This window comes from Cimex lectularius, unplaced genomic scaffold (genome assembly GCF_000648675.2).
Source record: "Cimex lectularius strain Harlan isolate CLEC.00 unplaced genomic scaffold, Clec_2.1 scaffold104, whole genome shotgun sequence".
Classification (NCBI taxonomy): Eukaryota; Metazoa; Arthropoda; class Insecta; order Hemiptera; family Cimicidae; genus Cimex; species Cimex lectularius.
In genome coordinates this window covers 1,059,321-1,120,268 of record NW_019392737.1, presented here as the reverse complement: position 1 = coordinate 1,120,268, position 60,948 = coordinate 1,059,321, and the positions used below count along the sequence as shown (strand labels likewise).

General features: G+C 31.9%; 4 protein-coding genes across 11 annotated transcripts in view; 2 read left to right on the top strand and 2 right to left on the bottom strand.

Moving 5' to 3' along the window:
- Nucleotides 1-284: 284 nt before the first annotated feature.
- On the top strand, nucleotides 285-6,450 carry LOC106665616 (aromatic-L-amino-acid decarboxylase-like). 2 transcript variants are annotated; one of them, XM_024227002.1, is made up of 12 exons: nucleotides 285-755; nucleotides 1,195-1,418; nucleotides 2,112-2,232; nucleotides 2,296-2,409; nucleotides 2,479-2,598; nucleotides 2,653-2,782; nucleotides 2,843-2,991; nucleotides 3,783-3,894; nucleotides 3,954-4,071; nucleotides 4,444-4,543; nucleotides 4,772-4,972; nucleotides 5,854-6,450. In XM_024227002.1, exons 2-12 carry the CDS (start codon nucleotides 1,339-1,341, stop codon nucleotides 6,127-6,129), a joined length of 1,521 nt encoding a protein of 506 aa, XP_024082770.1. In that variant the 5' UTR covers nucleotides 285-755; nucleotides 1,195-1,338; the 3' UTR covers nucleotides 6,130-6,450. The 2 variants fall into 2 exon arrangements, with proteins under 2 accessions (XP_024082770.1, XP_014247619.1); XM_014392133.2 differs by having other exon boundaries at nucleotides 285-1,418.
- Nucleotides 6,451-6,912: 462 nt separating this feature from the next.
- On the bottom strand, nucleotides 6,913-30,353 carry LOC106665615 (mitogen-activated protein kinase kinase kinase kinase 5). Of its 6 annotated transcripts, XM_014392126.2 has the most exons (23): nucleotides 29,787-30,353; nucleotides 22,317-22,374; nucleotides 22,102-22,257; nucleotides 21,931-22,034; nucleotides 21,725-21,853; nucleotides 21,461-21,642; nucleotides 21,323-21,404; nucleotides 21,129-21,236; nucleotides 20,524-20,566; nucleotides 20,202-20,299; nucleotides 18,862-18,938; nucleotides 18,439-18,534; nucleotides 14,931-14,969; nucleotides 14,032-14,082; nucleotides 12,914-12,993; nucleotides 11,962-12,108; nucleotides 8,759-8,910; nucleotides 8,498-8,702; nucleotides 7,959-8,420; nucleotides 7,819-7,902; nucleotides 7,657-7,749; nucleotides 7,448-7,574; nucleotides 6,913-7,350 (listed from the first exon to the last, which is right to left on the bottom strand). In XM_014392126.2, exons 1-23 carry the CDS (start codon nucleotides 29,898-29,900, stop codon nucleotides 7,260-7,262), a joined length of 2,778 nt encoding a protein of 925 aa, XP_014247612.1. In that variant the 5' UTR covers nucleotides 29,901-30,353; the 3' UTR covers nucleotides 6,913-7,259. The 6 variants fall into 6 exon arrangements, with proteins under 6 accessions (XP_014247612.1, XP_014247616.1, XP_014247613.1 ...); XM_014392130.2 differs by lacking the exon at nucleotides 11,962-12,108 and having other exon boundaries at nucleotides 6,914-7,350; nucleotides 29,787-30,352; XM_014392127.2 differs by lacking the exon at nucleotides 18,439-18,534 and having other exon boundaries at nucleotides 6,915-7,350; nucleotides 29,787-30,350.
- A 3,950-nt stretch (nucleotides 30,354-34,303) lies between these two features.
- LOC106665756 (cyclin-C) lies at nucleotides 34,304-39,079 on the top strand. Its single transcript, XM_014392448.2, has 4 exons — nucleotides 34,304-34,541; nucleotides 34,611-34,717; nucleotides 37,873-38,079; nucleotides 38,147-39,079. The coding sequence occupies exons 1-4, from the start codon at nucleotides 34,510-34,512 to the stop codon at nucleotides 38,599-38,601; spliced, it is 801 nt and encodes a 266-aa protein (XP_014247934.1). The 5' UTR covers nucleotides 34,304-34,509; the 3' UTR covers nucleotides 38,602-39,079.
- A 3,438-nt stretch (nucleotides 39,080-42,517) lies between these two features.
- The window catches only part of LOC106665720 (GTP cyclohydrolase 1), a 55,417-nt gene continuing 36,986 nt past the window's right edge, over nucleotides 42,518-60,948 (bottom strand). Inside the window, exons 2-6 of one of the 2 annotated variants that reach the window (XM_014392375.2) lie at nucleotides 57,985-58,194; nucleotides 44,992-45,157; nucleotides 44,895-44,926; nucleotides 44,735-44,819; nucleotides 42,518-43,214 (exon numbers count right to left, since the gene is read on the bottom strand). In XM_014392375.2, coding sequence (XP_014247861.1) covers nucleotides 43,085-43,214; nucleotides 44,735-44,819; nucleotides 44,895-44,926; nucleotides 44,992-45,157; nucleotides 57,985-58,194 — 623 coding nt within the window. In that variant the 3' untranslated portion in view covers nucleotides 42,518-43,084. The remainder of the gene's footprint in view (nucleotides 43,215-44,734; nucleotides 44,820-44,894; nucleotides 44,927-44,991; nucleotides 45,158-57,984; nucleotides 58,195-60,948) is intronic. The other variant, XM_014392374.2, reaches the window with a different exon arrangement.

Sequence of the window (60,948 nt, the reverse complement as noted above, 5' to 3'; positions counted from 1 at the left end):
GATTTTCATATTTTTATGACAGTTGACGAGTGCTTTTTAACTTTCTTCTACTTTGCAGGCTTGTATCACCACTTTCAGATTTTCCTTATTCTCATTGAGCGTATCCTCGTAGTTTCTTTAGATTTCCTTTAGAAATAATCTAATGGTAAGCATTATTACCAAAATTAAAGGGATGTCAGATTATTATTATTATTATTATTATTTTATTATCAAAATTATTCAGTGTATTGAAGGATAAAATGCAACAACTAACAATGACACTGAAATCTAGGTAGGAATGAATTAATAAAGTGTTTAGAAATCTGATGGCACATAAACATTGAATGCCTTCCATTCGTTTCCAGTTCCCATCGCTGCGCAACAAAATCCACGATTTCTAAACGTTTTCGTTTCACGCAAATTCACACATAAACATGAATTCTGTTGGATTTAATTAATCAGTCCATCCTACGGTAGAACTCATCTATGGTATCGGTTTTCCCTTTGACCTTTCACAGTACAAAGTTCAGTTTACGGATGAAATCCTCCCTTGAAAACGGCCGAATCAACACCTATAGCTATTTGCTTTCAAAGGTCAAAGTTCACCTGGATGCCCCATTAAGAAGGATTAACACAACGTTTTTTATTCTTCTTAACCTCATATAAATCAATCGGTAAGTTAAAGGAAAGAGTCATTTGCAATGTTCTTCAAGTCAAAGAAACAAACAAAAATAAGAGAACAAGAGGTGTGTTATTTACACCATCAAGCTATATTTGTAAGTTCGCAAGATTTAATGCTTATGTAATCTGGTTAAAAGTTAAGCTTCCTGAACAACAACTGTAGTTCTCAAGTAGAACTAAATTTAGAAATCCTAGAAAATCAATTCTTCTAGATTATCCTATTTTGTATAAATTGTTATAAGGTGTTTTTTGCATTGATTTCTTAAAAAAAAAAAAAAATCGTGCCATTTAATTTTATTAATTATTTACTCCTTGGAACATTTGAAAAGCACGACAATCGAGAAAACCGTATAAAATGGAGATGCGTCGTAAAGTCACTGAACGGCGAGAAAGGAAATTCTAAAAATAAATAGAAAAAGAAAGAATCGTTTACTAATTTACTACACCGAAAACAGATCCTCTTCAGCTAATAAGCTTCCTTTCAAACAGCGACCAATTATAAGGCACCAATTAAAAACTAACGTTTGACCTTAGGTCTGAGTATAATTATCTACTCCAGAGTGTGCTAGTGCTTATATATATAAGAAAAGCATTCCTTTCCAAAATGAATCATTTAATTTGAACAATCCGTTTTAAACAACTGAAATCGAAGTACGGTCTTCACCAATAAAAAAGGACATGGATTCAAAAGAATTTCGGGAGTTTGGCAAGGCGACAGTGGACTTTATTGCAGATTACATTGAAAATATCAGAGAAAGGTAAACGATCAAAGTGCAATTTTTAAAAATTTACAAATTTATTACCACCCGTTTTTTGTGCAATAATAACACTTGTAAAAACGATCATTGTAAAGACTATTTTCAATCAATATTTAATTTTTTAAATTGTTTTATAATTGAATAAAACCACTTAAATAAAATTATGCTTAATTTTCTGATTTGTGTATGTCTCTCCACTGTGTAGCCACACAAACACAAACCTAAGAATTATTCTTAACTCCACACCATCGTAAATCTGGAAAAAATAAAATTATGTTTATACCTACATTCTTATTTTATTAGCCAGTGAGATTTATCCATGTGGTTTACAAAGATGAACTGAATGAAAATGAATTTGGTCATTGCTGATCATGTTATGAAACACATCTGACAGGCCATCACATCAAGGATAGGCAGAACAAAATGATCAGTTATGACCAAATAACCAGTTTATATTATTTGGTTTTGATTTTTAAAAATTATATTAATTCATGTTATCTATATAATTTTCCCGAATAACTAATAAATAATTATAAATTTGAACATTAAAAATGTACAGTTAATTTCAAGATGCATCATTCTCATTTTCCCTTCATTTTAAATTTTAATTTTCAGCTACAAAGGACAAAATATTGAATACATTAATTATTGATTTTTGTTTGTTTTATATTTAAAACAAAATATATGGTACAGATCAGCACTTCCAAATGTAGAAAAAGGATATCTTCATAAATTACTTCCCGGTGAGGTCCCTAAAGATGGCCAGAACTGGAAGGATGTTCTGGCTGATGTCGAAAATACTATATTACCTGGAGTGAGTTGACTAAATTTTGAAATTTTTTCATTCTTAGAAACATGAAAAATATTTTTATTTTAGCTTACACACTGGCAATCACCAAAGTTCAATGCCTACTTTCCGACTGCTAGCTCTTATCCGAGCATTGTCGGTGAGATGCTCAGTGCGGCGTTCGGTTGTATGGGATTCAGTTGGGTAAATAATAAAATTTTAAACTTAAATATATATTTACAAAAGAAAGACAAAATGCAAATTTACTAACAGATTGCAAGCCCAGCATGTACAGAGTTGGAGGTTTTAACTTTAAATTGGTTAGGACAACTCATCGGATTACCCTCTGAATTTTTAAGCAGTTCTGGTGGACCTGGTGGAGGTGTTATACAGGTTTGTAGTAAATATATTTATATTTACAAAAAAAATTTAACCTATTTCTTTCAGGGCTCAGCCAGTGAAGCGACACTAGTCGCCATTTTGGTATCCAAAGAGAAAGTTCTAAAAGAAATTAAGGCCCAAAACCCTGATATCGATGAAGATGTGTTACAAGGAAAACTAGTCGCTTATAGCTCTGGTATAAATTCATTTTTAACATAGCCTAAAACAAATTAATTCAATTATAATTTTGATCTAGATGAGTCAAATTCTTCAGTGGAAAAGGCTGGGAAGTTAGCATCAGTCAAACTCAGGCTTTTAAAGACAGACAGGGAAGGAAGATTAAGAGGAAGTGTTTTGCTAGAAGCAATCAAAAAAGATAAATCTGCTGGTCTTATTCCTTTTTGCGTAAGTAAATGTCTACCATATTTTACATATTAATGTATGTTTATTGATTTATTGCACTATTATCCAGCACATTGGTTGTACACTTGATTTTAGGGAAGAAATCTTACACTGGTCTCTTAAAACACATTTTAAACAAAATGAAAATTTATTTGTATATTTAATAATATGAAAAATAATATACATATAATATGAATAAATACTTATCATAATATGAAAAAATAATACACTTTAAACAAAACAATTAACAATTATTTGGAGATTGTGAGATGCGGTGTTGTGTGATGTAGGTTTAGAAAAACATTTTCTTTATCGTGCCGTTTCAATCTTCAGGGCCTGGGATTTACAAACATTGTTTAGATTATACAATTACATGTAAGATGTGAAAATGAATTTATACAATGATGTACATAATATAGAAATTTTAAGTTTAATCAACATATTTGTACTCACATGTGTTGTTCATTTTATATAGTTTTTTTACAAGAATAGTGCCAATACAATATGTAGGTGGTTCATACTGACATTTTTGAAACATTAAAATATTTTTTGGATTAAAAAAACAACATAGAAAATTTACTTCAGATTTTATCAAGTAAGGATTTCAAATAAATTTATCAAGGATACAATTGTTTTTCACAAATTATATAATATTCATAGATCAATTAGAGTGTGAAATGACCTTAACTACGAGTATCGTCTTTAAATTTTCTATTTTTTAGTAGTAGCTTTTCTAGTAATTATTCATGTTTTGTATTCAGTTATTAAGCATTATTATTTATTCTTTTTCTAAGGTCATTACAACATTGGGAACGACAGGGACTTGTGCAATCGATCCGCTCAATGAAATCGGGCCAATATGCCACAAAGAAAACATTTGGCTTCATATAGACGCTGCTTATGCTGGTAAACTTTTAATATTTATAATTAACAGGGAAAAAAGCAAACTAAAGATGATATTATAGGCGCTGCTGCAATTTGCCCTGAATATCGCTACATAATGGATGGTGTGAGATATGGGGACAGTTTTGATATAAATGCTCATAAATGGCTCCTCGTCAATTTTGACTGTTCAGTGATGTGGTAAGACATGTAGGATAGTGTTTGTTTAAATTTGAGAAATATATAAACAATGATGCTTTATTTAAGAAACTTAGAAAGACTAATTTTTAGTTTTATTGTCTTAATTTCAGCCAAAAATTTAATGAACCAATGTCAAATGTGTGATAAAAATGATCACTTTCATTTCTAATCAAATTTATCTTGTTTTTACTGTTTTGCTTGCTACATAACCCCGGCCAATATTTTGCCAACACCAGATTTTTCACACTATGCACAGTTCTTGACCTGTACGGATTAGAGAAGACTAGTGATAAATGGCTTTTCTTTAATAAATAACGTTTCTTCATTTGAATCTTTGTTTTTCTTCTTAATATTAAATTTTAAAATTTCCAGGTTAAAAAATACCAAGTACTTAATCGAAGCTTTTAATGTCGACAGACTCTACCTTAAGCATGAAAGCCATCAAGAAAATAAGAATGCTCCAGATTTCAGGGTATGTTTGTGTTCATAATATTATCTTTAACCTTTCATACATCTCATCCAGCTCTCATTTCAAAAATTATTTCAAAATAATAAAGCTTTAATTTAATATTATATTTTTGTTTAAATTTGGAAAAGTTTGACATTAGAACTTGCCTATAAGTTATAAAATTTCTACTAATTATTTGGTTAAACTATTGCTGGACAAATGACCAAATAAAATTTTTATTTTTTATTTCAGCATTGGCAAATCCCATTGGGCAGAAGATTTAGATCTTTGAAACTCTGGATGACTTTAAGGATATATGGAGTCAACGGTCTTCAGAAACATATTAGAAATCACTGTCAATTAGCGAAGTATTTTGAGACTTTGGTCAAAAATGATCACAGGTTTGAACTTGTGATTCCAGCTACATTTGGACTTGTAGGATTCCGAATTAAGGTAATGTAAATTCTAAATAGTTATTTCAATTTAATTTGAAATTATTGGTCTACCTGTGTTCTCTGGCTTAGTGTGAGATGCATTACACAATCTTTAGGATGTCTGTATCTAATTTCACCAATTCTCTTTTTATGGTTTGTAAAATTTGAAAAGAATTTATTTCATGATAAATTAGATCCGACAATTTACACTTATTAAAAGGACACAATTAACAAAGAGCACACAGACCAACCACTGAAGACCATAAATTAGAAACAAAACTTACAAACCCAGTGTGAGGGTAAACCGGGATGAAAAAGATGATATGCTAGTACATTTTTTTCTTTATAAAAATGTTAATTGTGAATTAGATTGAAAAATTACTTTGCCCCACATAGCGTGTGCTTGAGCATCACAGGGAGTATTTGGGCCCATTCCGATTTTTAGAGGGGATAAAGATTTTATTGCACTTGTTGATAGAAATCTCATTTTGTTTCCTTTTGTGTACATTGAGAGTGAATGTATTTATTAGCATGAATTAGTAGTGTGTGAGGGCTGATTGTTGAATATTGAGTATTCTACACCTCATTTAAGTGAATGGTATGTAAATAGGAAAGAACGTATTAGAGTGTGAGCTTGTCTAGATTTAAAAACGTGTATTGGGGGTTGAAACGACAGCTGTTGACAACCCCTGGAGTCTAATTCAGTGGCGGGAAATTGGAAAACTTTCCTCTTAGTACTACCATATTACTACCACAAATCTAACAGTTTGTACATGACAATTATAAAGGCAAATTTCAATAAAAATTCTGAACAATTTGTATAAATGTTAGCAGTGTTACTTCATGCATAACTTGAACAAATGTTTTCAGAGAAAATGTGTTTATTTTTTGTGTTTTTAGGGTGACAATGGTTTGAGCCAAAAACTTCTTGAGAAGTTAACATCATCAAAACAGCTCTATTTAGTTGCAACCAATGTCAACGATAAATTTGTACTTCGTTACGTAATATGCAGCAGGCTAATGGATCAAAACGATGTCAACTTCGCCTGGGAACAGATTACTGGCAAAACGTCAGAACTTATCCATGAAAGATACACAATGAATAGTAAACAAATGAGTGTATGTCCAAAGAAAGAGTTTGCTTGTGAAAACAACAATGTCCGTATTGTAAATTAAAATTTATTAACAAAAAAGTTTTTACAATTTTGATGCATATACAATGCAAAATAAGGAAAAAACGATGAAACAGTTTGTTTTCAACTATAAATAAAAATACATTAATAATAAAAATTAACAAAAAAAATATTTTACAAACTTTGCTTTAAATATATTCTTCGTAACTGGAACATCTGCAGAAATAATTAACACGGTAAATCCAGTAGAAAATAAATGCTCAGAACAAACAATCTGTTTACAAAAAGCAATTATAGCTATATTGTTAATTAAAATTTATTTATTAATTAACAAAAAATGTATTTACAATTTTGATGTTTAAAAGCTGCAAAAAATAACCAACTTTGGCTTGTTTCCATCTATAAATTATTATAAATACAAAACATTGAGAATAAAAAAAATTATTGTACAATTCCTCTTTCTAACAATAAATAAAATATTTAAATGTTTTAAAAATACAATCCAATAAAGGAAGACAGATAATTTATAAGTTAATATTTTTCAGCTAGCTTTTTTTAACAGTACAATTACTATTTATTTTAATGTTGTAGCATAAACTTTTCAACACATAAGGTATAATTTTCTTTATTTGTATTTTTATTTACAACAATAACCTCATCTTTTGAAATGTATACTCTATTGAAACAGTCTAAAATTTAATACACATGAAGTTTTTTGAACAATCGATTCTTTTAAAGTTTATATATTTAACTTTAATATCTAAATAAAATTTTATCATTTATCTTTCTTATTTTTTAAAACATTTAGCAATATATCATTCTTTTTTTAAATATATTTTTCACATTCAAATTCAACTGTACAGTCTTCTTTACCCCTCTAATATCACAATAATAAATACAATTTGTAGACACTCGAATATTATGAAATTATTATTATTATTATTATTATGAAGATAATAGATTGTTGTATGAACTATTTTTTAATTAAATATATATAGTCTAAAATATTCAATATTTCCTTCTTTTTATCATCTTCGTTTCCATTCAGGTAATAGTATATTTTTGTTTATAATATTTACAATAAATAACAACCATTAAATGTGATGATAAAATATATGTTTATATATATTTGTTGTTGAGCTTTTGACTTTAAATAATTCCCTTAGCAATACTTCAATAGCTTTCTTCATGGCCAGCAAGAATATGGAGATCTGCTACTTCTTCTGCTGACGATTTTGGACTATGTGATTCTAACATAACAACCCTTTAAAAAATAAATTAATTAAAATAGAAAAGTAAATAATTTCCCAAAGAAATAATAATAGTAAAAATTACTATAAATAGTACAAATTCAAACTTACTTATCAGACCCTAAAAGTTTATAAACTCTACTTTTGTCGACGATCTCTTGAGTTATTTCACCGTTCTTAAGACTTCTACCTTGGACTCCGTGCTTATGAAAGGCCAAGATGCTATCAGTTAGACATACTATAATTTAAAAATACAAAGACAAAAATTACTGTCAATTATAATGTAAAAAACATATATGTACTATTTTCTAAATACATACAAATTGACTGTATTTGAAAATCAAATTGTAGTTCTGAAATTTGTTTCCTGTTTGATCGCATTTTGCCTTGCATTGTAACAATTTTCACCACATCTATACAATTAAAAGTTATATATTTAATATAAAATTTAAATAATAAATTATAATAAAGGCATTACTTACTTGAATAACAGACTAGAATTGCATCTTTTTCTAATTGTGAGACACTAACTATTTGCAAATTTTCTCTTTTCGGTATTACAGTAGCTGAAATAAACAAAATTGTAATAATAAATAAGTAAACAAAATACCAAAGAAATTACCTGTGCCATCTAAATCTTCAAGTTCATCGCTATGAAACCAACTAGCGCCGTAGTTCATGTTGATCAAATCGAGTTTAAGTGTGTCTTGTTGGTACGCCTGCTTGACGCTTACGCAAACAACCGGATACTCGAGTTCTGGTGTGATCACCATTTCAAAAACATTGAGGGGATTTGGAAGGGTACACTCAACGTGCTTTAAAAGCATGAATTTGTTGAGTGGGTCATACCACTGCATTAGGAACACTCCTGAGGGCAGCGCTCCGCATAGATACTTGTAACCGTTGTACGGATTTCTTCCAACGCAACATTTTGTGCAACCCTTCGTATCCGGCACTCTTGTCGTCAATGCAAACTTTCTCGGCACTAGCCTCTCGGGGATTCTATTCATATGCATTGAAAATCTATGGCTTTGTTTGCTATGTAGAGCTGGTAAGTCATGCCTGTAGAGATTTGGAGTTTTTCCTAAAATTTATTTATTAAATACAATTAGTCAACAATAATTCTATAAAAAAATTATCAAATAATTTGAAAATAAATACCTGATAAAGACATAAGGACATCTTTTATAACATACAACCAAATAGTCCTTCGAGGATATAGCTGATCCATGGCTGTTTCGTGCAATTCATTAAGATTAAGATCGTAAATGCCTTCTTCAGCTCCAATCAATATATGCTGATCTCTAGTATCGGGATGAATCCAGCTAGCAGTACAATGGATTCTCAGGGGACAACCATTAAAGACCTTTAAAAATTACATTTTACAGAAACTCTAATTAAAATTGTAATAAACGCACAAACCTTTGAAAAACAAGCTCCCATAAGAACTTTTGGGGTTGGAGGTAAGCCATTACTGACAGGCCTGGGCGGTGTGTGACGTTTCTTCTCCCTCCTCCTTGGAGGTACTGGAGGTGTGTCAGATAGTAAATCTGGCCCTTCATTTTCTGGAAAACCTGTAACAATAATTAAAAATAAATAAATACAATTTAGTTAACTAATAAGGGGAGGCTACCAGCCGTGGGGTCACTGATTTCAATGAAAGTTTATTAGTGAGGCTAGATCAAAAATAGGTTCTGTCCAATAAGCCCCAAGAGCCAAGAAAATTTTTTTCGATGTAATTATTACATTCATAGAGCTGCTTTCAATGAATTTGAATAACATTTTAAGAAATGTTAGTACATTGAAAAATATTAATGTATAGGAGGTTTGGCTAAATTAGCTCAAATAAAATGTTTACTATTGTGGTGTATTCTGGCCCTGCTCAAGGCTAAAAGTACAAATTGCAAAATTTGTTAATTGATAATAAAGATTTGTCTAATATTTTTCAACCAAGTATCACTAAAAAAGTTTAATTGAAATCGGTGACCCCAAAACTGTATCCTCCTCTTATAAATTGTTTATTAACTAATAAATAATTGTGAGATGATGTTAATGTTGAGAAAATGAAAAGTTAACAGAATCATTCATTGCAAAGTTTAAATATAATAGAATAACTAGCCACGAAGGCCAACCACTTTGTTTGTTTTGAGGGCCGAAATTTGCTTAGTGTGCCTTAAGACTACAATCTTATTACGATATATTGTGACAAAACAAATAAATAATGTTGAATTTTTTATAAGATTCTGACTTTCCATGATTACCAACTGAAACATGAAAATTAAATGATCAGACAATTGACAACAAATTCACTGGTATTGAAAAAGTTTGAACTAACCAGCGGAAAAAAAAATATTTGCAAAATTAATTATGTAGTCTCCATTCAGAGAAAGCTTTTGAAAATTATACCTCTATTTATCAAGAAAAAATCAATAGAACATTAAACATTTGTGTGGTGTTTAGTGACTATTAGTCAATGATTATTCGAAGATTGTGAGATGGGGTCTGGTGTGATGTAGGTTTTCAAACAACATTTTTTTTATCGTGCCAATGTTTCGATCTTTATTGAGATCATCTTCAGGGCCTGGGATTTATAAACATTGTTTAAATTTTACAAATACATGTAGGATGTGAAAAAAATGAATTAATACAATGCTAGAAAATTTTAGAATCAAAGTATTTGTACTCACTCAGTGTTTGTTTTCCATGTAGATGTGTCATTCTTGTGTGTTGTGTTGATAGTGCCAGTGAGATATTGTTGTTTTATGTATATGTACATTGGATTTTGAAGGGGTGGGGAAGGAAGTCAGGAATAGAAAGACATTTTTATAATAGGAGTCGGCTTTTTTGAGGCGAAAGGAGGCGACAATGGGAAAAACGTGGATAATAGTTCGGCCTGATTATCCTTTCAGGATTATATAGACGAATTAGACTATGTAGAAATGTTTGATGATTGTTTTATATGTTATATGTTTTGTGTGAGCATAGCTATGGCTGAGTTTACACGAGTCTGTTCTGTAATTTTTTTTTTTTTTTTTACTGGGGCTTCCGACATCTAGGTCATTTCAGCCCCAACTGTTCTGTAATTGATGCTGTGTTTATCTCTGTTGATGAAAACCATTTCTAAAAAGTTACATTTATGTTTGTTTTGTTTTGTGTATAATATTTTTGGATTGTTGAAGGCGAAATTGTGTTTGTGTTCAAAATGGTGGGTAGCCAGTGCTGTAGGAATTTGCTTGGGTTTTTTTGCAATCATAGATATGTTGCTTTACTCTCTTATTAAGATATTGGGTTGTAATACCGATGTAAGTTGCCGGACAATTTAAACAATAGATTTTGACACATCTACACGGAAAACTAACACTTTGAGGGAGTACAAATACTTTGATTGAATCTAAAATTTTCTATCATTGTATAAATTCATTTTTTAAAATCTAAAATGTTCTAGCATTGTATAAATTCATCCTTTTTTTAATCTAAAATTTTCTACAATTGTATAAATTCAATTTTTTCACATCCTACATGTATTTGTAAAATTTAAACAATAAATCCCAGGCCCTAAGATGATCTCAATAAAGTCGAAACGTTGGCACGATAAAGAAAATGTTTTTGTAAAACCTACGTCACACCAGACTGCATCTCACGATCTTTGAATAATCATTAAACATTTGTGCAATTTATCTTCATAAGAACAGAACCAGAGAAGTCATGCAGGTGACATCATCCTTAATCACCCTGGTCTGCTTTAAAATAAGAATTTACGTAGACAGAACACAAGATGTGCAATACATACATAAGTAAGCTACTAACATACTTGTAGGAAAATAAATAATAAATTCTAATATAAACCTGCAAAATAAACCAATTATGAAAAATGACAAGATCCACTTATACAACCACCATGCTTTCAGCAATATAAATGAATTTAAAGTTGTATATTCTTAAAATCTTAAATAAAATTCAGGAGTGTCGGTGGATACAATGGTTAAGGCATTGTAATGGTGCTCATCACTATAAATTAAAGGTGTGGCCCTGCATTCGAACCAAACATAAAAATACTTTTTTCCAAAAACATTGGCAATCTGGGGTTGTTATTTTCTGCCAATGCAAACCTCCATTAAAAAAAATCTTATAACAAAACAAATGCAGAACTACATGCAAATAAATAACAATTCACATTTAAATTGACACTACTTGAGCCTGACAAACATCAATATGTGATGACCAAACACAAAAAAATGATCGCTCCACTGATTATAAAAGGCATTGTACTAATTCCTTCTCTACTGGCTTACTAATTTCTGAAATCGCATGAAAACTCAATGAAGATTGCAAACTGTCAAAAAACTTCTCATAGAAAAAATACATTGATAATAAGCAGACCACGGTGATTAGGGACAATCAATACCTTGCAATCTGCACAAGGGTCCACAGTTCATGCACTAGGAGAAAGAACAAATATAAAGGTGATGCTTCAAGAATCACCAAAAGTCACACAGTTCCACATGCTTACTTTCACACACATCAAATGACATGCAAATTACACAGGGAATAATTTTCCCACTTCTACTTATTTATTCTAAATTGATTTCACTCTTTTTTTTCTTCCTTTTTAAAATGAAACAGACCATTTGAGAGTTGCATAGATAGATCTTCTTTTTCATTAGGCCCACTGTCACTCAAAGAACGTTGCCTTGAACCATTGAGTGTTAGTGTACCAGTCAGAGTAAGGATCTCGTCGACTGAACTATGCCTTCTTGGTGATCCATCTGGACCTACCATCGACACAATCAAAGCATTTATTTGTGACAAAGAGTAATAATAATAATCTAACACATATATTTTAAGATAACTTTATTTTTGCCAATAGAGCAGAGTGACCACATCGTGATAGAAGAAACTCAACAAAATTTTGAACTCTTAATAAGCTTGAATAAAAGTTATTCCACTGTTTAAAACTAGCAAAAGAAATGATTGTGATTGATTAGTTTATGATTGATGTGAAATTAGTAGCATTCCTAAAAATACAAAACACTAGTAACAAAAACAACCTGTAGCTTGATTGACTATGATCATCCTGATCTACCTATTCCAACTGGCTGTTTGTCAATGAGGTTTTGGCACATTGCCATCTCTATAGTTGTTGTGTCTGATGAATCATAGATGATCAAGCTACAGGTTCATCAGATTGCAGACATCAAGACATTTATTTCGGAGCCGTAGAAAAAAAAAATTCTTTACAGAAAAATCTTATTTCCTTTAAAAAAATAAATAAATAAATAAAAATAAATATACACAAAGAGTTTGGTATGTCAACGTTTTTAGAACAAATTTTTAACTATTAAACATGCCAAATTGCACATATGACAAATTAATTATTGATCCTTGAATTTATTGCTGTTTTGCACTTTTATTTTGAAAAAAAATTGTCATAATGTCTTACAAACTATAAACGGTTTGTAATTCATAAAATTCATTTCTTTGGTCAATGAATTTTAAACAAACAAAATTACACAAAAATATAACAAATAAAATTAGCGGCCACTCTGTCTCAAAATGTATAAATAAAATAAGTTTTACCTGTCAAGTTGGAATAATGGCTGATGTGAACATCACATTGATGACTAGAAGTTGGGGATTCGCCTAGTGGTAAAGTAGCTCTAGAACGGCACAAAAACACATATAAGTTTGTGAAGAAATTGTACTAAATAATTAAAAGATAAAGTCAATTTTATATGCCATTATACTCACATTAAAGCAACTAACTTCATCAGCCAATGCTTATTTTTTGGTGTATTATTTTCAGATAATTAAATTTTGTGAAAAGGAAAACAAGCATTGAATTATTATTGTTATTATTTTAAATTAATAAAGCTGATAGAAAGGGCAAAAACAGCGAAAAGCGTAACAAAAAGACAGTTAAGACAAATTAATAAAAATTTACATTTTAGTAAATGAAATACCATCATTACAACCAATTAGCTACCAGCACTAAATTAAAACAAGGTTTTTTTTTGTTTTGTTTTTAAGCAAGGGTATTTCAACTACGAGGTTATTTGAACCCTTGGGGTGCCGGTGTTTTTGAAAAAAAAGCCCATTTGTATGTATGTCGGGTTCGAATACAGCAGCCCTGCAGGGCTGCTAGATTCGAACCCGGGATTTTTACCTTACGGTGGTGAGCGCCGTGTCAACACCTAAACAGTTGCGGCCACCACCGACACCCCTTAAAAGGGTCTCTTTAAAGATTCATTTTTTTTAAAAATATAAGTTTGTAATGAATTAAATGAGCAAATTATTTATACAATAGCAATATAAGGTCAGACAGGGGATTTGTTATGTAATTATATTGATAGTTAAACATAATTCTAGATTACAAGAGTCTTGTGGTGTTCAATTATTTATGGATTTTTGGTTATGAATTTTTGTGATAAATTTTACCACTATCACAAAAAAGTGTGAAAATAATTAGTAATCCTGGAACGAAATTTTTTTGTTATTCATTACATTATGAAAAATTAAGAGTAATGATGGTTAATAAAAGTGAATTATATAACCTGGATGTATAAAATGAAATTCCTCCCATACCCCTTATCTACTTATTATCTGAAGCATATTTTACGACAAACAAATATGGTTCGGAAGTTGTAAGCAGCAAACAATTGACCTTATCTTCTCCTTTGTCTATTAATGTTACTTACTGTTGCGAATAATTGCTCGATGTTTGGTAGAGCGTCAGCCCTTCGTTTCCCCTAGCGAAATACCACAGTAATAATAACTCATTTTATTTATATTCCTTAAATTATAACATATTCTTTAATACAAACTACAAAAACAACGATTTACCAAGAAATATCTATGACAATTGCGGTAACCATCTTAAGTCAACTTATAATCAAATAACATACTTGTGCACTCTCACGCACAAACACATATGCACAATTTGTAATGAGAAATCAATTTATCTTTTGTAGTAAAATATTATAGGATCATTTCACTGTTATAAATGTCATGCTTAACTATTTCAACAATAATAATAATAAATAAATATTTTTTTGTATCTTAAACTTGATGATCATCTAAACATGCAATTGAAAATAAACTAAAAGACAGAGCTTAAAAATTGAAGAAAGAAATCAAGCTGATATTTATAAATTTAAGCTGCAAATACTTCAACTATGCCCATGTTTAAATATTTAGCTAACAGCCTCTAAAGCTTTATGACTATTATAACTTACAATTTAAAAAACACCCTCAATTTGAATGATGTAAAACTTTAAAAAGTGAAATTTTATGTAGGTATTGACAAGATGGTAAACAGTGAATATATGATGATTATGTGATAATGTGTTTTTTAGATTGACAATTAAAACTTATTAAAAGAACAACAATTTGAATTTAATAAATAACTGATATTGTAAAATATCAACAAATAATTAAACTATTAAACAAATATCTACTTCAGACAGCAGTAATATATGTCCATTATTGAAAGGGCAATTAAAAAATCGTCAGAAGCATTCACAACTTTTATGTTCAATATATTAGTTACTTTGTATAGATAGAGATAAGAAGGATAAAAACCAATAAATCAAAATACCTTTGAATGAGTTCTTCATCAATGTACTGCAATAGGCTCCTAAGAAGAATAATAAATAAACAAGAGAGTTATAAATGAAATTTTAACTGTATTAATTAGAGATAAAAAAAGGATGAAAAATTAACATCAGTTCAAATATTGTCAAAACTTGATACTTATTGTTTAAACTGAAAAGGAAAGACTGACCTAAAGTATGCAGTATTGAGATTAGTGCTGTATTATTTTGTCTAAAACATTTCATAAGACTACTACAATCAAATATTTAACTATTTTGAGTTCAGATAAGCTTAATTACACCAATGCAAAAAATATATATGTATACATACATAATTCATGCTAAAACTGTGCAATATCATGGGATTTGGTGGTCGACCAACAATGATGCAAATCATCAGTCGCATGTTTCGCACATTATACCTAACCTATTATTAATACATTGTTTGTAATATTAGGGTGAGTAAAAAAGACCAATTTCAACTTTTCTAAATCATGTCTTACAATATAAATCATCATTTTAATAATTTACTATGTAAGAACATTTTATAAACAGATTTTTCCCCATTTTATTAATTTTCAGTTTGATGTTCCTTAAAAAGTAGCCATTTGTCAAAACTACACATTTGGTCAAACAATTTGGAAAAATTCTGAATTATCGATTCAATTACAAAGAGTTCTTCTTGACTACTGTCCAACAAGATTTGCCATAGTCAACCATGAAAACCAATGAGTGGTTCTGCACCAATGAAATGATCTGCTTGTCTCTATGATGAAATTTGAATATACCAGGTCATAAAAATTTTTTTTTTTGTAATGGTAAATTCAATGAAAATGTCAGGTAATTATAAACAAATTTATTAAAAAATGTATGAACTATTATGTTCCACTACCTGTTGCCATATTCCCTCATTCACTCAGGTTTTTGAGCGATGAACTCCATGTTTTTTCCTGAAGTGGAGTAAAGTCTTTTAGAGTGCGGAATAAGTGAAAATATGAAGGGGCAAATATGTAGGGTAGGATACATATAACTGTGAAAACTCTCAATTTCTTGTATGTCTACAGATACATGGGAGTGAGTGCTAGCCTGGTGAAAACATTTTCGTTGAGATTAGTCATCAATTGCTGATTTTAATTGCTCAAAGTGTGCGCACTATAAACTAGAACTGACGGTTTGGTTGGGCAAAAGAAAATTGTAATAAAGTACTCCCTTCCTGTTCTTAGATATATAGCTCTAAGGGCCATGAACCTTGGCTTCCCTTACAACAGACTGCCCCTGTGCTCCATTATTGGCTATCATTTTCCACATTGATGTCATCAACCCACTTTAGCCTAGTCCTTCTTTTAAGACCATATCACCTGGATGTCCTTGCATCGCTTTTTTTTTTTAAATGTATCTCTTCCATCCTGGTCATGCTCCAGTCCCTGCCATTGCACCCTTTATTACAGCTACTAAATCAGGCTCTTTATAAAGCACCATCTGTTCTGCATTTGTTCTTTTTCTTATTTTTTATTTTGACCGGGCCAATTTTTCTTATAATTTTTCTATCCCAGTGGATATATGTAGTAAGCACCAAAGCTTCTGTGGTGAAAAGCACCTAAAGGCATCAGTACTGACCTGTAAAACCTCATCTTCAATTCTTTGAATAAAATCTTGTTTTTAAGAGGTACATTTAGGGCTGCATAACAGCTGTTACCCACAATCAATCTTGCACCAATCTCCTGCGAGATTTTATTCTGGGCTGTGATTGCTGTTCCAAAATAATTAAAACTTTTTTTTGGCAAAAAATTATATCCTTCCATCTCCAATCTATTATTCTGGGTCTAGTACAAGCACTCTCTTTTAATCCCACTAAATGTACTACACTTCTTGGGATATAATCGCTTTTGGAGTTGTTAACAGTTGCTTCGTTTCTCTATCAAACACGTTTTATCCTCAGTCATCAATCTTTTTAAAAATGAGTCATTTACATTGCAATTTAGGAGGGAATTGCAGACAGAGATGCAATCCAATAAATTCTCCTCAGTCAACATCTAAGGAACTCATACTTGTTAAGATGAACATATCCAGCTGCTCAGATTTGCGTTAAAACCTTTTATGAGATATTTATGTCTCATGTTGATGTAAGTGTTATTTGGGAGAAAGCTTGAATTTGGTCATCAGCAGTTGAACCAGAGTGCTTTGCTTCTTTCAAATCAAAATTTCCGCTACCAAACTGAGAATACATTTATGGACGGTGCTTTTTCTTAGCAGCAACATTTCTTCAAAACACAAGAGGTATAAAAGTGAATTATTGCAAAATGCTACAGACATTTTACAAACAAAGGATTTGTTGGAAATATAAAACTAATTTAATTTGAACTGTTGAAATAGTAATTTTTCTTTTACTCACCTTAATTCATTAAGTGGTTTAAAATTGTTTTGCTTTTTTCGTGTCAAGTTATTTATGTTGAAATTAATTTTTGTTCTAATTAATTTGATATTTTTGGCATTGCAAAAATATTCAATTGCTTAACGATACTGTAAAAACATAAATAAAATGTAAACATAGATTGTTATGCAAATTAATTTACATCAAACTATCTCAGTTATTATCTACAATAATTTCTACCCTTATAACCCTTATAATACAGTACAATTAATTAATTAAAGATTAAAATATCGAAAATAAGAAAAAATTCCACTTAGTATGAGAACTTGTTCTTGCTAAGGATTATCGAAAAATAATTTAGAGAGAAGTTTGACTGAGAGATATACATGAACTCGAGTCTGACCACAGAAGAACAATGTAAACAACTGTTAATACTTTTTTAAAATACACATAACACGTAAGCTTTTAATTTATTCACTGTTCCAAACAAAATACATATGTTCTAAATTATTTTGAGAAACTATAACCACTTAATTTTTAATTATAATAAATAAATAAATACATAATATAAATATTTCAACTTGATTTAAAACAATAAATGACTGAAGAATGAATTATACCATGCAATCATGTAACCAGTTAATTACTTCTCAACAACACAAATAATGATAAATTATTTTCCAGTCATTCTATAAAAAAACAGCCTATGCAGGAGGTTTAACATGCCATAAGTTTAGAGTTCACGGAAATATGTTTATCCCATTAGAAATGAAATAAATACAAAATGAGCATACTCTTCCATGACATGCAATAATTACAACAGGAAATGATCCAAACTCGTAAAGCATACAAGTTCACAAATCTATTGTTAGCACAAAAACAAAAAAAAACAAGAACAAAACAAAACAAAAAAACACTGCACTTAAACGCACTGAAAATTAATAAGGAAAGAGGTACAAAAGTACATTTATTACACACAATTTTCTTAGAGTAATTTTGTTCTGAAAATTGTGAAAACTAAAACAAACAAAAACCGAGCAATTTATTGGATATATAATTTTTTTAAAAAGTCACACCGATGCAGGTTAGAATGATCAACATTCTTAAGTCATAAACAATAAATTTTATTGCAGTATTTATACCTCAGTGACATTTTCAAGATGGCGGTGCCAGTTAGTGACTCCCGCATTCCCCTTGGACTTCTAACTCCTCTATCCCTAACTTCACATACCAGACGTCTATGCAACACATGTTATAAACCATTACTCACCGCAATTGCACAGATACATAGGCAAATTGTTCAAACTTGCAATACACAAAGTGCAAAACTAAATTAAAAATAACAAAAGAAAAGGTGGTGAAGTTATTTAACACTCTCAACTAAGTGCTGATAGCTGTTATTTTTAAACACTGCCTTCCTCTTCCAAAATATTAAGTGTAGTAACCTGTTGTTATTGTGCAAGTAATTAATATTTAGTTCACCTTATATATTTCCCTTATTACATCAACATAAATTTTGTTAGTGGTTACGACAAATTAATCAGTGGAAACAAGTAAAAACTCACTTTTCCTCCTCTATACAGCTCTCAAACTTTCTCGGTTTATCCCATTGCGCACTTCCGTCACAGTTATGGTGTACATGCTGCCAAAAAAATGAACTATTTGAAGATCATTGTTAACTTGGCTTATTAATTTTTAAAAATTTTTAAAATAGTAGGACTATATTGTTAATAAAATTTATTTGATGATTTCTTAAAAGAACAAAATTGTTTTTGTCATATTATCAAAACTAATTATTGGGTAACCAGGTAAGTTCATGCGGTTTTACATTTGCTATTGTTTTAATACCTCTGATTAACATTTCTATTTGCAAAGGAGGATTAGGTGTTTACATCAAATAATACCAAGAGGATAACGCCCCAGTTCATAAAGAAAAAGTGTTACTGTAAATTATAAAACATTTTCTATCTTATAGCTTCAAAACCCACAATTTGCGTGTGTTTATTGTGTGATTTTAGCCTGGCACCTGGCCAGCTGAGGTAGCTTGTTAAATTTTCACTGTGTTTGGTGATAATTAATGTGCCCAAAATTAAAAAAAAAAAGTACTCCCCCAAACTCAAAACTAATAATTTGAATATTCAGTTTTCACATCAATGGGACAGAGGGTCATTCAATGAGAGCTGAAGGTATGACCTCCTGATGTTACTGTACAGGATGTTTTTTTTTTTGTTTTTTTGTCGCATTTGATAATCTGGTCAAAAAATGTCTACTTTGTGGTGTCAAAACAATGTTTAGAGCTGAAGCTTTTCCATTGGTCAATTTATGAGGAACCAAGTCTATGTAAGCCAGAATGAATGGTCATTTACATTGAACACTTTAGCAAGCTCTTAACATGTTAAAAATGTCAATAACTTCCATCAATTTATCGTAATTTAAGACAGAAGCTATACCAGACCGTGGTTCATCTTCAAACTCCCGGATAGAGTAGTGCGCTCATTTTTTTTCCTGAATGCAGTGCAAATTTTACAAGCTGCCTTGACTGCCTTAGAACCGACCTAAAATTCACATAATAGGCATGTACGAATTATGGGGTCATAAGAAAGACAATATTTTCTAATTTATAGTGAATATTCAAGACACTTTTTCTTTATGAACTGAAGCATTATCTTGTTGGTATTACTTGATGTAAATACCTAATCCTCCTATAGAAATGTTGATTAATGGTATTAAAACAATAACAAATGAAAAACCTCATGAACTTTTCTGGTTTCATTTTGGTTGCACTTTTGGAAATAGTCTTTTTTTAGATGTTTAATTTATATAAATAAATAAGTTTTAAAAAAACTGAAAGTATAAAATATTTATAATTGCTATGCATAATGATAAATAAAATTGTAATTCTCACCTCTCTGTTTGACATTACATGGTTAATATCCATGATGTCCCAAGCTCTGTTGATATCTGCAAAGGTAGTTCCAGGTCCAGGGCTCATGTCGCCATTTCCTAATTAAATCAACAGGAATGACAATCACAAAAGGAAAGAAATCTTTACTTCTATTTGCTGGGAGGTCAAGGAACATGTGAATATAGGCATCTCAGACTGAGTGAGAGAAACACAATTTGAATTGGATTGTTAACTGTCTTAATGGGGTAGAATGGTTTGTTGAGGAAGTCTAATTGAGTCGAAGGAGAACTGAATGAGTATGAGCTTTGATTCATTTATTTACCTGTCATACGTGAAGCAATTCTCTGTGGAACATTTGGCACAGTCTGGAAAAAATCAAATCATAAATAATCCAAAACAAATTGATTCTATTGTATATTAATTCAAAATATGAAACGAGAGGAAGTGATTTATTAACAACAATATATTTACGTGATATCTTATCTCACACAAATAATGACTTTGTGATTTTTTATGTACACAATTTTTAATAATTTTAATATCTACTAACTGACTTAAATTAAACAATAAAACTGAAAAAAAAAAAAATACAAGTTAAAGTTAACATAAAATTGGTGTGATGTTGAAAGATCTGTTGAAATAAATGAAATATTTTTTATGTTATGATGACAAATAATTTATTCCTAATTCTTGTCAAAAATTGTATAAATATTTTTCCCAAATCTCAATGTTTATTAAATTTGTATAGTATTATATGCTGTATATTCTGGCAATTTAATGCATAGTACATAATGGGAATTTTTTAACCTACAGGATGAAGACCACTGATGTCCAAAATTATGAATTGAAAAATATATCTATTATTAAAATAGTATGTATGACAACGTGTGAGTTTATGCCTTTGTTTGCATGGGAAAAATTACTTACACCATCATCATCAGCTTCAAGCTCATTAAAATTGTGTGAAGGATTACTGTATTTCTGCAGAAGTTCTAAAGCTATCCTTTTGTTCATTTCAACCAATAAAAATGGGTGCTAAAACAAAATTATCATTATTATCTTCTTTCTTATAAAACACAGGCTACTGCTTTTAAGTTATAATACAATTTTTTTTAAAATACCAGAAGTAGTTTTTCGGCAGTAGGCCTTTTCTTTGGATTCTTGGTCAAAGCAGTTTTGACAAAATTGTGAAACACGGGACTCCTAAAAATTATTATATTAGTTTTTAGACCCTCTTAAAACTTGCAAATCATCAATACCATTTGTCCTTATCTTTCAATGTAGGTGGTTTGAAACCACTTTTGGACATCAAGAAAAGAGCTCTCATTGGATGCAAATCAAACATTGGTGGTTGCAATTCTGCCAATTCGATCGCAGTTATTCCAACTGCCCAAATATCGCAGAGATGATTGTAACCACCTTTCCTTTCTACAGCAGCAACCTGAAATTTTTTTAAATTAATTGTAATAAACATTAAATATACCTTGGTGATCCCCTAATAACATTTTAGTAAGTAACTTTACCTCAGGAGCCATCCAATATGGGGTACCAATGAAAGATTTCCTTTTAGTCATTGTTGCTGTAATTTGTGCTGAAACTCCAAAATCTGCCAGCTTAACATCACCATTGACTGTTAAAAGAATGTTCGCTCCCTAAAATGTTAAATGTTTGTTTTATATATTATCTATAAACACATCGATTCAAAACAATCTTAAAAAGCCAGTATTACTTTGATATCTCTATGCATTTTTCCCATGGTGTGTAAATATGCCAGACCGTGAAGCGTCTCCTTGCACATATATGCTATTTGCAATTCTGATAAAGGCCCAGTTGCTGGAAAATATAATTATAGCTGTAAGTTATATTACTCATTAAAAAATAATGTAATTACAACAGTCACCATGATAAATATCTTGCAAAGAACCACCGCCACAGTATTCCATGCAAATCCATAATTTATCCCTCCTAAGGTAACTTCCATAATAAGCTATTATGTTGTGATGTTTGCAATCCTTCATCATTAAAATCTCTTGTTGTATTATTGCAAAATCATCACCTGGAAAAAATAGATCTTGTACAGACTGTTTGACATGTACTGAATATTAAGAATCTTACCAGGCTCCAGTTTTATTACTTTTATTGCAACCATTTCGTTAGTTGAAATTCGCCTTGCCTGGTAATAAAAAAAATAATAGAAAAGATAATTTTTTTTACATGACTGATTTGGAAAAAGGAGAGGGAAATTGATCAATTTCAAGGATAATTATGCTGTAGAATTATCACCTAACAGATATCCAAATATTTCAAAATTTAACAATAAATTAGTTTAAATATGCCTAAGCATTGTAATTGTTATATTTTTCTGTAATTGTGCACATTGGATTGAAAGGATTAGATTTCAACTGACAAGACAATCATTCTAATTTTCAAATAAAATATTGTTTAATAGTGAATCATAAAGTTTATCAGTACAAACACAAAATGCTTCAACATTCCCTTCCATCTCCTCATCACCGGTGCCAAACAATCATTAGCAATGACCTTACCTAATGGACTTTATTTCTTCTAATATTTTTCTAAGGTTTTATTAGAAAACTTTTCCTTTCATGAAAAGAGGTGAAGTCTATGAATAAGAGGACTTGTTAAGACACATTTTGGCAATTTACCAATGTTTTCAACTTCTCTAGAACTTTTTGATTCACTAATTTAAGATGTGGCCCTACTCCCTTACTCTTTCTTATATCATTTGATTTATTCCTTCTTTTTTTTCAAATTATTTTTAGAAGGATTGATAATTGCAAGTAAGTTATTTACTGCCTTCCTTGTATACGAGTAAGTGGATAATCTTGGGCTGGTTGTCCAGACTGATCTAGCATATTATCAAGTTTTTTGATAAAAACTTTTTCATTTACTAAATCATCATAAAGAAAAAAGTCAACTAGTGTTCACTGAACAAGTTAAACATGAAATATTTTGAACTTTTAAACCATTCAATCATACAAATAAAAACTACCAATAAAACTGCACCTATCAATGTTTTATAAAATGTTTATCCATGAAGTGATAATGATAAAATGTCAAATTTAAAATGGGTCAATAATTTAATCAAAAAAGTTCAATTTGACCTAGTAAATCTATACACGTTGCAAACTTTTAGAAATTGAATGATCATAGTGCTCTAGAATAAAGTAAACTAGGATAGTCAAACAAGTCTAGATAAAAAATTACCTTAAAATACTAATCTCAAAATCCTTGAGTGTATAATAGATAACAGATCATCTAGGGAAAATGTAGGAAATCCCTACTTGTTTTGAAACCCGCTGAGCCAACCACTGAGATCTGACATTAACATTCTTTTACATATTTTTTAAAGTACACCTTCTTACAGAAATTATTGAAGTGAAATAGGGTACCACTTTGCTTATTTCTTTAAGAATTCTGAACTGTGCACCTTTCAGTCCTTTTCTGAGTAAATCCTGTGCTTGAAAGAACGAGGGATGTCCCAGGGTTTTACATGGAAGAAATCAGGTCTTATTAAGCCTGCTTCAACTCTTTTTTCCATTTCAGACCCGTTAACACATCATATTAAGGCACCCATTTTAAATTTTTGGGTTTTGTTCTTCAAAAACAATCAGGCAGTTTGGAAGAGTGTAAAAATTGATCTTTGCTTTCAGTTTATAGGTTTTTATCATTTATTTTGCTCAATTGCACTTCAGTGTAGTCGTTGAAGTAAATCAAGAAAATAAAGTAAGTTTGTACCACAAATGGTAGTAGGAAATAAATAATTTATTTTCTATTTCTATGAAACTGTACATTAATTTTCAACTAAAGACTCGTTTTTATGTTAATATTTAGAGCTTATAGACTGAAAGTTCAGCTAACAGCAAAGAGCCAAACTATCTTACTAGAAAATATTTTATTTTTATTTATTTATTTTCATTTTTTAATTTTTTTAAAATTTCTTAATGGAGGCCAGCAACCCTGGAGTCAATTCAGCTTCCAATACACTGTAAAGGCCGATAGGGTATATGATAATCCACCGTCGGTCCTTTGACTTACTCATTCTCACAAATGCACAACCACGTTTACAAACTGTAAAATCACACAAAAAATATATACAATAAATAATACATACAATATTTATTACACACACGATATTTACTTTGGCATTGTATGTGAGAAAATGCTTTAATTTCTTTTTATTAAATCCCGCAAAACTTGGTCAGATATATTTAAGTTACGTGTGTTGACTAAACGAGAGTCTTTTTAAAAAGAACTTTATTAGTTAAACACAAGTTATAATTTGAGAAGAACCTTTCCTGTTCACGGATATGATTAATCTGAATCTATCTTTACAAGTGTAAAAGGAATAGTGAACAGGGAAGGGTTTATTGCTTACAAACATTCTTCGAATCTGTACAGACGCAACATCATATGTCGCTGAACTAAGGGTTTTGTGCAGGCGTAACTTTTATTTATTGGTTGGAACTCTAAGAAGCCTACATCTCTCTATACAAATAACTGTGTATTCTATTATTTATTTAGACATAATTTTTGTAGAAAGAATGATAAGAGTATGTTGTAAAACATGAAAAAAAAGGAAACAAGTTTTTTTTTTCTAAAGAGATAAAAGGTAAATTGTACCAACAACATGGTAGGAAAAATATCTTTAAAAAATTTGAAAGAGAGGAGGGAAAACAATTTTTAGATACGCTATGTTTTTGAATAATAACCAACAAAAAGATAAACAAAAGTGCGATGTAGAATTTTTTTAAATTAATTTTAATTAAAATAACTATAACAGATAACGATTGTATTATTAAGATATTGTTTCTTGTTCAAACAGGCAGATAATAATTATTACAGCTTTCAAGGGCATCTTCATCATATGAGTTTAATTATTTAAAGTAAAATAAGAAAATTAGATTCTGATAAGTTAAATTTTAAAAAAATTGATTTTACGATTTTAATTACTGACATCCTATTTTAAAAATATACTTTTATTGTAAAATTATATTTAGAAGTTGTTTAATACAAAAGTAAATCACTTTTTCCTAAATTTTTACTGGCTGAATGTAAAAGCAAACTGGGCTAAATTTAAAGAACAAAACATAATTAAAAATTAGAAAAATTACAAACGTTGGGATATTTTTTTAAAGGTGAAATATAAAATTGTAATTATAACAAAATTTCCACAAGTCTTCAATGCCACAGTTTCACAATTCATTGTTTTAGTGTGGTAATCATCTAGAACGCAGAATGAAATGGAAAAAAAATTTCTGACAATGTTTATCTTTAAATGTTTACTTTCTCCTCCCCCTGCATCAAGATTTCACTATTCAACTTTGGAGGAAATACAAAATTCCATTTTCAAGAAAATGAAACGTCAATCTACAAGCCAAAGTCCAAAATTGAAAAATCACTGGCAGGCAAAAATTAATTATGATGAATTGACTCGATACAAGATAATGGCGTAAGGTCATAGTAACTATTGGCAATAATTGTAGCATTAATCATAATTTTATCTCATCTTATTAAATTGTAAATAAATGATAATTGCTTTATGTAACAAAATTATGATGTTTTATGCATTTTAAAACATTAATTTCTAAAAGCTAAACATTTAACACTACAATTAGCAACAGTTGAGACGAAGTTACTTGAAAAAATTATGCACATTGATGTTTATTGGCTTTTCTGTTTAGATTAAAGGTATTCCTATAATAATAATTTTTAAAACCGCATTTTCCTTATCTACAATATATAAACTTGGGGACCGCGGTAGCCGAGTGGTTAGCATGAGAGACTCTCACGTGGGTTCGATTCCCACTGTCGCCTCTGGCCCTTTTTTCCCGATAACCCCCAATTTGAACACACAATAATTCGTACTATGGCTAATATCCAAGATCATAAGGCCAATTAAACGAAAAAAAAAAATATATATATATATATATATATATATAAACTTTTAGCTTGATCTTGTCTCATGTCCTTTGTTAATTTATTATGACAATTTGATCACAATAAATGAACATAAAACTATACTTGCAATAATTAATTGAAGGTGATTAAGATAGGAAGACTATTTAACAAAAGTTTAGATTGAGCAATATTATGACAGTTAAGATTATGAAATTATGAACAATAATTTGAACAGTCTGTTATTTAACCCAGGCATGTCTGCCTGCCAGCAAGGACCTGCTTCTAGTTCATTAGATTAGTTTCAACATTTTGACTTTTTTCCATTTTACAAACCTATAAAAAGACAAAATTGAACACAGAGAAGATAGAGAAAAAGGTTTGTTTGACAAAACGGGCAAAACCAGGGGATGTTCAATGATCTGGGTAGAAATATTTATTTCAACATGATGTAGCTATATGAACCTTCTTCCAGCCCTTGACTTTACATAAAGCTATAAAAAGGGGCACAATTAAAAATATAACATTTAGACCAACCTCTAAAAATGCTGAAATGGGTCAAACAGACAAAATCAGGAAAGCAAGATAATTTAAAACGATCAAGCTAAAAATGCTTATTTGTTCATGAAGTAGCTATATTAAAATTGATGGTGAGAGTTAGTCTGCAATTCAGTGGACACACAACTAGCATGAGTTACTTACACTATTTCTCACTGAGAACGGCATAAAGCCAAAACAAGTTTGAACAACTTCAAAAGCTCGCACGTGAAGATGCACCCAATAAGCAACTCAGTGGTGGTTCAATAAGTAGCTGTATGATTTGAACTTCCTGTCAACCAATTTTGTACAAACATAAAATGGGTCATATCTGATAAAAATAGCATACAGAAGAACATCTTAAGGTAGTTGAAAACAAAACCAGCCTGTCAGGATGATCAGGCTAGAAAAATGTGTTTGTTTATAACAGCTACATCATTTGAACCTTCTACTCAACCACTTTTGGAAAATAAAACCCAAGCCTACCTCAGAAGATGGTAAAACCATGAAAATCTTGGACATTAAGTACCTACATTATTTGTACATCTTATGAACCCAGTTTTGACTCATAAAATGGGAAAAAGGTGACAAAATAACAAACAGAACAACCAGACAAAGTAGTGGAAAAAATTTGACAAACAAAACTAGCCTATCAGGATGATCTGAGATGGTCAGGCCAAAAAAATGTGTTTGTTTATAGGTGGATACATCATTTGAACATTCTATGAACCCCATTTTGAAAATAACATCCAGGCCTACCATTGAAAACCAAGAAAATCTGGGACATTAAGTATCTACATTATTTGTATATCTTATGAGCAACTGCGACCAAAAGACTCATCAAATATAATTGGGTAGACTCAGATTTTTATTAGTGGTGATGAAGAGACGGAAGACCTGACAAGATGGTCTCCAAGTCTTCCAGCCTCAGTTGCTTTCCTACCATTGGCACAGTGGATGGACAAGTGTTCAATTTTAAATTTGTGGCAGAAGGGATTTTTTGGTATTAAACAACTACAAACTGAAAGAGTATTTAAAGGAGGATGTGATACAGGAGACTTTGGTATGAAGGATATAATTGCAACTTCCTCACTTTTCTTATTCTGTAACAGAAGTAATGATAATAATACTGTATTATCATCATTTACTAGACATTGTATAGTTATGAACCAACTTCGCCAAACAGGCAGTATAAAACTAATTAATTTTCTATTCAAACCACAAGCAACTTGGCAATATGAGCTACTACAGTTGTGACTGCATGAAAGTGATGAGGTGCTCGAGTCGTCCAGTCACCCAGTCTCCTGTTTGTAAGGCAGCTGGTGACCAGTACTCATATCCCTGTGTAAGTAGTTTTTTTTGGGGGGCAATTTGAATAATTTAATGAGTGGTAAAACCAGGAAAATCTGGGACATTAAGTACCTACATCTTATAAAATCCAATTTTGAGAAATGAAATGGGAAAAGAGTAACAAAATAACAAACAGAACAACTGCGTAAGCTAGTGGAAAAAAAATGACAGATAAAACCAGCCTACCAGGATGATCAGGCTAGAAAAATTATTTGTTCATTGATTTGAACCTTGTACGAACCCACATTTTGAAAATAACACCTGAAGATGGTGAATCCAGGGAAATAATGGACATTAAGTACCTACATTATTTGAACATCCTACCAGCCCATTTTTACACTCATGTAAATGACTATCTGACATAAGAGATCAGGCAGACCAGGGACCATCAAGAATACAAGCTATGTAGAATGACAAAAATGACTGTTGCTACACTGTCCAAAAAGGATCAATATTACAAGGGCAATTGTTGTGCAATTAATATCTAATCAACATTTTACAGGAAAAATACAATAAAAATTATAAGTATTTAATATTTTTAATATGATTGCCATGGTTTTCTATTGTGGAGTACATCTAAAATTTTATTTGTTATATTTTAAACTGAAACGTTAGAATTTCAGATAATCATGATTAGAATGCATTTATTATCCTTGTTACATTTGTCAGCTTATTATATTTTCATTACAAATATTCGTTCTCATATTTTTTTTCCTTCATTTATTTGTATCCACAACTGTACACGTATTAATACAACCAGCAGATTGGATAATTTTGTGGCATTACGGGCGTTATAGAGAAAGCTACCCATTGGCAGCCACTCTGGATTAATAAAACAATATTAATTATTTAAGAGGTCTCTTAGACATATTCTTCTCAGAGTTTATGTGGTAATTGTGGGGAATGGAGTAATCGTATTTGTGTGTTAGTGTGATTTTGTACTTTACTAAGAAAACCTCTGTAATATGTTTTGATGGATGAAAAAACTGTTGGCATGTGAAGACCTCTGTGAAGCATGTTATTATTTATTCAATTCACTAGTTCTCGTGGTCCGCTTGACCAATTAATAAGTTATTATTTATGTAAAATGGGGTGGAAACAATAGTCGTAAAATTTTGGATGAAAACTTTGTAATCTTTGAAATTGTAATATTTGGCCGATCCGTAAATTGGGCATTCATACATCTAAATCGGTTTGAGTAGGTTGTGTACGTCAAAAGTTATGATTTTAATGGTAATTTTGATTGTCGGTTGAGTAAGTAATAAAGCATTTTCAATCATTTGTTGTGTCTCTTTTTTTTAATAGGGTGTATAGATTCCAAGTTAGTCTTCTATCAAATCTAAGTCCTAATTAGTTAACTTTGACAGATTGAGGAACAGATTCATTGTACAAGTATATGCTAGGACAACTCTCACGATGAATTGAAAAGGTGATATGTTGTCACTTTGAGGGGTTAAACTTTATTTTCCAAAGATTGCTCCATTTTTCAATTGTTAATACGTGGTTTTGTGACATAAGTGAAGCAAGTGTAGAAGAGGGATGACTTGTATTAATTTAAAATTTAGTGGGCTGACCGAAAGACAGGTGCAATTTTTGACGTTTTTTCTAGACGAGATGGTCTTTTTACAGGGGTATAGTAATGATCAGTAATAAAATGGCTTTACTGTCTGCATACCACACAGAAAAATAAAACATTTGCAATTAAATTTATTTTTTGATGGCGAAATTTTTATTTTATTTATTGTTTTAATTTTTATTTATTTTTTTAAAGAAACATACCTTATAAACGTCGCCGTAAGTGCCGTTGCCAATCCTTTGGATGAGTTCGTACTCATCCTGAGGATTTTTTCTGCTGATATCAGAAGATAGGGAAGCAGTCGAACCGTGAGCCATTGCAAGGGATTATTTTGGATTTTTTTCTTAAATCTCCTAAATCTGCAATTTACTGGGGTATTTGTCACCTAACAACTCTCAAGCGCGTATTCCATGTTCGCGAGTGATATAGAAAACAGCTACTCGACTCGGGGCAAAACTATTTCAACTAAACAGCCTACACATCCCTCAGTATTTTCATTTCCGATTTCGATTATCCTCCCTTTAAGAACAGACCAAAACAAAAGTTCGAATTGCATTTTCGCCGAGGAGCCGAACGATTTCAGGCCATGTTCCCCGACTTAAAAGCTAACGCGAAACTTAAAAATGTCGAATAAAACTTGTTATTTATAACACACTTTATTTACGTATGAGAAAGGACTTTTATCAATAATCCTGGAACTGGAACCCTTTAAATACTCAATCGGAACAGCTGATCGCAACTGTGCCAACGCTGGAAACGGAAAAACCCAACAATTAACACGATTTACGGGAAAGCGGTTGGAAACAACGAATTATTACGCACGTTCGACAAGTATTAAAAACTTAAAGAAATATCAATATTAGCACGACGTTGTTTGTAGTTCCATCTGCTTGGCATTGCACTACATCGTCACATGGCATAACATGACGCAAAACAGAAATAGCTGTCGATCTCTTCGGTTAAATTGCGTAAACAGCATATCATTATTAACTGAGGAATAACATAAATTTCACTCGTTTCCTTCTCATACAAAAATATTTTCTCAGAAAGAAATTGGAAAATAACTTAATTTCTTTATGCGATCCTCAATTACACAATAATAAAACAAATGTAATAATAATTATAATTGTGGGCGAGTCTGAGACGGAATGTCACACACAGACTCGCCAAAGTAGTCCTGGTCAATACATATTTGTAGTAAGAAAGGAGGGGTAGGACTCCAGTAATACAAAAAACCAAGTGACTACGCCTATGTGTGAATGTATTTATTAGGGCAAATATGTGTGTGGTGGAAGGGTCCTTGGCGGACTATAGAGTACCCCATGGACCTGTCGATACGAATGAACACGGTATGATAGGCCGGTGAGTCAGTCACCGAATAATAATTAATCTTCGGCGACTAGCCAACTTTTATTCTTCATGAGGTTTGAAAGGTTCTACTCTGTATAAATGCACTTATTAGCTTGAATTATAGGAAAACGTTGAGGTTATGAACGCCTTGCTGGCTTCCCACCAGTAGTTTTGCAAACAACATAGAGTGTAAACGTAATCACACGTATGTTCGATTGAATTAAGACAATAAACCACGAATGGAAGAGTATAATTGATAACACCTATACCAGTAGTAAGTAAAAAACGCGAGATGCAAAATGTGTGAAGAAATGTCCTTAGCAGTTAGCTAGCAAAAAAATTATAATTTTTATTATGCAACGGATTTTTTAAAAAGATTTAATGTCTATTTTATATAGAGTAAATTTTTTGTATGCTTGAAAGATAAAAGGTACAAAAATTTCATTGTATTAAGTAAACAAAATACAAGTTTTGTCATTACATTTGTCAAGAATAGTGCAAATTAATTCATTTTTATCCCGCCATTAATACATGAAAAAACGCCTCAAAGACATAAAAGGCATTAACAGTAAGGAATTTTGTTACTTTAAGTTTAAATTTTTTTCAGTTAACAGTTTCACATCATTTAGTAGATTATTAAAAAAAATTATAGCCCAATATTTACAAGAGTTTTTACATCTTTTAAGATTCAGCCGTTCAGGAACTGTTTTATTACAGTTTCTCGTATAGTGTTTATGTACAGAATTAAATTGTTTTAAAGTCTCACTTTGTTTGTGACAATACATTACATATTGTAAGATATGGGCAGTCATAATGTTTAATTTAGTAAATGTTTCTCTGCAATGTTGCCTATAATGTGTGGTGTTTAGTGATCGTTAGTCAATGATTATTTGGAGATCGGGAGATGATAGACCAGACCTTTTCGAATAATCGTTCCCTATGATTTAAATTCCCTAAAATACTTATAGCCTTACTTTTTGTTTTGTTTTGTTTGGCATGACGAGTGACTCTGGACCAATAAGACACATACAATATACGATTGGAAACAAGAGAAATAAACATTAATTAAAACTCTTTTAGATATATTACATTTGAGACAATCTCAGTAAAAATAATTGTTTGCTAAGTTTAGATGCTGCAAATTGACAATGTACAGCCCAAGAGAGATGAGAGTCTATAACTACACCCAAGTGTTTTATCGGTTGATTGTCTAGACTATTTCTTGAATTAGAAGTTTTTAGAATCATAGTAACCTCTGTCTACTCTTTGTTTAGCAATAGACCATTCTCAATGAACCACTTTCCCAAGTTAGATTTCAGTTCAATATTTTTTTTTTTTATTACATTTGGTATTTCAATATTTAGTTTGATTAGCTCTACCTCTCTTGGTCCATCCAATTGGGAAATACAATCATCATAATACGTTGAAAAGTGAATTGTGGGAAAGTAATTATAAAGGTCATTCATGAAAAGTATGTACAATATAGGGCCTAGAATGGAACCCTGAGGTACTCTGACTGTTACTTCAAAGTTCAGACTCCGATGAAAACCTTTCATTATACTTTACCACTTGTCTTCTATTTTCCAGATAAGATTTATCACACTTATTGCATCATTACTCACTCATATGATGTAATGGTAATTTTTCTAAAAGTAATCTATGACATACACAATCGAAAGCCCAACTTAAGTCTATGAAAGTTTGGTAATTTGCACCAAATGTTGGTTATTTTATTCACTGAGAAGTATTTGTTTGTAAGATATTATGGAGAGATTGATTTGAAGATGTTAAAGGGGTTTTTACTCACCAATAAATAAATAGTAATAATATGTACAGAGAGCTATAATATTCTATTTACAATATTTCAATACTTACAAAATTTAATATTTTTTAATTTACGATAATAGGTTTGGAAAAAGAACAAACCAAAAAGACATAACAAGGCAACATAAAGAGTTTAGTAAATTTAATTATTTTAAAGGTACAAGTAGACATTAAGTCCCCTTATATGCTCATATATTAGAAATAAATTTAATTTTATAATGATAGTAAAATAATAATAAAAACCATAATAAAAATAAAACAATAAAAGATACAAAACAATAATGACAATAATATATTCTTTAAAATATTAATTATTTATAATCGAATGATGAAGCCACATTATGAAAGAAAATCAGAAAGAGAGAAAAAAAAGTAAAAGAGAAAAAGAAAAGGATGAGATGACTCATGTTGCTTTTTAAAAATTTAGATGCCATGGACCTGAAACAAGCCAGTGAGGAGCAGAACGTACTTCTCAAGGAAGCAAGTTCCATAGTCTTGACCCTGCAGTTCTGGCTAAAGGCTAAAGGTTTAGGAGGGATATGATTGGTGCATTTGGGTAAGGAATGAGGGGAAAAGTTGATACATGTTGAGGACATTTATTTAGTTTAATTTTAAATATATAAATTAAAACTCTAAATTTCTAAGTGCTCACAATGTTAAGGTTGCTGAAGGCATTAATATAGGAAGAAATATGATTTCTTGGTTTAAGAACATAACAGTATTTAATACAGGTACGATAAGCAATTTGATGGCAATGAGCAGAATTGAGAGTCTAAGGAAAGTGGAAAAAAAAGTGCAAATGGTAATAAAGAATTTATTAGGGATTTAATAAGGAGAATTCTAGTTTCCTGTGGAGTGAAAAAGCTAAGGCGTCAAAGAGAAGGGAGTCTTGAGTAGATCTTTTTAATAATAGAGTTACGCCATATAAGCTTGAAGTTCAAATAACACCGAAATTTTTAACTTTAAGACAAAAATTAATAGGAGAGCCGTTGATATGAGGAGGGGATAGGCATTAGGAGGAAATGAGATTAGTAGCAGTAAAAGAAAAAACAAAAAGGTGAATATTAGTTTCCAAATAAGCAAATTATGATTTACAGAACTGAATACATTGGAAAAATCAAGTAGAGCAATAATAGTACACTTGTCATTAATGCCTAGGCAACTACCATCTGAGATTTTGAGAAGGGCTGTCTGACAACTATGAAATTTTATAGTAGGATGTATACTTTTCTTTAAACTTTAATTTTGGTGGTTCTGTGTGTAGTAAATAACTACAGCAATACATAAATGTTAATGCTAGTTTTCCTTAAGCATGATGTGGTTTTAATTGAAATAAAAGGTTTACCAGAATAATGAGTGATTTCCTGTTCTAAATAGTTCAATTTTCTTTTTATTTAAAGAAAGGTGTGGAGTTTAAATATACATAAACAGATTAAATATTAAATTTGTTAATGAAATATATATTTTAAACTGAAAGATGCACAAGTTCAATCACCAAAATCGGGTTCGTGATTTGCCTATAGAGTTCAGTACGATCTTGATATTTTGGGAAGTTGGAAACAATCTCATCGTAGGTTTCCAGTCAATTTCAGCTGTGTTTTCCTCTAAAACAACTAAATTAATTCAAAAATAATAATTCTAAATGCAGTATCGTTCCTACGAAAAATTATTTTTGATTTATTATAAATAGAAGAAATATTTTCCCAATTGGATTTCTGTTGCTGCACGTTTGTTGGCCTGTTTTGAAGAATTATGGCCGGCAATTTCTGGCAAAGTTCTCACTAGTATTTATCACCTTTTTTAATAACTTTTTATTGTATTGTATAATTTGTTTACGTTTTGATTGCTTGTAGCCAGCAGTGGGTTCTGGACAAGCAGGACCTGATACGGGAGAGGCAATTTGACCTGGGTGTTTTAACTGAAGAAGAATACCAAAAGATTTTTATATTTTTCTCAAATTGTAAGCATGCTTTTTTTGTTTTTCCTATTCATTTTTGTTTAGTCTTAATCATTGTTGCCCACTCAAAAGTTGTTCCATCATTGTTATTATTGTGTAGTGTTTAGTGACCGTTAATTAATGATTTTTGGAGATCGTGAGATGTGGTCTTGTGTGACATAGGTTTATAAAAACATTTTCTTTATTGTGCCAAAGTTTTGATCTTTATTGTGATCATCTTCAGGGCTCAAAGTGTTTGTTTTCTCTGTAGATGTGTCACGGTAGCTGTGTGTTGTGAACACTCGCAATGCGACACACAACTGTGGCACATCTACACAGAAAACAAGCACTTTGAGCCCTGAAGATGATCTCAATAAAGATTGAACGTTGGCACGATAAAGAAAATGTTTTTCTAAACCTACATCACACCAGTCTACATCTCCAACTAATTGTTATTATTGTGGGTAATTTTCTTTTACATTCTTTGAATCCCTTAATAGACTTGATCAGCACATTATACCAGTAATAAGGCTCTTATCACACCAGGATACTCAAGTCTCTGAGCGACTGAGATACTCAGAGTTTTATTAGTGATGATGCAGAGATCGTGGCATTCCAAGTCTTCCAGTCTCAGTTTCTTTCCTACCATTGGCGCAATGAATGGACAAATGTTTAATTTTAAATTTGTTGCAGAAGGGATTTTCGGTATTAAACAATTACAAATTGAAAGAGTATTTGGAGGAGGATGTGACACAGAGAGTTTGACATGAAGGATACACTTGCAACTTCCTTACTTTTCTTATTCTGTACCAGCAGTAATGACGATAATACTGTGTTATGATTATCATCATCACTACTAGATTTATTAGACAGTGTATAGTTATGAACCAACTTCGCCAACAGCTAGTATAGAACTAATTAATTTTCTATTTAAACTACAAGCAACTTGGCAATATGAGCTACTCGAGTTATGGCTGCGTGAAGGTGATGGGCCATTTGAGTTCGCCAGTCACCCAGTCTCCTGTTTTTAAGGCAGCTAGTGACCAGTATGCATATCCCCGTGGGAGCAGGCCCTTACTCTTTTTTTGGGAATTCCAATAAGTTAACAAGTGTAAACATGGGTTTAGTTAACATTTCATATTATGTTTTTTCAGTTGTAACAAACCTGATAGTTGTTCACGTCTAGGCAATTCAAGAGTCTAAAATGTTTGCTGTTATTTGTTTGTAACAGTAGCAGTAAGAAACTGCTCTGCTTATTCTTGCTTCACCTGTTGGTCTGTTAGATGAAAAAATGTCAAAACTGACAAAATCAATGGGAATTAGACTGGAATGATCAGAAATGATCAAACTGCAGCACCTTGGAAAGGAAAGGTCAATGAAGAAGGTACGGGCCTGACCATCAAAGCATGTGACCCAGGCGATGTAGGAACTCTATTCCATTACTGTTCTATCATAATTCTATTTTAATGATCTGTCTGGGGGCATGGATAAAAATCATTTAAACTTCAACCAAGACACTATGGAAAAGTCTTCGCCTCCCAGTGACTGGGGCCAAGCACAGTCGATATGCAAAAGTTCAAAATGACAATTTTTATTTGTAAACCATTTGATGCTCTTTCAGTGAAGGCTCTAGGCTCTCTGTCCTAATATTCTTCAAAAAAATAAAAATAAAAAAATAAATTTAAAAAAAAATTATGCTGTGGGGTAATAAATCATAAATGTCAGAATTTTTTTTTTTACAAAGACATTACATAGGAATGCTTGATAATCCGAGGCAATAGGCAAACATCATTTTCATTTCTTAGACAATAGAACAAAAAGTATTTTATCTTAAATCTGTATTTTTACATAAAATATAAAAATACACATAAAACTACAATATATACTATATAAGTTGGTGATTTCAAAGGCAATAATACTTAAAAATGAAGTGAGGAAACAATCATCTTAGACGCTTGAAGTCATAAACTTGAAAAGAATAACTAATGACTTGAAAGAAGACTCTACTTGAATGACGAAAGTTTGTCTGGATCAACTAAAATGTTGAACCAAATGTTCTCAAAACAATTTTTTTTTCAGCTTTTGTTGGCCAACTTAGGTTTGCAGAATCGTGAAAATGTGCTTTTAATAAGCTCCTTGGTGAATCTTCACGCACAAGTTCATGAAAAATATTCTCAGATTTAAGAATGTCTGATGAAACTCAGACGTGGAAGTGTGCCAAACGAATTGATAGCATTGCTGGCCAAAAAACATATGAACGTGTACAACTGGATCCTCATTTTATCAAACCGACAGTAACCTGTGGTTAAACATCGATCTGTTTGGACAATCTTAATACCCCACTAAAATTGAGTGAAGCACTCTCTATTCTCCCACAGGAAAAGTTTCATTCAATTTTTTTTCATTTTGAGTCATTCTCTGATACATTGAGAAAAATTGATCTCTGAACTCTACTTTGCTAAATGCTAGTCAGTTTACTTAATTTTGGTAAACCCTCATTTTTCGTTTAACATCAAAATTTGAAATAAAATTTGAAAATTTTGCACCCTTTGAACTTTTAAGATGGGATGAGGTAATGAAAAATAATGGCAATTGGTGAGTTTTGATGGCAAACCACAAAAAATCCTTTTATTTGCAATTTATGTTAATTTTGAAGAAAAATATACAGATTTTTAAAACGAACCCATAATTGGAATCCTCCAAATTTTAATTTTATTTATCCTTAATTGTGACTAGATTTGATAATTTTATTGTTTAGAATATGCTAAGTGATGTAGTGATTGCAGATCACGCTATAGTGATGATGATGTAGGGATAGCAGTCAATTAGGTTAGAAAAACCTTTATTTTATAGAACGGACGTCTTGGGAAATATTCGTAGGTGTAGCCTTGATAAAGGAAATATATTTTCCAAAAGTTGGCTCAATGAAATAGAGGTTTTTTTATAACCTAAGTGACCCCCACATCATCATCATCATTATTTTATTATTGAGACAAGATTCAGCATTGAAACACGGGGGTATTGAATTACTGACTTAATAGTTTAATTTAAACTATTCATACAAAATGTTCTATGTTAAGTGTAAAGATGGTAGCTTGATGATTTTATACACTCTGTTTTTATTTTCTTTGCTTCTTAAGTGTATATGCTGTTTTGTTAACAAGATTTTAATTTTTTAGTTATACAAACTCTGGGTGAACAGCTTAAGCTAAGGCAACAGGTGATTGCGACTGCCACTGTGTATTTTAAGCGATTTTATGCGAGAAATTCATTGAGATGCATTGATCCACTTCTCTTGGCGCCGACCTGTTTATTTCTTGCATCAAAGGTAGAAGAGTTTGGAGTTATTTCTAATAATAGGTTGATATCTACTTGTCAGACTGTTGGTAAGTATAAATCATATTGATGGTTTTTAATTTTTGCCTTGAAATAAATTTCTATTTATGTTCTTAGTCAAAAATAAATTCAGCTATGCCTACGTACAAGAATTCCCTTATAGGAGTAATCACATACTTGAATGTGAATTTTATTTGTTGGAGAATCTGGATTGTTGCCTTATAGTCTACCAGCCTTATAGGCCGCTTCTACAGCTCCTCGCAGATATTGGTCACGAGGATCAATTGCTGGCGTTGGCTTGGAGGGTTGTAAATGATTCTTTAAGAACTGATGTCTGCCTGCTTTATCCGCCTTATCAAATCGCAATCGGCTGCTTGCAAATTGCGTGCGTAATATTACAGCGGGATTTGAAGTCTTGGTTTGCCGAGCTAAACGTTGACATAGAGAAGATTCAAGAAATTGTCCGTTACGTGATAAACCTGTTTGAACTTTGGAAAACTTACGACGAGAAGAAAGATGTCCAGGCTCTTTTGGCCAAAATGCCTAAACCAAAAATCCAATCATCCAGATAGCTAGGGGAGGACATGCCTTCAGGCATGCAGTAACAATTGATTGGATAAAGTACTTTTCTGATAAGAAATACTGACAAATTAATACACAACAGTGTCATCGCAGAAAATTAATATAACTGAATCATTTTAATACATTTGTATTTAAATTGTTATAAAAGTCTATGATTGACTGTTTAGTTCCTAAATGTTTAGAGCGATATGATTATAATCTCTTCTATTAACTTTTATTCTTGAGTATTAGAAAAGATTACAAATTATATTTACCAATTTATCATTTGTGTAAGCATTGTGATGGGTAGTTTGATTAAATATGAATGTTTTAATGTCGTACAAGGAATGGTTGTGTGAAAGATATACCTTGTAAAAATGTGTTTTCACAATTGTAATTTTAAAAATTTGAGCGAATTTGATTTTAGGCATCGTAAGATCTGTACAAGACTGTCCAAAATAAATTTTTCATAGGGTTTGTTTGCATTAATTTAGTCAACTTATTTTTCCAATTATTAATTTTAAACTGTAATTGATTCACATGTACAAAATGTAATGTAATTTCATCATTTTATAGCGTGTGGGCTAATGAATATTTGCAATTTTAAAAATAAAAAAGATTCACTTCAGAGAGTATATGGTTTATTTTTATGATTTCAACCCCTCCCAGAATATTTGTGAAAAGAAAAAGCTCAATTTAAAAGATACTTACATAATTTATCTTTGCTTGTAAAGGTAAAAATTAAAGTATGTAATTTTCCTAGTACAAACTAGATTTTTTTAATTGCTCTGGTGTTGTTACCTACTAAATTATAAAAGAAAGACCCATACATACTGAAATACCTTTAATGAAAGTCCTGTTGTTCTTATTTGTCTAAACAAATATATAGACTATAGAGTAATCCCAAAAGTAAATACATTCTCCTTAATATGCCCCATCCTCATCACTACCAACTATCTTTAACATAAAGGATCAATCTTTTTTGTTTTTTACAAGGGTATTTCAATTACAAGGTTTTATGAACCCTGGAGTGCCTGTGTGTTTGAAAAAAGCCCGTTTGTAAGTATGTCGGGTTTGAATGCAGGGCCGCTGGATTAGAACCCAGATCCTTTACCTTACAATGATGAGCACCATATCAATGCCTAAACCGTTGCAGCCACCAATGCCTCTAAACTATCAACTTTGATGGTTGAACATTATTAACAACTTTACTAATTTTGTTTATCATTTTTCATTTATTCATTAGTATTGGGCAAAAGAACTATTTAAAAGCTCTGAATCATCGCCCATTGTTTTTTGAGTCGAGAATACAGTTTTTAATCCCATAATGTTTCCCAGCCCGTTTTTATTGGAGTGTTAGCTGACAATTTGTTGCAGTATTTTTGCCAGCTTTTTTGCTTCTTATTCTTACTAATTCTTCTACACTCGGCCGAGGCTTTCTTCAGATAATTCTTAAGGTTCATAATTCATTGTATGCCGCAAATTATTTAAAATGTTTGTTTTTGGCTTTTTCAAGGTTGGCCGTTTCCCGGTTTTTTTACCCAGATAAGTTTTGGTTTAGTTATGGCTTGGTCCGCTGTGACATGATAGCTCTTATTAAGCAATAAGAGCCAACTTTGGATCTGCAATATTAATACAGGCTCTTTTTATTAGTTCTTTTTAGCTGTATGTTTCCCAATTGGTGTGCCCATTTGAATTTTCAAACAAAAATATCTTTTGTAGGAACATGTTTGTCGTGAATTATTATATTGATTGTAGGATGCTCAAAGATACTTGTATAATGTACCAGTCCCAGTTATTAGATATATAGGGTGAAGTTTGTGAAGGATCGACTGCCAGGTCTTTGTAGAAGGGAACTGTCGTTTAGTATTACCAGATTTTCTGCATCTAAAATATACTACTCGGCAACCTTCTTCATCGATATATTGAGAGCCCCACATTGTGTAGTGTGAATTAAAATCACCTACAATAGAATTTTCCTCTTGAGGTTATGTTGAGTTAATCCAGCCCAATAGACTGAAATAGCATGCTTTCTATGGTCAATTATATTTATTGCATACATTTGGCAGTTCTGGATTTGCTCTAAGTTTAGGTTTATGAAGCTTTCACTGTTTTTAATTAGCATTCAGGTACTCCCATACCCGTCTCCCCTTCTAGGTAATGTCAGGTTAACCTAGCTTGATCCTCCATTTATGTGTGGTGACCAGGGCTACAATAAACTGAAATTATATTAATAGCATGTTTTCTATGGTCAATGATTTTTATTACAAGATTTGGCAGCTCTAGATTTGATCTAAGTTGAGGTTTATGAAGCTCATACTTTTTTAACTAGAATTCAGGTACTCCCCCTCCGTACCCTCTGATCTATCTGACCTGATGATGTTATACCTACCGGGTGGAACTTCAGGCCCGGTGTAAACTAGGTTTCTGGGAGTGACGCCACTGCTATATTTTCATTGGCTATTGCTTGCTCTAAGCTGACTTTATTTTATATAAATGGTGGAATGTTCCATTGAAGAATGTTAATCATTGACCTATTTAGGTAGTTATTAATATTGTGTGTGCTTACAATAGTCAATTTTATCGGTCTCTGCGTTACAGTAGTAGGCATTAACTTGTTAAGCAATTTTTGCTATATATTTTGTATTACAGCTTGAACTGTTAGTGTAATTTTATCTTTATCAGTGTATTCGTGGGTTTTGATTTCTTGGATAATTTTTTAGAAAGTTAATTACATCTTCTTGGATTTGAGTATTTGTTCAATAGTTGTTCTTCATTTTGAATTGCATCTTGTACTTTTTGACTGTATACTTAGGATGTTTTTTTAGTTAAATCTTTTGTTGTTGCTAGAAAATTTTAGATAAAAAAATGAATTTATACAATGCTAAAAATGTTTAGATTCAATCACCGTATTCGTACTCACTCAAAATGTTTGTTTTCCGTGTAGAAGTGTCATTCTTGTGAGTCGTGTTGAGAGTGCCAATGAGATATTGCTGTTTTATGTATCTATACATTGGATTTTGAAGGAGTGGGAAAGGAAGTCGGGATAGAAAGACATTTTTATATGAATAGTCGGCTTCTTTGAGATGAAAGGAGCCGACAATGGGGAAAAACGTGGGTAATGGTTCGGCCTGATTATCCTTTCAGGATTATATACACGGGGATAATTAGGGAAAGAAAAGCCAAATTGTTGAAGAATCAATTATCAATTGTCCCCCTTCAAAATCCAACATTTATAAACATAAAACAGCAATATCTCACAAGCACTCTCAACACAACTCACAAGAATGGTACATCTACACGGAAAACAAAAACCTTAAGTGAGTACGAATACTTTGATTGAATATAAAATTTTCTAGCATTGTATAAATTTATTTATTTATTTATATTTTTTTTAATCTAAAATTTTCTAGCATTGTATAAATTTATTCTTTTTTTAAAACAAAATTTTTTCTTGCATTGTATAAATTCAAATTTTTTAATCTAAAATTTTCTAGCATTGTATAGTCATAATTTTTTCCACATCCTACATGTATTTGTAAAATTCAAACAATGTTTATAAATGTATATGTCATAGTTGTGTGTTGTGTTGCTAGTGTTCACGACACACAATTACTGTGACACATCTACACAGAAAACAAACACTTTGAGCCCTGAAGATGATCTCAATAAAGATCGAAACGTTGGCACTATAAAGAAAATGTTTTTCTAAAACCTTCGTCACACCAGATCACATTTAACGATCTCCGAATAATCATAATCACATGGCCAACTTCCATATTTAAATGCTTCACTTACTTAAATCGAGTTTAGTGGAATTCTTGAATCAATTACAAAGAATTAGTGAACAATTACATTTGATGAAAGTAGGTGTTTTTTCTATATTTAAGCTGTAGTTGAGTTAAATATATTTAGAAAAATAACGAGTTTTATTTAACCAAGATGTATTTGAGTCACATTCAAGTCAGAATAATACGTTTATTTTTGATTGTTACAATATAAATGCAAACTTTTACTTGGTCCATTCTGAAATTGGTCCAAAACTTCATTAAATAACAAGTATTGTCAACATATATCATCTTAGAAAATAGTTTATCAGTCCATTATCAACAATTTTTTAGATTTTATATAATAAATTATACGTTTATACAATTTAATCAATATTGTACAAAAATCAATGTCATTCAACAATATATATATTTTTATTTTACCACTTAATTTGGATTAAAATCTTATTAATAAACTCTAAATTGTGCCTTTGAGTTTGTTGTTTTGTTTTTGTGAAGTTTCCAACTCATAGCAATTTCTTTTTCTTTATTTTTGATATTTGTTTATTTAAATTGAATAAAAGCACATTATTTGTAGCACAAAAACTAACAAATGTGTCTTTTTTTTATTTATTCGTAATATTGTCTATGATAAATTAACAGTGAACATGAACCACTGGTGTATTGTCGTTACTCGAGCGAAAATGTAGGTTTTCCAACAGAGCAATTACTTGCTCTGAACAAGGTTGAGGAACTCTTCCCTAGTCTTGGGATCATCTCGGAACACGCCAAGCATGGTTGACGTCATGGTCTTGCTGTTGATTTTCTGGACACCCCTCATTACCATGCACATATGCCTAAAAAAAAATTAATTTATTAAAATGAGAATATGGAAAGTATTCTAAAGGGGAAGCTAAAAAAAGTAAGGAGTAAACATAATTAAATTAAATACAAATTTTCAAAATGCCAATGATTTTCAAGTTTACATTAAAGGTAACAAGAAGTTATTATACAGTAGATATACATCACCAACCCGAATCTCACGATCTCTAAATAATAATTAATATACAAACTTTTATTTAACAGAGTATTTAGCAAGTTGGTTTTTGGGTAAATTTAAATCTACATTATTAGGTGAATGACAAGTTAAATCAAGTTTTCTGATTCTAAGGCAGAAAAAACTTATAGAAGGATACTATTGACAAAATAGTGTACAGGACCACTGATGATGGTAAAATCTGGTAGAAAAATTCATGAGAATAGACAGATTTCACCACCATGTTTGACAGTTTAATACTAAAGATATAAAAAAAATATAAAATATTTTTGAAAAGTTGATATAGTTAAAAACAAGTTAGACCACATTTAAAATAAGAGGACCGCTGTAACCGAGAGCTTAGTATAATAGGTCAAACTCTCAGCTCATAGACCCCGCGGATATAGGTTCTATTCCTAGCAATGCTCCTGGAATTTCTAACCCCCAGAAAATATTATTTATACATGATAACTTGCTCTGTCTAATATAGAAAACATAAAGTCATTAAAAAAATATTTAAAAAATAAAATACGGGAGAATTAGGTTTTATACATGTAAGATTAGATCATTTGAAACTTTTAACATCTAACTTTAACATCTAAGACGAGTTGTCAATTTTAAAGCTTGAATGGCACAAATTTAAAACTTCATATCTTGAATTTTAGTGATATATTTTTTCAGATCAAGTTCAAACTGTGAAATTTAATTGATGAATTTACTTCACTTTGACACTTGACACGAAGGCCAACATTTAATCAAGCTGCTGGTGCTATGGCGGAAAAACCGGAGATCGAATTTACTAATTACTTTCCTAAGATAAGGAGAACGAGTGCAAGAAGCCAAGCAACGGTTAAGAATATCGGGCTAGAGGATGATCACAAACGTATTAACCCTTTGAAATTAATTAAAGATTTGAAGGATAAGTGCTTTGAGAGAATACGCGTCATTGAAGTTACGTCCCACGCTTATTAATTATAGAAGAGAACAAATATTAAAGGACGATTCTAACCGGTAATGTGGTAAGACAAATTGATTTCGTTTGTTTAGAGGAAAAACTCCAAAAGATGAAACTGTAGCATTATCTTTCTATCCTTAAGGATCTTACTGCTTTGGTGTGACATGGATGTAGCCTGGGTTTTAAAGGGTTAAGTTAAAAAAAAGTTAAACTTAAACCGACTGAAGCAAAATATCAAGACCATGGGTAAGTGCCGAGACGCGGCGGATAGGTAAAAATTGCGAGGATAGGAAAACCAAAATGATCGTAAACAATCAATCTAATCTTCATGAACCCGCAAACATCAAGTTCGAATGTAGTAATAAAAGATCACTTCAAAAACATACACAGCTTCGACGACAACAGCGACGCCTTCTGGGTTTACAGCTTTGGTCACAGCAACTGCAATTTGCTTCGTTAAACGTTCTTGCACTGCAACAAGCAATTAACAAATAAAATATTTCACTCTGTTGATTCTGCCAGGTTCATTCTAGAATCTTATTTTACCTTGCAATCGCCTGCTGAATATTTCTACGATCCTAAAAAAGACATAGTAATTGCTTAATAATGTCAAAAAGGATGCCTTATTTCGAGTTTCTTTTACCTGGCTAGCTTGCTTAGCCCGAGGATCTTCTTGTTCGGGAGGTAGGCGATGGACACCTTTCCGTAGAAAGGTACCAGATGGTGTTCGCACATGGAGAACATTTCGATGTCTTTGACAAGCACCATTTCGTCGTGGTCTTCGTCAAAAACGGCATCGTTTAGTATGTCTGGAATCAAATAACAGTTAGAGTAATGAAAATTTCCAGATGAGCGGAAGGAAAATTTCTGTTTGGAAGGAAAAGGACGGAGTGATCTGAAAGGGAGAGAAGGGCGCTGTGATTTTATACAAGGGATTCGGTGTAATGGAATTTCATGAATTTTCCCCACGTATCGCTTTCTCTTTTTCCAGACCGCTTTAATTTATCTTTCTCTTCTTTTATTTATAAAACGTCAGTTAAATCAAGTCAAAAGGAAATATCGGTGAATTACCGAACTTCGGTGAACTTAAACTATATTTAGTTGAATTAAACCTATAGATTGAACAAAACGTTATTAATTAAATTCACGGTGGATTTAACAATACGCGGTACGAGGCGTTGAGAGTACCGATGTCATCACATTTGAGGGCGTTGAGCATCGAACCGACTGTCATTTGCACTACCAACCAACAAAGAACATCAGTAAAAATATAATTAACTTAATCCTTTTAAACTTTTTATTCTTTTTATTTCTCAAATATTTATTATACCTACTAAACACTAGTATTTATGAGTAAAAAAATCGGTTTTTAACAACTGACCGACTTTGCCTAGTAAGTATCTGGATTTCAAGTAAGCAAGGTAAGGTGTTCTATTTTGTGTTCGTTTATTTGACGAATTTAAGTTGATATGAAACCTCTTGAAATAATTTTAAGCAAAAGTCCTAAAAACTATCCAACGAGATATAAAGCATCAAATTCAGCCCTCTTCGAACAATCCCTTTCTTCGATGCTATTTCAAAATCCAAATTACAACTCTACCCTTTAAAACATAGACATACTTTTAGTGCCACACTTGGAATTTAAGACTTAAATGATTACAAATTTTAAAGCTAAACGTGTATTTTCTCGTACTTATTACACACTATATACAAGTAGTCTAGGTGCATTCACTCCAATAAATACTTGTGACCACATGAAACATTTAAACCAGGGCTTCCCAAACTTTTTACCCAGCGGACCCCTTTTATAGAACAAAATCCAAGGTGGACCCCGCGCATTTAATTATTTAAAATAAGATATGTAGTAAATTTAAGTTTTATAAATTAGCATTAGCCAATTCATTCCTAATTAGGTGATGGACAGAGATATCACTATGAAAATAAACATTAGGTTGACATATTTAATTTAATTTTCAAAACCATAACACAAAAATCAAATTGGACAGAACGGAACCAATAGGTATGTTAAACTCGAGGCAATTTCAAAAGTAATAATTTGAACATTAATGAATCAATGGGAAGAGTGAGGTTTTAGCCTGCGCAATTTGGATATGTTGGGCTTAATCTTTGATAGCTGGAGACGGATGTCGGGTTCAGCATCTAGACACTTTCGGTATTTATTGTTGGCGGCTGTAGGTTGTGACAAATGGAAGAACACGTTTTACTTTTTCAACAAGCGGTTGAATCTTTTTGTTTTCCAGACGGAGTCAAAAATGGGGGTAACTATCGGACTCGAAAATATATTTCAAGGTGGAAGTAATTAATTAAGCAAGTAATGTCTATCGAACATTCGTATTCAGTCGAAGATGGGACTGGTTGGCTTTGTCGCAATTGAACCCAGTTTGACCACCCATTTCATCAATCAATCGTGCCGTTCGCAAGTTCCATTTTGTTTTCATTAAAAAATAATTTAACACAGGAAAAGCACTTATTTCTCAACAGATTCAACCCAAAACTGGATTTTTCTTATGAAGACGTGAACTTTGTCGTAGGCTCTTCCCTGGGAAACATAGACTTATCACATTCATTTTGATGCAAATATCTTATAAACACTACAGTATACATTGCCATTTCTCATAATTGAAAACGTTGGACAATTTGTAATTGTGGAACATCAACAGGGAACATGGGACCTTCTGACTTAGAACATAATCGCGAAAGAACTTTCGCACAAGGCAGCCACCTGACTTCTGTATCGTGAAACTGGGAATGACTTCCCACAACAACGCATAGTATTGTGAAAATCTTGGCTTCAATGGCCGCAACTCGATATAATTAATAATTTGAACAGATTTATCCAAAACTTTCTTAAACGAGGCTGGCATTTGATTCATAGCTAAAGCATGTCTATGGAGAGCACAATGACTGCTGCAAAATAAACACTTTCGTTTTCAGTATTCATTGTTGTTAGTTTTTCGTTTTATCTATTCATTCTCCGTTTATTTTTGTAATTATTACTTTTTCTCGAAGTTCGCTGCAGACCCCCCTTGTTAAGGTCCAAGGGGGTCCGCGGATCACAGTTTGGAAAGCCCCGATTAAACATATAAAATAATTAATCTTTTTATGTAAGGTTTTGGTTGAATTTTTTTAAAATTAAATTTATTTATTAAAACTGGTCTTATTAGACCAACCATTAATTTTACAATAATATTATAGAATAAATAAATGTTTACATTCTTATAAACCCATTGGTACAATTTGGATTTACATTTCACTATTCACTATTCATTTCTAACTACACAAGTTATGGTTAACTACACATATGGCTTTGTTCTTTTTAATCTGTAATGTAAGAGTTTGGTCGCTTCCACATTCTCGTGCTGGCTGAGGCGAGCCTGGTGTTTGGCGGCAAATCTTTGTATTTCCGCCGTGACTTCAGGGATCTTAAGATCCCTATGTAAGTCCTTATTCCTTATGTACCAAGGTGCATTGACCATGTTACGTAAGATTTTATTTTGGAGTGTTTGTATGATTTTGATATTGCTGTGTTTGGTACAACCCCATAGTTGAATACCATATGTCCACATAGGCTTTATGACTTGTTTATATAATAATATTTTATTTTGTATAGCAAGATTGGAGCCACGTCCTATCAACCAGTATAGTTGTCTATACCTTAAACCTATTTCTGTCCTTTTTTTCTTCATGTGTTCTTTCTTAGTAGTTCCATCGATTGTGAGCGACGGAACATGGTCCACCTTTTTGTTTGTAAAGATTAGATGAACTGATTTATGCTGATTTAGCTTGATTTTCCATTTTTTATCCATTCGTTAATCTTATTACATGCATTTTGGAGGATTTTGGTTGAATGGGTGATAGTCGGTCCTAGTGATATCACCGCTGTGTAATCTGCAAACGTTGCAATTTTTACCCCATCTATTTTCGGAAAATTACTGGTGTATAACAAGTAAAGCAGTGGACCTAATATGCTACCTTGTAGCACTCCTGCATTTATTGTTTTTAATTTTGAATATTGATCTTCTTGTTTGACTCTAAACAGTCTGTCAGTTAGGAACTGATAATATCATTATATTATATATATAATAATATAATGGATATATTAAATAATATAGATAATATAATAATTTTCGAAGAGTTTAGGCACTGTTGGTAGTAGCGATATTGGTCTAAATGATTTGACCTCATTCGCCGGTTTTCCTGTTTTTTATCATAATGACTTCTGCGAATTTCCAGATGCTGGGAACATATTTCAGTCTGATTGCAGCATTAAATAGGTATTTTAGTTTAACTATACCCTTTTTTGGCAATTGTTTTAGTATTTCTCTAGTGATAAGGTCATATCATGGAGTCTTTTTAGCAGGTAAATTTTTAATTTCTTGTGCTACTTCTTTAGGTGAAACTAGCTTTATATTTTCTTCTTGTGGCGTGGTTGTTCTTCAAGTAAGCTGCCATTGATGATTTCATTTGGTTTGAAGATTTCAGCAAGGTAACTAGCAAACAATTCGGCTTTTTCTCTGCTGTCTCTCGCGCAAGTAAATCCTCTTTTTTTAATAGAGGGATTTGGGCGATTGGTCTTTTAATTTTTTTTTATGGCCTTCTACAGCGAGTAGTCAGTGGCTTCGCCTGGTGTTAGATCTTCTAGATAGTTGCTGATTTTCCGAGACGTTCTAACAATAAGCGTTTCCCTACCTTTTTCTGCTGACAAGGCAATCCTTATGCAGTGTAACTGGCCTACTTCTGGTGCAATTTTCAATTTCTTTCCGTATGTTACAATATTTAAATTGTTTTTTTAAGTTAGTAACACTACAATTTTTACACACTATTAATAAGGTCCGTTACCCACTGCGGAAGTTTCAGATCAATTTTCGTAGAATAAACCATGGAAAAAAGAAACTTTTGTAGAGCGAAACAAAACACATCTGATCACGTTAAACGCGACTATCTTTGGTTGAAATGAAAAAGCTAGTGTCACGAGCGGGATTGGAACCCACGACCTTTGGCTCCCCTCGGTTCGAATCCCGCTCGTGCACTAGCTTTTTCATTTCAACCAAAACCTTACATAAAACGATTAATTAACTGAAATAAGTAATTTGGTCAATCAGACCACTAAATATAATAGATATAAAATAATGTTTATTTGGAGATCGGTTTAGAAAAACATTTTCTATTTTGTGCCAACGTTTCGATCTTTATTTAGATCAGCTTCAGGGCTCAAAGTGTGTCTTTTCTTTGTAGATGTGTCACGGTTGTGTGTCATGCTGCGAGTGTTCAAGAACACACACTTGACAGAAAACATACACTTTGAGACCTGAAGGTGATCTAAATAAAGATCGAAACGTTGGCACGATAAAGAAAATGTTTTTCTAAACCTACATCACACATGACCGCATCTCACGATCTCGAAATAATCATTAATTGACGGTCACTAAATACTACACACATATAAAATAATTGTTTACCTGCTACAGTTATAAGCAGAAGATTTTTTTAAAAATCTGTTCGGGGACCCAGAGACTCATCGCGTGGTGCAGTTCCCGTATGGAATATCATTGAGGCTCCTGTATGGAACTAATAGGTGTCATGCTTTATGCAGGACCCATTTGGCAACATTTTCTCTACATTTAACACATAAGCGGACTTTGACCCCAAAAGCAGGAAACCATTGTGAACCTATAGGAGTTCTTTTTGTTTTGTAATCTGTTGATTTTTGTTAACTCAGTAAATAGCACTGTGGATAAGGAATGGTCTAGATATTAGAAACATTAGAATAGGGCTAATCGCAATATGAATGAATCCGAAACATCATTCAATTGATCAAAATGAATCTTTCTTTTAAACAAAATTGAACGGTCCAACCTTAATCCAATCTTTACAAACTGATTGTTCGTGAAAACGAAAATCTCATATTTATTATTAATATTGGTTCAGCCCGATTATTCTGAGTAAACGTTGATTCAAGGTTCTCGAAATGATTTAATTGGAAGGCGTCGGATGTATCGATGCGAGAGAAAACTTGATTAACCCCCGGGTCATTATAACCCTTTCGTGAACTTGTAATGCAGTTAACAACATCCCTTCTGGCTCGTGACAATAACTGTTTTACCAGAGGAAAAGGCAGACGGAAAGTTGATCGATTTTCGTCTAGGATAAATATCAAGCGAAGGTTAATTTAATAATACAGATGTCTTATCTTCCGGATGGAGGAAAGACGAAATAAAACAGCCTGCTTGACATTAATCCAGTCACGGAGGAAGAAAAGAGGAATAGATAGATGTTCGGGTAGGGGAAAGGATTTTTATTCCCAAGGGACTAGGGAGGAGCGTGGAAAAGCGCAGGAAGTGATCAGCGGCCAATTTGTACTGACGATCACGATTCATACTATTGAACGATTGTCTCCATGGCACAATAGCAACAATTATTTTCACCAGAACAAATTTTTCTTCGACTGACTTTTTCTATAATAATCCTCACGCATTTCTATTTGCTTATTTTATAACAAAACAACATTCTATAATTACTACCTAATGGGGTTTTGTATAAATTTATAAAGCTTAAAATCTTTCTGCCCGTATGAACTATATTTACTTCATTTCTCTAAGCAATGTCACTCTTTCGAATTTCATGCTTCTTCAGGTGTACCTCTCAAGGTTCTCATCTTGGTCCACTTATGTTTCTTCTCTATATTAACCACATTTCAACTGCTTTTTCTAATACTAAATTTCTACTCTTCGCTGATGATCTTAAACTATTTAAGACCATCAAATCAAATCTGATCAAGTCATTCTTCAGGATAATCTTACTTCTCTTCACACATGGTATTGCTTGAATGATTTTTCGCTTAATACCTCTAAATGCAGTCATATTTCCTCTCTAGACTTATCTGATCTACCTACTTAAACTTCATCTAGGCTGTTAATAATGAAATGTTTACTAAAGCTACCAGATCTACTGATTTAAACTTCATCTACTCTATTAATAATGAAACTTTTACTAAAGGTTATATAAATATATAAAGTGGGAGGTTTATTGGCTAATAAATAGCTGAGGTCATCGTTCTCCAAAGTTCTAAGTTCCCTCTGCGTGTTTTCTAAAGTTGATATAATTAGGAATTCACTTTGACTATCAATTATTAAAGGTTTTTTTCTAAATGTTCAATATTGTATATATTACATGTCTTAGTTGCTATGAAATTATTAATTATATTAATATCCAAATTTTTAATTAAATAATGATTTAATAGTTGCAAGATGGAATAATTTTTAACTAATGAATTATTATTAGAAAGTTTAATATTATTTATAAATTTTTATTAAATTGAGAAATATTTCAAGTAGACCTTCCTCAAGAAGTTCGGAATCGGCCAATTTTTTTCCCTGCAGAACTTACGTATGAACGGGGCTCACACAATTGCTTTACATTCACAAAGGACATGTGCCGATGTCTGGTTCCTTCTGAGCGAGTAGGCATGTTTCTGAATCTGCTTTTCCATCAACTTCAGATGATAGTTAAGATGGTAGTGGCCGGTATAGGGGCCTAATTTCCCTCAAATCTTTCATGGTGAGAGAGAGGAGTTCCTTTGCCTTTCGTTTTGAGAGATTTATTAATCTCTTAGCTTGCCTCATAGCGTTTGAGTTTTTCTTTCTCAATCCATTTTTCCAGTTCCAACTTTTTCCACCCTCCGGTTGTACTTAGTAGTGGTTGTGGTCCCATGGCTGAGAAGGCTTCCCCTTTTTTGGCTAGTTGGTCAGATACTATATATCAAAAATTTGCTCTAAAGCTATAAAAACACTTGGATTTTAATTCGCTATTCAAAATCTTTCAAAATTATAGAAAAATTGAAACTATACTTTATCTCTTTTGTTCGACCAATACTAGAATTTTCATCTATTGACTTCTCACTACTCTTCACAAATCAACATATCGAAACAGTTCAACAATGTCCGCTCTGAACATTGATACTCTAAACACAAGAAGAACTAAGTTTGACAGTGTTTTTTCTGCAAATTATTAATAAATTGATCTCAAGTCTAATTTATCGTTTTTCAATGTCCCTCTGTTCTCCACGAATTACTGGTTCACATTAATAGAATTTAACGAACAGGAATTATACTAAGTACAGAATTATTGAGTGTTAGTTTTGCATATGAAAAAAAGAGTTAAATAATAAAATAAATAACTAAGAAGTTAAGTTAAAATGTTTAAAACAAAAATAGTTTTATACATAATACTGTAAATAAATCTGCCCCCTTTATATGTTTTATATATACTTTTATAGTTTATCTATATCTAATGTATTTTAGTCAATTAGGCTTTCAGCCAGTATTTGTAAATAAATAAAAAAACGTTTGTAAAGTTTACCTTAACAGTTGTTTGGTCGTGGGTTTTTGAACAAAAGAGGCGGGTTCATCTGATCACCCAATTGCGTTGGACTTCCGTACTGTTTACAAAGGGGTGTTCGTATATGAAATCAATACTTTCAAAGGCTTTTTTTATAATAAAAAGACAACATGTATTGGTAATAAACAAATAAGAAATCCAAGTTAATCGATTTGGACGTGAAATGGTCAAAATATAAGTATACTTTTTAGCAGGTTGACTGTTTACAAACTCTTCTCGTTTCATTATACTGGAAAAAAAGAACAAAATTTCAATCTAGTGTACACCTACTAACACTCGTTGTTGTTTTTGATATTCGATTTTGTCTGAAATTTCTACCTCTACCGAGTCATTTTTTCAACGTGAGCTAAAACGCATAAGGGTTCCGTGATTCCAGGAGAATTGAACCAATAATACTTTCTTGAGAGAGTTTGATCGTTCCTTCTGGCAATTTCACTTTCTTAAATTTCTTCTCTCACAGAATCAGAAACAAAATTTTTGATTTAAATTTACACAGACATTAAATATATATGTTTTTTTCGAACGAGTTTAACATATTTATTTTTCTTGATATAAAACTGAATTTGGCGTAATTAGTGCTCTGGCAATCAATGGAGCATGTTTTTATTTCTGGGATGATAATATTGGAACGTCTAAGTTAATTCGGTTAAGCAGTAATGGGAAATCAGTTAAGGAATGTAATAATTTATATAATAATATGCATTCAAAAAATTTACTTCTGTACTGAACAGTCGTCGATGTCAGATCCTACATTAACGTTGAGCATGGTGTATCTCAGTATTATCCAGTTATTCTGTAATAAATCAGGCGAAAATATCTTTTCTGAACTGCTTTATGCGACTGATACGGGTGGGCTGAAAGGGAACGCAAAGAGGTGAGCAGTAATCTAATACTGGACTTAAAAGCCTATAAAATTTCAAACGTATCGGAATCATGGAAATGTTTAGTATGTCGGGTAATAAATCCTAAAGTTTAATTTACTTTAGCAATAGTTTTAATAATGTGTGTGTGTGTGTGTGTGTGTGTGTATGTGTGAAAGTTTATGTGAGTGTCAAAATCTTTAATAGTTTCAGGTTAAATTGGAAAGGAGATTTTATTTTAAGGAACTGAGCATTTGTCAGAATTTATTTATTTATTTTTTGTATTTCAATTGTGAGGTTTATGAACCCTCGGGGTGCCGGTGTTTTTGAAAAAAAGCCCAATTTGTTTGTATGTCGGGTTCGAATGCTGGGCCGCTGGATTCGAACCCGGTATTGTAGTGAAAGCCGTGTCAACGCCTAAACCCACCGACGCCCAGAATCAGAATTTAAAAGAATATTACTAGTTGAGCACAATTTAATAATTTCAATTAATTATTCTTTTTATGTAAAGTCTTCGTTGAGATGAAAAAGCTAGTGTCACGAGCGGGATTCGAACGTACGACCTTCGGCTCAATACGCCGCTACTCTAACCACTTGAGCTATCGTGATTTCGATCCACTGGGACACTCCATCTCAACCTAACCTTTCGCATTTTACCTCTTTTTGCCATTTTTCAAGACCGTGAGTTCGAATCCCGCACGTGACACTAGCTTTTTCATCCAAACCAAGACCTTACATAAAAAGAATAATTAATATGGTCAATTAGACCACTAAACGTAAATGGAACAATTTAATAAGTTTTACTAAGGCATGTCAAACAGTTTTGAAATGAGTTTTGTTTTCAACAGGTAAAAAAATCAGAACCCCGGCCGAATGATTCAAATTTTACAAAAATACACACCGTTTGACGGGATATTTTACATTTTTGTGTTTTCTCCAAGTCGATGTAAATAAAATAGCTTTACGATTCAAATATTAGGAAAGTTTTACGGTCGAAAAGTACGTGCCATGAATGAAGCGATGGGATCCTTTTTTACTAGAAGTCACAAGCATTTGGGAGCCAAAGCAAATGGAAAGTCTCTGTACCTTGGAAGCCCTTATCCCAACTTGGCTCCTTAAAGTAATAGCCACCTCTCTCGACAGGTCCTTTCGATTTGAAGGTACTGGAACTGACAGTCTTAACATTAACATTAAGACAGACAATTTTGCACTGGATTAGTATCAACAGACTTTTATTTATTAAAAGTGAATGAATATTTCGTAATCATAGTTTGACAGCTATTTGTGTACTAAATTTTCCATATTTTCTTCTCCCTTCTTTAACTTACAAAATATCAACCTATGTAATAATATACGTTAATTTAAAATCAATTAATTAAAAGCAACAAATTATACTGTATGTTATAAATATTTTTAATCATAATGAGATAACATTGTAAAGACTTCTTAGCTTTTTTTCCCCACTAAGATTAAATCGTGAAGGCCCAGCGGAGCTGAACTTTGGGAAAGCTTGAAAGACATTACTTTAAAAGCAATTAATTAAAAGCAACAAATTATCACATGATATAAATATTATATGTTATAAGATAACGTTGTAAAGATTTCGCTTAGCCGAGCTTAGAGTTTTTTTGTTAATAAGATTAAATCGTGAAGACGCAGAGGAACTGAGCTCTGGGAAAGAATTATTCCCACACTTTTCGTTCTTCCATTGCATTGTCAACACCTCTTCCGTCCTATTATTTTATATTTTCTTAAATTTGTATTTTTTAGAAAATAAAGTTTGTTTTTAAAAACCGTGACTGACTGAATTTCGGAAGAATACGGACCGACTTCGATTAAAAGTGGACTGTCCAATCCAACAGGATTCATGCAAAGGTCGAGCAAACGAACCAAAGGACTGCAAGGAGGAATAGAAAGCTGCAGGCAACGAGGAGTTACAGATCATCATCACTATTCAGTTGTTAATTATATTTTTATCTTAGTTCTTGATCGAGAATGAAAAAGACGCCGATGCTCTAACCAATTAAGCTATCAGTGTGGATCACCTATATACACTGACACGATATATAGATATATATTATGCAGGGTGGGCGACCAAGACCCGAGGGGTTAATTGCCTGGGTAGACTTGTACCCCATCCCTAAAAGGTCCGGGACTTGGTCCTGCATAAATCTCTTGGACCTATAAACAAACCCCAAGATTTTGGACCATTTAATCTCGGGGAGTGATTTAGTGATGTCCTCTCCTTCAAAGATTTCAAATCTAGAACTAGCATACCTATCACACTCTGAGAGGTAGTGCCTTGCCGTTTCTTGTTTTATTTCGCAAAAACGGCAAAAGGGATCTGGTAGAATACCTATTACGGAGAGGTATCTTTTCAGTGGGCACAGTGGCGTATTAAGCCAAAGGTCGTGGGTTCGAATCCCGCTCGTGACGCTGGCTGTTTCATCTCAACCGTAGATGAAAAGTATAATTAATTAAAATAATATATTGTTGTAACTACTAAATACAAATATGGATTATTCGTGTTATCAAAAAATTATTTTATTCATAAGATACCTAAACAATAATTTTCTAAGTATGAAATTTATTTTATTGTACTTCAACCAAGTCCTGAAGATGATCCGAATAAAGGTCGAAACGTCGGCATAAAAATGAAAAATGGTGTTTTTCTACACTGACCTCATTCTTTACAGCTCCTAACGAATCCAACAAATTATAAAATTTAGATTAATTAATTTTTTAAATGTTTTTTGCTTCCGTTGTTTTTGGATATTTTAATATTTAGTATCCGTGTATACGTATTATTTTTTTATATTTGTAGCAAATATATATATATATATATATATATAGCCGAGTGGTTAAGGCGTCAGACTCTCGGCTAGTAGATCCCGCGGTCGTCGGTTCGATCCCCACCATCGCCTCTGGACTTTTTCTGACGCCTAAGGGGACCGGTGGCCGCAATTGAAAGAAATTGACTCGGCACTCATCAATGGAAGGGGGCGGGATCGGATCTCAGCGACCCTGAATTTGGTCCCAACCCCCTTCAAAAATGTGTTTCTTCGATGGAAGAACACCGGTACAACGGGGGCTCAAGTTCATATTTGTGTTGCCCGCCCATTGAAAAAATCTTTTGAATCGAAAAATTTTGAAAAAAACACTATGCCATCGCTGCAGCCGTAGGACACATGCCATGAGAAGCCAGACAGTACTGGCACTCAGTTTGAGGGATTAAAGCCTAACTGGGACTCGAGACGATTCATGTCGCTGTGCAGAATCAAGCTGGATAGATGCAATGTTCGGACTCAGCACAGGGGCTGCGCCGAGAGAAAAAACCGTGCTTACTATTCATATAGCGATTCAGTTCTAAACGAAAAATGATGGACGAAGTTGCTTTGTCAGATAAAAATTGTTTTAAAAAAAATTGTAACAACATCATTTTGAATTTTCATATCATGTTGCAAGAAAGCGTTTATTATAAACTAGGTTTTTAATTATCCCGTACCATATTTACATATTTTGACTAATTTTGTTCATGAAAAACCGTGGTCAATAAAAGGAAAATGTAAACATTTATTTGTTAACCATATCGGACGGATTAAATTTAAATGGCCGTCATTTTGGCATGGCAATTATTATTTGTCAAATGGTCGCAAAGGCGTAAACGGATTCACAGTTTAATTATCCAACAGGACAAGGGTACCGTCTGAAAGATTGGAGTAACTCAATCAATCTTAACTTTTGCCACTGGAAAGGGTGGATAATGGCACCACCGACCCCGCTCGCCCACTGATACACATAACACCCATTTCACTCGACCCAAATCATAAGCTTTCGCTGCTAAAAAAAACCACGTCATAATTTTTAAAACGAGTATAACAGCAGGAGGTAGTAATGATAAGGTTATTTTAAATTTATTTTAAGTTACAACTACCTAAATATATTTTAACAATATTTCATGAGCTGCTTCGAGGTTTTCACTTTCGTTATCCAATAATGTATTAAAATGATCATCTTTCTTTTCCGTCAAAATTAATAAAACTAACAGTTAATTGAATAAGTAGAATATTTATAAAATTTTAGATACTGTTCAACAAGAGAGTAACTTTAGTAAACATTAAATAGAATTAAGTCATTTATCGTCCTTTGTATTTATGCATTTGATGCCCTTTTTACACACACCATACGGGTTGCAGATGTATTTATTGATTTGACATTGTAAATTTACGAAATCAATATTTTTCATAATAATTTAAAACAAGGGTAAGGGATAAATATATTGCATCCATATTATTTTAATTGTTACGTTTCAATGATATGATTTGTTATGAAATTTAGGATTAGTTGTTAGGACTCACCCTCGATCCGCTGGTCGTAGCCCTTTGTGAAGAACAGCATGGCTTTTGCTGCCCTCTCCGGCGTCTTCAGGAGCCCTTCCCTCTCCGGATTCTCTCCCAGGGAAGACAGGAGCATTTTGTAAGAGCGAGACATGTCGGGAATCAGGGACTCCCTTGTCGGCGGTTTGTGGTCCAGCTCGAGATCATGGTGGAACGTGCACTTTTCGTGACCTAAAAACAAAAAATATGAATTGAGAAAACCTTGTAAATCTGCCTGGAAATCGTCCTCGGTCTTTGAGGTCCGCCTATTCTCGGTCAATTGAGTTATTTCGCAATATTCCTTGTCGGAAGAAAGACAGACCACATTGATTGGAGGATAGGTAAGACATAATTTCTCTGTTATTATATATTTAAAAAAATACATTCTTGTGATTGTAAGGCCTAAGCTGTAATATAAACTATTAATTTATAACGAAAGTCTTCCACTTTTTTAATTATTGGGTTGTCCGGAAAATAATGCAGGATTTTGGTATTAAACAAAAAAAAAGAAACTAGTTACTTTAAAGCAATGTTCTTTAATCAAANAATGAGTAATCCTGTAAACGTAAACAGAATATTTTATATAGATTTTTTTTAATGAAAACTTAAAATCCTGCATTATTTTCCGGACAACCCAATAATTAAGACGAAAATTATATACTAGATGACAATATTTATATCAACTGATTTAAAAAAAAATTTTGTTTATACAATTTCAAAGGTTAACACAAATATTAAGAGCAAAAAGAATATTGTCTTTATGTAGTTCAAAGGTCGGGTTATCAAATGCAATAAATCAGGGTCACTCCTCATTTTCGATAATAATAAAAAATAACAGTCTTCAAAACCTAAAGCACAAAGATTCTTATATTTAATTTATTTAGGGCTTTATATAAATATTGTTTAATATATTTATTATTAAACCATGTAATCACAATGTATTGTTTCCATTGAAACACAGGAAGGAGATACTAAATCATCAAAACTTGAGTGTTCAACTGAATAATCTAACCATAAACCTCCCACACTTAGATAGAATTGAGATCATTTCTCGTTATTACCAATATTAGTTTATTAGAACAAAAATAGTAATTTGCTTTATTAATTAAGACCTACAAATTAAAAATAAATTAATCTGAATTCGATGTATTACTTTCGAATCGTAAAGTGGCACATAAGTATTTCAAATTAGTCAGTCTTTCTAACAGAAATAACTACTGCAAGATTAAATTTCAATTTCCTGAATAAAATATAAATAAATGCTTTATTTTTTACCAAATTTTGTTTTATGTTAATTTAACATATGATAATTTACATATTCATTTAATATTACAGGATGAATTTGGCACAAAAGCTACAAATATATACTATATCTTCTTTTTTTATTCACTAATTAATCTATAATTGAAATCAAGAAGGACAAGAAAAAATGTGATTGTTGCAAAATAGCACAGTTTTAAATAGAAGACCTGCCATCGTTGACTCTCCAATTGGAATTAAATGTTGTTTTTATTGCCTTGATTATCATAATATAATTACGGAAAAACGTAGTTTTTTTACATAGTACAGCAAACCTGCTCAATTATTGTACTATCAACCAAATATATTATAAATATTTAGGCTTTTTTGAAAATAAATGTTAGTTTGAGATTTGTGTCTCGCCACAAATGTTATAAGTAAAATTATACAGACGCTTAAAAAATTAACTAATGTCCATACAAGATCACTCATTTAGCTGAAATTACTTTCAATTTATTTATTACATATTTAGTTAAAGATATAAATATTTGGAGGCCGAGTCACATTTGCCATGCCAGAGGTTTTTGGGTCGAATCCCGGCGCACTCATGACTTTTTAAGAATAATTCGAAAGAAAAGTAAAGTGGTTTGACACTCCCTTTAAGATCGGAATTACTTTTATTATAAACACTTACTCCTTTTTTAAAAATAACTGTTGTTGTTACGTACATACTTTTTTAAAGTTAAAATAAATGTATAGGCGTGTAAAAAAGTAAAACGAATGAGCGATTTTGCTGTATATACGATTATCTGAATTAGACAAAAAAGAAAAAAACCTGCTAAATAAAATAATAACATACATTAATTTTAAACAACAAAATCTTCGATAATCCACTGGTCAATAGTTGAACGCATATTGTGAATTTAGTAGTATTGTGGGTTTTCGCATAAAATCGAGAATTTTTTTCCAGCAATGTATGTTGAATCGATGTTTATGTAATCTACGGTATTGTGTTTAAAAGGATGTTGATTTTTATACAACAATTTACAAATACGTGTGTGCAATAGTAAACAACAGATTCTTGGTTAATTAATTCAGATTCATTGATCGATAATTGAAAGAACATCTGCAGTTTTACGGCCGAGTAAATTTTCGGTCAAAAGTGTAGTTTCTTCTTGGAATATATGATGAAACATTAATCTGCACGCGAGAGGGAGAGAGAGGGAGGGAGGGAGGGGAGAGAGAGTGAGAAACAAAGTGAGTGAGAGGTAAAGAGTGTGTAAACAAATTTGTTACGATAGCTCAAGTGGTAGAGCAGCGGCATATTTGGCCGAGGGTCGTGGGTTCGAATCCCGCTCGTGACACTGATTTTTTTATCTCAACCAATAACTATTATAAAGATTAATTAATTGAAAATAATATGAGATAATTTATTTCATGGCAAACAACCGAACACAACTTGTTTTTAGGTTTGGATGTTAGTTGTTCTCAAGATCTGTGAATTCTGAGAACCGGCTCATTTCGAGTACAAAGCTTCGGGTTTTCCCAACTTTTTTGAAATGCTTTCAAGTTGATTCGTTGTTGCAAGGGTTTTTCTAAAACAGTTCGAGAAAACCTTCATGTTATATCTGTACAGCTCGATATTTTGTCATGAATATCTAAATATTTATTTATTTAATTTATGTTGGTTTATTAATACAATAGGTG

Bases quoted from the DNA above. Each gene is read 5' to 3' on its own strand.
- LOC106665756 (XM_014392448.2), top strand. From the start codon at position 34,510: ATGGCCGGCAATTTCTGGCAAAGTTCTCACTA. The intron at 34,542-34,610 runs GTATTTATCACC...GATTGCTTGTAG, and splicing joins TTCTGGCAAAGTTCTCACTA to CCAGCAGTGGGTTCTGGACA. The intron at 38,080-38,146 runs GTAAGTATAAAT...TTATGTTCTTAG, and splicing joins ATCTACTTGTCAGACTGTTG to TCAAAAATAAATTCAGCTAT.
- LOC106665616 (XM_024227002.1), top strand. From the start codon at position 1,339: ATGGATTCAAAAGAATTTCGGGAGTTTGGCAAGGCGACAGTGGACTTT. The intron at 3,895-3,953 runs GTAAACTTTTAA...ATGATATTATAG, and splicing joins TATAGACGCTGCTTATGCTG to GCGCTGCTGCAATTTGCCCT. The intron at 4,544-4,771 runs GTATGTTTGTGT...TTTTTATTTCAG, and splicing joins AGAATGCTCCAGATTTCAGG to CATTGGCAAATCCCATTGGG.
- LOC106665615 (XM_014392126.2), bottom strand. From the start codon at position 29,900: ATGGCTCACGGTTCGACTGCTTCCCTATCTTCTGATATCAGCAGAAAA. The intron at 21,237-21,322 runs GTATTTTAAAAA...ATTTTGTTTTAG, and splicing joins CTGCCGAAAAACTACTTCTG to CACCCATTTTTATTGGTTGA. The intron at 12,109-12,913 runs GTAAAACTTATT...TGTCGATGGTAG, and splicing joins CCATTATTCCAACTTGACAG to GTCCAGATGGATCACCAAGA.